We start from the raw sequence: 69906 nt of genomic DNA on the forward strand, positions 1-69906 counted from the left end.
CTAATGATAGACAAATATTATTGGCAGTAGAGTTCTCTCCCTCTTAAACATGCCTCTTCTACACCTATAGATAGCATTCTGTAATGCTATTCGTGCCCGATATCTATAAAAACAAGTGTTGCCTTTTTCTTACTCAGTGATGAACCTAGACCTGACGGAAGTATGACACTGTGAGCACCAGAATCTAGCAACAAAGTTTGTAATAGTCCCACCAAAACTCTATCTTAAGCCATGTAAAAGAACTTGAAAGCTCAATCTTCTAAATATTTCAATTGAAAACCCCACAACACTGACTCGATAATCCACCATTAATCGTCTTAAATTTTACCAACAAGCCACAAATTGATCTCAGCACCTCACTCAAACCATTCCATGTTCAAAAGTTTTCATCCAACAATCCCAAGCACTCCTCAATTAAAAGCACACGCAGATTAATCCAAAATTGAAAATTTTCATGATAAAATCTTTACCTTTGTAGCCCTTGGCGATCTGATGGCATCCAAGTTTTCCTCAATGACCGTCTCCGTCCCACTGAGCCGAACCCTGTTTGGATCCCGACGAAACCCATTACTTTAGGCCTCGTATTGCTATCATCGCCATTGCTATTAGCTAGACTGATACCATTACCACTTTTATCCCAAACAACGCGCACCGATCGTGGGTGACCGCCCGCGCAGTTGTAATCTCCGCTATTCGCCGGGTAGAGGACGGCGGTGAGGCCGAAGAGGAATCCGGCGATGCCGACGGCGAGGCAGGAGATGATTAAGAGGTTTGATCTTGAGGAAATGGTCGATAATGGGGATGTGCGAGCGTGAAAGAATTTGGGAGACGATGGCATATTGCTTCAGAATCTTTTTTTGTTACGTAAATGGGTTTGTTGGGATTTCTTTAAAGAAGAAACCTTTATTCAAAAGTTATGATTTTGTTCATCTGCAGAGGTTCAAGTGTAACTGAAGCAAAATTCACAGAGAGAATAGCAGAGTTTGGAGTGGCCAGCTTCGGTTATGATGGTCGTTTGTTTGGTTGTTATTCAATTTTTTATTTTTAATAAAGTTACTAAATTTCATATTAGTATTATCAATTTATCATCAGTATTTAATTTAGTTTTGTGATTTTTTTTCTTTTTTTGATAATATTTAGTTTTTGATTTGACTACAAATTTCATCATAAAAAAATAAGACTTTTTTTTTAGTAATTAAAAAAAGTAAAATAATTAAGACTTGACTGCGATTTTTCTCTTTTTTCTCTTTTTCACTCAAAACTTATTTAAGTATTAAGCTTTCTTCCTTTCAAAGGAAAAAAAAATGTCTTAAACCTTTCCTTTCTATGTATCATAACTACGGTAGAACCTGTTTTATAATATAATATTCGATAAATTAATAATTTCATTAAATTAATTTTTTTTATTTTAAAATATAATTATTTTAAATTTTTTTATTAATTAATAAATTTTATAAATTTTGATAATATTAATTTAAAAAGATTCATAAATGAGATGAGTTGTACTTTTTAATGAATTGTACTTTTTAATTTATTATCTCTGTATTTGAATAGATGATATTTTGACATATTTATATATATTAATATCATTCATTTCAATACATAAATTATTCTTATTTTATAATTTTATTTTTATTTTTTTTCTATTAAAATATTAATTGTATGTGTATAAAAAGTTAGTAAATAGGTAATAATGGAAAACTTGTATTAATATTCTCAAAACATTAACTATTAAAAGATAAAAAATATCTTCAAAAACATCATCTATTTATATACGGAGTGAGTACTTTATGAGCAATTCGTATAAAAATTTAAAATAGATTACATTTTGTTTGGCTTAGTAGATTAATTCTTAATGAAAAAAAGACATGAGTAATAAATTAGTGATTCTTTTTATTACATTATATATTTGTGTGTACTGCACAATTCGAATCTTCACCTCACGAGTGAAAGAGAGAATGTTCACTAATTGGATTCAGTCCTGATGTGCTTAAATAATATTATTTCTATATTTGAATAGTTGACATATTTGAATTTTTTACTCATACCAATATCATTAATTTTCATACAAAAGTTATCATTATTTTACAGTTCTAACATTTTTCTTTCCCAATTAAATTATTAATTATATATATAATATAAAATTAGTGGAGGGATAAAAATATAAAAATACATTTATAATCTCAAAACGTTAACTATTTAAAAACAAAAAATAATACAAAAAATGTCATCTATTTATACACGAAAAATATTAGTAAATCAATCAAGAAATTATCGATCAATTATTCATATAAGAAAAAGAAATTATCAATCACACAATGATTTCTGAATTAGTTTTTTTCGCAAATAGTGAAATTGTTGTAATTTGTAATTTTTGGAGTAACTAGAAGAAACTATAGGGTGACGTGGTAACATCACAGCAACACATCTGAATCTCTAATTGGCACGTGTACCACATACTCTCCAGGACAGGTGCACAGCGAACTAAACTGCACCTCCCCCTTAAAATAGAAGAAAACTGAGTCAGGAAATGGCGTCATCATCATCACTAATATCATCACTTGCTCACTTGAGCTGCTCAACACCACCATCTTCGCATTTGTCCATCGCTCACTACAAATCCCTAACATTCAAATTCGCCTCACTCAATCTCAGACCCTGTTCACGTACTAGAGCAGCAACAACAATGGCTCCCGCTTCGAAGAAGGTCTAGTGACGGCACTGTTTTATTTCGGATACTGACTTTGTTGATCGATTTTTGAATTTTTTGATTTTGGTTGTGTTAATAGGTCTTGGTTCCGATTGCGAATGGAACAGAGCCGATTGAGGCTGTGATTATCATCGATATGTTGCGTAGAGCCGGAACTGACGTCGTTGTTGCGTCCGTGGAGAATCAGCTTCGAGTCGAAGCTACTGAAGGCATTACGATCATTGCTGATTCTCTCATCTCTGATTGCAGCGATGCTGTTTATGATCTCATAGCTCTACCGGTACACACTTTCTATAAGCTTGCTCTTGGTTTTTGTTCTCTCTGTCTAATGATTTTGACTACAAACTCATTAACTTGAATGGTTTTTAAGGGAGGCGTGCCAGGTGCTGAGAATCTCAAGAACTGTGGAGTTTTGGAAAACATGATGAAGCAACAAGCTGCTGACGGGAGGCTCTATGCTGCACACTGTGCTTCACCAGCTGTGGCTTTGGGGCCTTGGGGTTTGCTCAAGGGATTGAAGGTTACTTTTCACACATTGATATGTATTATTGGTCCTTATGTAAATGTCTACAGCAGGCTCATTCAGTTTAATGATTCAAAGTCCTTTATTGCTTTTCTAAATTTGTTCTTTGAATTGCTCCCGCATAATTCAAAGAAATTTACTACAATTGTCATGGTTTCATAATTTTGGACTGGGGAAACTGAGTATTTGAAAGATTGATCAACTACTTCACGGTTAAAACACTCGGGCCCAGTTTGTTTGTTATAAAACTATTAACCTCTATGAAAATATTGAAATCTGATAGGCAACTTGCTATCCGTCGTTCATGGAGCAACTTGCTACTGCTGCAACTCCTGTTGAGTCAAGAGTTCTAGTGGATGGTAACGTGGTTACAAGTCGTGGACCTGGCACTACAATGGAATTTACTGCTACACTGATTGAGAAACTTTGTGGTGAAGAGAAAGCCAATGAAGTTACTGGGGCAATGGTATGCTTGCTCCCTAAACTTTGTGATTGCTTATGGCATTTAGTGTTCGTGAGTTTCAAGGTTCTGATGTTTTCTAGGTTGTCTGACATCTTCAATTCTTCATCTGATATCTGTACTCAATCTTCTTAGGTATTGCGTTCCAACCATGGAGAGGAATACTTCATCAGAGAGCTGAATCCAATGAGTTGGACTTTTGAAAACACCCCACAAGTAAGAATTATTTAGTGTTATCATCATCGTTGGCTTATATTTTCTGCCATTTGTGTTCATAAAATGAAAATATAATAACTCTTGGGATGACAAATGTTTAGAGAGAATGCAGGATATCTTCTGATGTTGAGTTGTTTGCTTATTAGTTATTACTAATAGTTTCATTTGCCAATTTTTAATGAGATATTATCTGTGGATTACCTTTGTAAAGTTATTTGTCTTGGAGAAAAGTTCCCAATATGTTGGAGTTTATTGATGTATGATATTGTCTTTGAACAGCTATAGTGATTTCAAACATGATCATATTTTCTTGCCAGATATATGTGAATGTAGATATCTGATTAAATCAAGCTTGTATTTTGGAAGTGTTTGATTATTTTACCATATCTCTGTCAGATACTCATACCCATTGCTAATGGTTCCGAAGAAATGGAAGCTGTCATCATGATTGATACTCTGCGCCGAGCAAAGGCAAATGTTAAAGTAGTTTCCGTAGAGGATAAACTCGAAATTCTGGCTTCTCGCAATGTTAAACTGGAGGCTGATATTCTTCTAGATGAAGCTGCTAAGATTTCTTATGACCTCATTGTCTTGCCAGTAAGTTCTTCTTTAGCATACCCTGGTGTCATTGCCATATGGTTAGTTTAGGCTGCTGGTTTAATTTCCGACATCTGTAGGGTGGATTAGGTGGTGCGCAAGCATTTGCAAAGAGCGAGAAACTGATAAGTATGTTAATGAAGCAGAGAGAAGAAAATAGACCTTATGGAGCAATTTGCGCATCCCCAGCTTTAGTGTTGGAGCCGAACGGCCTACTCAAGGTCTGTTATGTATTTTGATTATAATATTTGTATGAGATAATATACTGGTCCGTGTGCTCTAGTAAAAAACCAAAATTGGTCCTTTTCTTTTAAGAAGCCCGAAATTTGATCCCGCTTTAAAGAAAAAATCCAACTATGGATCAATTCGATCTTTATGCAAGAGAAAGGCCAATTTTAGTATATTGCTAAAATGTAGGGACTTTGGATAAGAGTATGTTAACTAGTCCTTCCACTTGCATTCCAGGGAAAGAAAGCCACGGCTTTTCCTGCAATGTGCAACAAGTTATCGGACCAAAGCGAGATTGAAAACAGGGTTGTGATCGATGGCAACCTCATTACAAGCAGAGGTCCAGGAACTACTATGGAGTTTGGCCTTGCAATTGTCGAAAAGTTCTTTGGCCGTGAGAAGGCACTCGAGCTTGCGAAGGTGATGTTATTCGTTCAACAGTAGAGAAATACACGGCTGTAGTTTGAGATACTATCTTTATGTTCAGATTTAGATAGAATAGAATAATGTGTATGCTCTTTCTCCTGCTATGGTTCATGAAAGCTTGTCGTGTGTTTTGTAAACATATGAACCAAGTACGTGATGCTTCATGCTTGTCATTACGGTTTGTGATTGTCTGGCTGTGTCAGCAAAGATTTGTGAATATTCAATCAATAAAAAAAGATTTCCTAACCACGCGTGAGTACTTTTTTCTTCATATGTATATAGATTCAGTTTCTTTCATGTCAAGTCATGCTTATTGATGAATCCGTGCATAATTACAATAAATAAATAATGTATGAAGTCGTTACAGTAGTAGTATATGATCATCCTATTTGGACAAGTGATTAATTGTGAAAGACTGTTTTATATTCTTGTTTTATGGCACCTATACCACAAGATGAAGAAACAAAGAAGCCTGTAGGCAATAATGAAAAGCATGATGACAGCCAAGTTGCTCCATTTCTGTGAATCTCTCAAACCTTGCTGTTTTAAGAATGCATCGGCATACAAACTGCACGCACCTCCTTTATCGAACTGTACGCACCTCCCCTTTCCTTGTTCGCCTCCATATTCGTTGATCATGAAACACTCGTAAGGGTACTTGAACAGACTCAGATAATGCATGAAGATCCAGTAACTAGGGATGTTTTTCTCCGAAATGAAGTAGCCGGAAAACAAAAAGAACGATCCCATCAATCCTGCAATTACAGAATTTCCCATTATGAAATTTGGTACCAAAGCACTAAAGCATGCCACGAATGAGTTTGACATTAAGACCACCATCCAGACGATGAGCGAAAAGTACAGGAAGCCGTCGACGCTTCTTCTCAAGCCGACGAGCCAATAGACCGGTGTGGAGTAGAGAAGACTGACCAATAAAAGGAAAGGAAGGAAAACCAATGTGTTGGACACAACATAAGATGATACTCTATAAGCCCCTCTGGAAGTTTCTCTTGTCAGGATTCTTCTCTCTTGAAGGAAAATGGGAAGGCCTTCAGTCGTGGAAGACAGCAGGAACGTGAGGCTGAAAGCGAAGAATCCGATTCGTGTCTGCAGAGAAACCCGACCTTGATCTTTCCCGACATTCAGAAAAACAGTCCCAAGCACGAATCCGGCAACCAAGGCTTGGATCACCCTAGTGGCGAATAATTGATTCGTTCTGAATATGTTGCTGCAAAATCTTTTTCCCAGGATTAGGACCTCCCTCCATGCTGAATTCGCATACCGTAGAGGCTTCTCTTGTTGGATGTAATTATCGGATTGGTATAATATCATTTGCCTTTGATCTTCTAATTCGTTTTGTACGGTCAAACTGTCTGCTACATCAATGGCGAATTCTAGAACATTGACGTGGCGAGGAATTCGATGACCAGCCAAATGAATCCTTTCCTGGAGAAGATCTAGTGATCCGTTATGAACAACGGATCCATAAGAAAGCAGGACAAGGCGATCGATCTTTTCGAGAATCCGAAAACCAGGTTGATGGATTGTGAAGACAATAGTCTTAGCTTGATTGACAGCCATGGACTTTAGCAGAGTCACTATGTGAAGAGCCGAAGCCGAATCCAGGCCGGAAGTCGGTTCGTCTATCAAGACGACGCCAGGGTCATGGACTAAATCCACTCCAATCGAAACTCTGCGTTTCTCTCCTCCGGAAATCCCATAATCCGATCCGATCCTTGAATTCGCCACGTGTTCCAATCCGAGCTCCTTGATCAAATTCCTGACTCTGGACGCAGCCTTTTGCCGACCTTCCTCTTTCGGTAGCCTCAGGCGTGCACTGTACGTTAGTGTTTCTTCAACTGTAAGTAAAGGGAATAAGGCATCATCTTGAGTCACATAACCTGATATTCTCCCGAACCTTTTTGCATCCATAGGTTTGTTATTCACAAGCACTTGACCAGAGATATTATTCTTATTATCATGCAGCGACCCTGCTAGAATCTCTAGTAACGTGGTTTTTCCGGCCCCACTCGGACCAGCGATCGCCGTTAACTCGCCTAGCCGAGCTTCGCAGTTTACATTTTCCAAAATGAACTTGGAACTTGTCTGTGTATCCCAACACAGCCACTCGCAAAACCTGCTACGTAACTTGTATGACAGGTTCTTAGCCTCCAATCTATAAATGCCTCTCCGGCAACCAGAAACCGATTCCGGCGCCTTCACTGGCAAAAGTTCCATTTTGTTAGAGAAATGAAAGCAAGCAAACAAGAAACCCAAATATTCATTCCTCTATCTATTTGTGGAGTTTAATTTGAAAATTATTATAAGAGGTGGTAAGCTAACACCCACCAAACTGTAGTACAAGTAATACTAAAACAAAGTTTAGCAAGAATTTTGGGTTTGGGTTTTCATAACTATTATAGTAAATATGTTGAAACTTCTTTCCATTTTTTTTAAAATTTTTTTTTGCAGGTGAGCAGATTATTGACTGTGGAGTGTTGGTGTTTGTTAGCTTAATAGCTTCACCATCTTCCTATTCTTAGTTTGACAGCTCAACTAGGTTGGTTTGAGAAATATGTTGCCATTCATTCACTGAAAAGAAAAAGGGTCAAACTTTATATATAAGCTGATTGATTGTAATGGAAACTAACTGAAAAAGTTTTGTTATTTTAAAGTAAATAAAGTAATAATTATGATGATATCTGCAAGAAAAATACTACCTCCATCCTAAATTAATTGTCGCTTTTTTGCATAGGAAAAACAACTAACTAGTGACGGAGGGACGCAAAACTTGTTCGTTTGCTTGCTGCCTTTAAAATGCAGATATGAAAGTAGTTGAATTGTTAGTTGAATTCATGGGATAATGGACTTTTTTGCCCTTTACATTTTCAGATTGCATCAAAATGGTCTCAAAATGAACATCTCCTTTCAATCTGTTGTTCACAAAAAGAAGAAGGGATTGATGAATGAATGATGACTAATCCTTGCCAGTTTGCATAACGACAAGAATGGATCTTTCAACAAAGTTTTATTTTTTAGGTTAAAATATAGGACCTAGAATCATTCATATGACCAGTGAATGAATGTTACAACATAAATCAGCTTATTAAATATTAGAAATTGAAGAAGAATTTTCCAGTTTATACGTATATAGGGGTAGCTATTAAGCACAGTGGAGCTTTCGTCTGTATTGCAGCCCCAAATGCTTCTTCCTTAGCCAAATCTTCAGTTTTGATTCCTTGAGGCAGTTTCCTGTCGAAACGGAGCAATAGATTTGCCAGAGCATACTCGACTAACTGGAGGCCGAAATTGATTCCAGGACAGCCTCTCCTCCCAGCCCCAAAGGCATCAACTCAAAATGCTGTCCCTTGAAATCGACGGAGCTGTTGAGGAATCTGTCAGGAATAAACTCTTGGGGGTTTTCCCAATAACTCGAGTCTGTCCCTATCAACCTCGCATCAAAATGCACTCTTGTCTTGGCCGGAATATGGTAACCTGCTACGACGCAATCTTCCAAAGTTTGCCGAGGAACCAGTAGTGGCACCGGTGGACGTAGCCTGAGTGTTTCCTTTATAATAGCTTTCATGTACACAAGTTTTGACAGATCAGTTTCTTCCACTTTTACTTTTCCAATTAGCTACTCGTCTAACCTCATCTTGAGCTTTTCTCATCACTGATGGATTCCTCATTAGCTCAGACATTACCCACTCAAGCGTACGAGCAGAGGTACCTGTTCCTGCAATGAACATATCCTGACCAGCACTCTACCTTTTAGATAGATGGAAAAAACTTAGGTGCAGTTCCTTACGTTTTTTGTCTTTGAAATAAGAAAAGACACATAATTTATGTAAGGAACTGCATGTAAGACATTCTTGTGATAGACTGATAAACTAGGAAAAAAAGCTAGAAGTAAAGATAGATCAGGAATACCGTAAGGATGCCTTTGACTTGTTCATTGGTAATGGCAAACGACTGGTTAGATACGCGAAGAAGCACATATATGAAGTCATCGGATTCTGGTTTTGCCCTTTCCCGATGTAGATGTTTGCTTATGATATCCTCATACAGCGAGTCGAGGTGTTTGAATATCTCATCCAGTTTTCTATCAACACCGTTAAACCTGTTAATCCATCCAAGTCCGGGATAGAAATCCGCAATATTGAACTTTCCCATTGCAACCCTTGTGTCACGCAACAGAGCATCAAACCTGCTTAAACCCTCTTCATTCTCAAACCTCATCCCAAAAGTCGTGCGACAAATCAGGCTATTACTCAACAAAACGGTCAATCTAGTCAAATTAACAGGCTTATTAAGCGAATTCCTAGCTATGAAATCAAGCATGAACCCAACTTCCTGATCCCTTACACACTGAAACGATTGAACCCTCTTTGAAGTTAATAATTCTAAAGTTGCAATCTTCCTAACCCCTCTCCATTTCTCTCCATACTGACAAAACGAGATGTTGTTGAAGTTATAGCTTAGTTTCTTTATAGCATATAGTTGAGGTCTACCTGAGAAAACAAGATCATGCTTTTTGAAAATCTCTTTGGCAATTTCGGCGGAGGATACAACTAGAGTCGGCACGGAGCCTAGTTGGAGGAAGGTCCATACTGTCTCGAAAGGCGTAGGAGGGAGTTCTGAAGTGTGTCTCCGAGGAGTTGGTGGAGGTTTCCGATCAAAGGTAGCTTCCTAGGACCAGGAGGAAGTCTCAGAGCTTCACCATTGAGTTTCTTCTTTCTATGCTGTTTTTTTATCAGAGACAAAAACAACACAAACACCACACCTGCAAGTAACAAGAGGATGATGAGAAATGGAAAATCCATATTAATCACTCAGTCTAACAGCTTGTTGGATAAAGAAACAAGCTGATGAGATTCCCCACATGATATGAACTCAATCACAAAATCTTGAAAAGGAAATTGGAAATAGGACATGGATATACCGACAGATTTTTTTTATTTATATGTTGGATACTGACAATGACAGGATCAATTATTGAATGCTATGGTTTGTATTGGGATAATTTTCTATCTCCTTTTCTTTTTTTCTTTTCTTTTTAATGACAATCGAATGAATTCATTCAATAAACAAATATTGAATTAGTACAATAAATTCAAATTAAGATAAAGACACAAAATTGATAAATCGAAGATTTGCTAAAGATGCAAGCAATGCAGTTAAGGCAATCTTTTTTAAAAAATCAATTATCTATAGATGGGAATTTTGTTTCTAAAATGAGCCGAGCCCGTGTCAAGGCCCAGAAAAAGAAAGTATCGAAAGCACAAACATCGACATTAAGACACCAATATATCAATTCCTCGAAACTATAAGGGCGTTTAGTTAACTTATTTATGTACGAATACAAACCCTCTCCAAAACCCTTCTTTTCATCACTCACAAGGGTTGTGTTGTTTGAGATAGAGTAATCTCTGAAAAAATGGCAACCTCACTCCTCGCTCGTTCGCTGCTATCCAAACCCTTCGCCGCCAGAACCCCAACCCTGACCACCTTCCTCTCTCGGACGTTCAAAACGTCTCCGACCGCCTCTGCCAGCCGCTTCTTCCTCCGCCCGCTCGTAGCCTCCCTCGGCAACATATCTGGTGTCGCCGCCTCCCAGAGGACGTTTTCGACCCGACAAACAACGTCGTCCCTCAACGATCCCAACCCTAATTGGTCAAACAGGCCACCGAAAGAGACCATCTTGCTTGATGGCTGCGATTTCGAGCACTGGCTTGTTGTTTTGGAGGCGCCCCAACCTGAAGCCACCAGAGACGAGATCATCGATCAATACATCAAAACGCTTGCGAAAGTTGTTGGCAGGTGATGATTAATTGATGAGTATATTGTCCTCTGTTTGATTGTTGAATTGAAAAAACAAAATTGTAATTTTGTTTTTGTTTTTGTCAATTTTCATTCGTTTTGTGAAACTGATGTGTGTATTGGCAGATGATCGGACATTAAAGATAGTATTTTAAATACTGACTGCATATTATCATTTTGGTAGTTTTACTGTTCTATCACAATTTCATTCGTTTTGTGAAGATGTTGTGTGTATTAACAGAGGATTGGAAATTAAAGATACTAGTAGTTTGAACTCTGACTGCATATTCATAATCAGAATTTTTAAGCCGTGCTGTTTCAGATGCCAATCTTATGTTTTTTTTTTCCAGTGCATGGTTTAAATTCTTATCTTCGTGTCTGAGTGGTTCGATTTTGTCGTTTTTAATTTGTGTATCTGTTTCACAGTGAAGAAGAAGCAAGGATGAAGATTTATTCAGTCTCGACTAGATGCTACTTTGCATTTGGAGCTCTTGTTTCTGAAGAGCTTTCTTACAAGCTGAAAGGTACATCAAGTGATATGTAATTTTAAATAAATATTTAATTTAGTCTATATATGTAGCTTGTTGTGACTTCACATTGACTTGGTTTTTCAACAGAGCTCCCAGGAGTTCGCTGGGTTCTTCCCGACTCGTACTTGGATGTAAGGAACAAAGACTATGGAGGTAAGTTGTATTTGATTTCCATCAGGTCTGGTCAGCTAGTTAGTTATTCTTGAAATTGAAATATTTTCTGAAGGAAATGTTTGCTTTCTTTAATAGGAGAGCCTTTCATTAATGGGCAAGCAGTTCCTTACGATGAAAAATACCATGCTGAGTGGATTAGGAACAATCAAAGGGCTAATGAAAGGAATAGACGCAATGACAGGCCACGTAGCTTTGATAGATCAAGAAATTTCGAGAGGAGAAGGGAAAACAACTCTCCACCAACCAATATGGCCGGAGGACCACCTCAGAATCAGAATGTCCGACAACCTAACATGGCCGGGCCTCCTCCCCCTCAAGGCAACAACATGAGCGGACTGCCACCCCCTCCTCCTCAGAACAACATGAGAGGGCCTCCTCCGCAAGGTAACTCGTGGGGACCACCACCCCCACCCCAGAACAACATGCAGCCTCCCCAAAACATGCAGCCCCTGGGTGGAATGCCGCCTCGGAATGTGCCTCAACAGCACAATGTGGGACCAATGCCTCCACAACACGGCGGCGGACAGATGCCAACTCAGAACTGGTCCAGTAATAACAACATGCCTGGGAATAATATGCCTAACTACCAGAACAGTGGCCCTAATCCGACGTATCAAGGTGGAGCTCTGCAATACCATCAGAACAGTGGCCCTAATCAGTACCAGGGTGGGCCCCCCAATATGCAGTACCAGAATTTCGTCCCTGGCCGAGATTGAAACCCCACTCCTCCCTATCTGGCGAATGGTGTTGGCTGCTGGCTCAATGAATAAGTGAGCGTGCTGTAGATAGTCTATTATGATCATCTTTTGTTAGGGCTTATGGTCATGGATTGGTGTGAGCCGCTAGTAGTTAAAATGTCAACACTGCTATCTCGTTTGGACTCGAGACTTTTTACATCCAATCGTTTTGTTCATTTTAATTTTTGTTATAATTTTTTTGAATTCTAGTTTATAATTATTCTGGATTTATTCATGACTAAATTGAATCCATTACCGAAGAACGTAGAATGTCATAATTTACTAGCTTGAGCTGTGAAAGACTAGCTAGCTCTTCAACCTTACTCATTTGGCCCCTCGTTAGCCTGTTTATTAAGTGTAAAAGGGCTAAAATTAAGCCTAGAAATTTGTTTGTTTTTGCCTAAACTTTTTTGATCTTAGATGTCAATCGAAAATGGTAAAAGAAATTGGTACGTAGAAAGTCAAATTATTATTGTGTAATTTTATTTATTCAGGCGATGTTTCAAGTAAAGTAGGCTCGGAGAAGCTTTGAACGAAAGAAACATAAAGTAGCAATGTGACAACAATAGCCTAGAGCTTTGCAATAGCATACACAGGCAAATTGGACCTAGCAGGAAGTCTTAGATCTTCCCAATCTTCTTCGTTCATCTTCGAAAAGTATTGATCAACCATATCGTCACTCACGAGCTCCAACTTAGAAGGCTCCCACTGGACCAAAAATGAATGGACAGTCTGAGTTTTGAATAAAATGGAGAATATTTCTTTGTAAATAGACACATAGGAAACAAATTCCTAACCTTTGGATTCTTGTCCTTATCTATCAATAGAGCTCTGCAACCCTGCAGCAGTAAAGAGTGAGGTTTGAGATAGTGACGTGGAAAACATGATAATGGATGACGAGCCAAAAATACAATAGAATAGAATACCTCTATAAAATCCTTGCTAACTTCACCCCTCATGACGTGGCACACCATTCTGTACTCGCGAATGAGGCAAGGACCAACACCTTGGAGCCTTCCCTCTCTAATCTGGAATTGCAATTTATACATTCAAAACAAATCAATACCAATGAAACGAAACTTTAGATGTCTATCAAATGAAAAGAGTGAGTTTCCGTTACCGATCTGAGAGAGATTTTAAGACTTGTTGGCGAAGCCTTCTTTAGAGATAGAATGGTGGCAGACAGCCACTCATCCTTTTTATTACCCGCCTCCCTCTCCTTCAACAAAAAACATAAGCTGATGATCAGGCATGGTGTAACTAATAATATCATTCACAGGCTGAGGAAATTAGTATATCAACTTACAAGGGAAAGTAAAATATCTTCAACTGTTCTCAAGGAGAAGCATCGATTAATCAAATCCATCCTGTATCCAATGAACTACCGAAATTACTACTATTACTAATAATAATATACAACTTCTAGATTCAATCCAGTTCTGTTTGAAACTAAGTTGAAGTGGCAAGTTATTCAAACTTTCAGTCAGCGAAAAAGGTTATATAAAAGGGAAAATGAATGAAAAACAAACTAACCGGTGTAATGCACTCTTTTCTTTTAAAACAGGTTCCTGAGAGTATTTATCAATGACAGCTGAGATAGAAGCCGAGTCGCCAGAATCTACTCCGCGAAGTTCAGCTTCTAACTCAGGAAACCTCTGGAAGTAAATGAAAACGTGTAACATTATAAGTGTAAACTTCAAGTGGCTGACAATCAATCACATAGTTAAGACAGAAAGAGAAGCCATACAGAATATGGGACGAAGTGAGTTGCAAGTCCACATGCAAGCATGTCAGCACCATCCAGCCTCGCACCTGCAAGGCCAACGTATTCTCCTGCAAGAAAATTTAAGAGAAGAAATTCAATATGGAACCTGAAAATCCAACAACTCCAAGATAAGAAGCCTAGCTGCTTTTATTATTTGATGTCACATCCACTCATGACATGCCCTAGGAATACATTTACGAAATTTTAACGGACACTTCAAATTTACGTTCTCACCAAAAAATCCAGAGAGTCTTGATAAATAATAAGAAGCTCCGACATCTGGGAAGAGTCCCAGGGCTGTTTCGGGCATAGCAAAAACCTGCGAAATGTCCAATATATAATTATTCTGACCAAGAATATATGTATCAGCAAGAAACATAAAGGAAACTCTGTTAGCCGGGTGTCTCTTCTCAGTGAACGAGAAACAGTAAACAGTGTCAAACATAAGGAGAGGAAAAATTACCGTGTTTTCGGTTACAACACGAAACCGGCCATGTATTGAAGCCCCAGCCCCTCCTCCCATCACAATTCCATGAAGAAGAGAAACCTTAAATTGCATTTACAGGAAATTGTATCTTGTAAGGACATCAAGAACACAAGTACATGACTCAAAACACTTCTTAAATTGAGAAGGGGATCTACCTGTGGTTTGCTATATGTCGCCAACAAATAATTTAAGTTGAACTCCTTCCTAAAGAATTCTGCGCCTGATTTCCAAAAACCTGATGAGGAAAAATCCAAAACAAAATATATTCAGCTGTTTAAGAACTTAAATATTTAGTTTATGAACAAGAGTATTCAACCCAGAAAATATTCTCGTATCTCAATACAAGAGGTTACTGAAAAATTCAAATACAACAGCAAATAAATCTTTTGAGACACTGGAGTTGAGCATAGTTAAAGGATAAATAGCTACCTTTTCTAATATCATGTACCACAGCTGCAACATCACCACCAGCACAAAATGCCCTACCTGCTCCCTACAAAAGGATAATCACAGGTGTCAGAAATAAAGTAACGCCATTTCTAAACTCAGTAACTTCATTAAAAAGTTAAGTAGCAGAGGATTGTTATGAAAAGCATCAGCTTTATATTAAACAACTTTCACCGAAACTTGTTGTCAAATAATAAAAGTGATGTCAAGTGTATTTTGTCTTTATCTTCCATATCATAAAGGATAGAATTGAACTAAGAAAAATAAAACGAGCAACTAAAATTGTTGTTAAGTTGATCGTACCTTCAGAATTGCCACCTTTACATTAGGATCATTCTCATAGGCAAGGAAAGAGTTCCAACAAGCGAGATATCTATAATTAATGAAGAAAAAAGAACATCAGGGAAAACGAGTTAAATAAAACCTACCCTCGTGCTCTACCATGATGGAGCGGCATAGAAAAACCGACTGATGTAATTGATAGATTGTACAGAACGACATTACCATTTGAAATGAAAGGGCATTCAATTGCTTAGGTCTATTCAATGTCAAAACTCTTGCAAAGGATTTATCTTCGGTGAGGACCTGGCAAATTAAGAACAACATCATTACAAACTAAATCCACAAACACACACACACACATACACAAGACGCACTGATGACGTAAGCTGAATGCTTTCCAAGCTCAAGCTCACCGCTCGGTTATAATGATTCATAGCTCACTAAGTTATGATCAAGCTCCAACTAAGTCGATGCTAACTAATAATGGGATAAAACAATTGAAACTGGAAACTCGCTAACACAGCTCCAAAAAAAAGGTCGACCCTCAAACATAATCATTTAGTTTCAAAAACCAATCAAACAACAAAATAAACACTTCACAACACGCAACAACGACACTAATCCGCCCTTTGATGATCTATCATCACAGCTAGAATGTTTCTAATCAAGAAAATCAAACCCACTTCTTAACGAACCAAAAAAAATAAAAATACAGAAATCTATCGTCATACCTCCTCGTCGTGATCTTTAACTTTGGACGACATGATTGCAGAGATAAGAGTGAGAAAGAAGCAGCTGTGGGGAGGAGAAAAACTTGTTGGAACGAAAATAAAAGGGTAAAATTAAATATGCAAAAGAAACCCCTCTGATTAAGCTTATTCTAACATTTGCCCCTTGTTATTTGAAAATATGTTTTCTTCTCCTTATAAATGTTGACTATTTTGACTTGGAACTATGCATTGTGGAGAATGTAGGGGTAATAAGGTCAGTGCATGCAAATTCGCGTGTCCTTAGAATTATTTAACGTGGATTTAGCCTCGAGAGTGAGGTCAATAAAGTAACTACAGAAAAGAAAAGAGTCCGCTTAAACCTCTCGTCGTACTTTTCGAGGTTTCTACTTCACAACAAAAATGATGAACGTCAGGTCTGTTGTAAGATCGAGCGCCGCCGTTCTCCGCCGTGGATATGCATCGGAGGCGTGTCCAGAAAGGAAGGTGACCGTTCTCGGAGCCGCCGGTGGTATCGGTCAGCCTTTATCTATGTTGATGAAGTTGAATCCACTTGTCTCTAGACTCGCCCTTTACGACATTGCCAATACTCCCGGCGTCGCCGCCGATGTCAGCCACATCAACACCCGACCTCAGGTATTTCGCGCTTCAACAAATGTGATCGTTTGTAATTAAAACTACTTAATTCATGATGTGTTTCTGTCTGGGTTTTAGGTTACTGGGTATGCTGGTGAGGAGCAGTTGGGTGAAGCTTTGGAAGGATCAGATGTAGTCATCATTCCAGCTGGTGTGCCCCGAAAGCCCGGTATGACACGTGATGATCTCTTCAACATCAATGCTGGAATCGTAAAGTCTCTCTGCTTGGCCATCTCCAAGTATTGCCCTAACGTGAGTCTTCCTCTATCGCTGAAAAACCTATATACTGTATTTGATTTACTCCACCATACTCTAGATTGCAACATTTCATTAGAGGACCCAAAAAAAAAAATGATTTTTAATTATTATACAATATAATTGTGATATTGAATTTTGATTGGTTTTCTCTTTTTTTCTTTTGGGAACAGGCCGTCATTAATATGATTAGCAACCCTGTGAACTCTACTGTTCCAATTGCTTCTGAGGTTTTCAGGAAGGCAGGGACATATAATGCGAAGAAGCTGTTTGGCGTGACTACTTTGGATGTTGTTAGGGCCAAGACTTTCTATGCCACCAAGGCAAATCTTCCAATTGCAGGTTTGATTCCTTGTCAACCATTTCAGATGCTAGTCTATACCCCAGGGAAACCAGTACATCCTTAGGAGAGATTTGGTCAATTTATGTTATTTCGACTTGAAATTTAGAATTTTCTCTCCAGATGTTAATGTACCTGTTGTTGGTGGTCATGCTGGCATAACCATCCTTCCACTATTTTCTCAAGTATTTTCTCTCTTTTTTCCTTTCACTATTTTTCTCCCCTGTCTTCTCCTTCCTTGTTGTACAAGTTATTTGAACAATTATCTCACTTGATGTGTAAGTTATTTGAACAATTATCTCACTTGTGTTTATGTAATGTAGGCCACACCAACTGCCAACTTATCACAAGAACATATAGAGGCTCTTACAAAGAGGACTCAAGATGGAGGGACAGAAGTTGTCGAAGCTAAGGCTGGAAAAGGTTCTGCTACCTTGTCGATGGCGTAAGTTTGGATTCTCTCTCTATCCTTTCGTACAATATTTAGTACTTTTGGGGAAGAAATATCTAACATACAGTAATGTTAAGCATACATTTCTATGAAACTACTTCCCTTTCGATTGACATTTTTTTTCTTGTTCATTTCTCCTCTCCAGTTATGCAGGTGCAATCTTCGCTGATGCTTGTTTGAAGGGACTAAATGGCATGCCAGACGTCATGGAATGTTCATTTGTACAATCAACTGTCACAGAGCTTCCTTTCTTTGCTTCAAAGGTGTCTATAAAGCTTATTTCCTCATACACAGTACTATGGGTTTTTAAGCTTTTTACTGTTTGTAAGCCTCCAGTTGGTTAATTATTATGATATTATATGCACCTGCATCCTCTGACTTTCAACTATCGACTACTAATGTTAGAATTGTAGATACTCGCGTAGTGCATGTTTACTATGAAAACTTGGTTTGGTCTGAATGTTGATATTTTTGTTCATATGTTGATCACCTTTTTAGAAAGAGTAATTGGTGTGAGAAATAAGTATTATTATTCAAGTACTAATTCGTAACAAATTCCATCTGTTTTTTTCAGGTGAGACTTGGAAAGGAAGGAGTGGCAGAAATTTTTGATTTGGGACCTCTCGCCGATTATGAGAAAGAAGGATTGGAAAAGTTGAGGCCGGAGCTTTTGAGTTCTATCGAGAATGGTATTAAATTTGCCAGGCAGTAGAAATTTTTAACATGATAGATAGATTAAAAATTGGGAAAACCCTGAAACCCAATCAGTATTAATTTATCTTCTGGTTTTTACATCTAAATGTTCGTCTATCTTCATTTGTCTGCTATCATCAGTAGGTGTAAATTTTTCATCAAAAACGCACCATAGAATTGAAAACGCATCATTGTCCCCAACATTTCAATATTCTCCTCAATAAACCCTTTTGTTTTTCCGTCATCTCAATTAGACCCCGTCGTTAGTTTTGTGCTGACCTGGCAAGCTATACGTGTTTCTGACATGTTCAGAGTTCTGAATAGAACCGGTTCGATTCAAAACGAGAGCCGATCTTCTTCTTCGTCCCACAATATTTATCATCTCATCATCTTGTCCGCTGCCCGCCTGCCCCTCCCTCCACAAAAAAACAGTGATTAGCTTACAGAGCACCAATTATTATGGCCACCATATTTTAGCGTAACAAACCTCTCCTCCGTCGTCTTTTCCGGCTCCCATTCGTCCTTGCTCAGCCCTAACTACGAACATGTGGCGCGCCTGTCAAGACGAGCCAAGTTGAAATGCTGGTTGTGTTTATATCTAGTAGTTGTCTTGTTGAGTTATGCTTTTGAAAGAAAATTTCTTAGCCTGAATTACGTTAAATCGAGATGGAGAAGAGAAGGGCCTGATTACCGGTTCAAGTCGAACCAGTTTTGCATGGTTGAGAATTTTGACAATATCAGATGACACGTGTATACATTTGATCTTGCCTAGTCAACACAATACTAACGGCAGGATCTTCTTTGGTGATGAAAGAAAGTGTTGAGGTTAACTGAGATGACGGAGAAACGATATCCGGGCGAAATATTGAAACGTAAATGATGGTTTACCCGAATTGAATTCGTAGAAATTAGAGAAGGCCTGAGAAACATAAAAGCATCTACCCAAAATTACATAGACAAAAGTTTACAGCCAGCTAAACAACAATACGTAATTTACTGACAACACTGTAGTATTCTACAATTTACTCCAAAAAAAAAAAAGCATCCAACATTTCAACTCCTGTCCTGTGTATGATAAAGAACGTTCCATTAAACAACAATCAATCTGCACCCCCTTTTCTTGTCTACGTCAAGCAGTCAGCATCTCAAAATTGAATCTAAACATCTATGCGATCAACAAAAACACTGATCTGCAAAATCAGAAGAAGGTAGTCTCAAACAAGATTCATAAAAAGAAGTTTAATTGAATATTGGACTTCTTCTCAAGGACGTGATACAAACTATAAAAACATGCACTACTTTCTCATACTTCATTTCTTCTCCTTCTTAGTTGGTATACAGTTACATTCAGACAATACAAGTAACATTTTCCAAAAAGAATGAAGCAGTAAAAAGAGTTGAACAATCAAATACGTACCTCCTACCACCCCTTAATCTTAACGTCAGTGACCCGCATTTGATCCAGATCCCGAAGAACTATCAGTATCCGAGTCTGCATATAGAAATACGAAAAATGATAGTGAATGAAAGACTTCCTATTGATATTTGATCCTAATCACTTCAATATAATACGAGAAATGCAGAAATAGTAACATCAACCCTTACCACTTGAAGAAGATCCAGAGTCGCTGCTAGAACTGCCTGAACTACTTGATCTATTGCCATTATCACCTTGCTGCTCTCCCCGAATTGGAGAAGCGGAGGCATTTGCCTTTTCACCTGCTCACAAGTTCCATTGATATGTTACATGATATAGACTGAAACATAAATAAATAGTATAAAATCATAGTCATGATAGAAGTCATTACCGGCGTCGGTTAGGGTTGGTCTTGCTCCTTCAGGTGGCACCGAATGCTGCGAAAGGGGCAAATTATCATATTGGATTAGATCAGTTTCACGATGAAAATGATTAGGAATCAGAACGAACATGTCTTACCTCCTCATGGATATTGTCATCAGCTTCTTCCGTTTCTGGAAGAGCATATTCCGCTTTCCTCTTATTCTTGCTCAAGTTCTTCCAATAATTGGTCACAAACCTATCAAGTTCCCATAGTGTCCCAGGGTCAAGACTATCAAGATCCACCTCAATATCATCATCTTCTTCACAAAGTCTCGGATTTCTCTTCTTAATAATTTCAACCACGTTATCCAACTTTTCTGAAGGCATACTCTGAAGACTCGTACTGAGTCTCTGCTTCTCATCATAACTCATATCCCTCTCATCCACATCCCTTGCATTTGGCTTCTCTGGCACTGGTGTCCTCCTGTTAATATCTCCAGCACCTCCACTTGTCAACTTGGAATCGACTGGCGTCGTCCTTGACTCTGCTATTTCCAATGTCCTCTTTTCTGAAGTCGGACGCGGGGTTGGAACTGAGACAGGATTAGAAGGAACTCTCGAAGTGGGTGTCGGTAAATTCTCATTAAGATTGAACTTACTCTCTATCTCCTTCCACTTGTCTGCAAACATCTTTGACATTTGATCTGCCATGTAGTAAACATCTTGCCCTTTTGGATTATACAACATGGCGTTGTTAAAAGTCAGTCTCACATCTTCTGCAAAGTCTTTAGCAGACTTATACCACTTCTCACTCAACCTACTCTTCACCGTTCCCAAATCCATTGGATGCTTAACAATGGTAAAATAATCATGTAATCCAAGCTTCTTGGCATCCACTGGTTCGTTAAAAACCCAACTGAACTTGTGCTTCATCAACTTATCCAACAGAGCCCTACAACTCTTATACAACGGGCTAGAAGTTGAAAATCCCAAAGTGTCGCCTTTTGACTTGACCATCCTATTATTATCCACAGCTGAAGGAAGCTTCCCGTGCTTCGCAGACTTCCCTTTCCCATCCGAATTCTTACGATGCTGATCTCCTCCCTTTGCCGATTTCTTTTCTTTCAAAGACAGGGAATTGGGCAGCCCGACAGAACCCACTTCAGAATTCACTCTCGTCAGACCACCGACCGCTCTATTTCTCTCATTCCCCGATAATTGCGGACCGCGAGCCAAAGAAGCTTCCTCCTTATCGAGCTGTTTCACTAAAGACCTTACCTTTTCAAGCTCACCCAATAACTGTCTCTTCAAAGTTCTAGCCTCCTCACCCGTGATACAACCTAAGTTGATTTTTACTTTGTTGCACCCAACAAATTCCATGTATTCTAGAGAGGGTTTGTATGATTAGGCGTACCTGATGAATGGACTCCCCAAGTTGGCCGATTACGCGTTGCGAATGATTCTTTACGGCGGTGGCGACGGCGGTGGTAGGTGGCAATTGCTAGGGTTTTGATAAGTGAAATCAGAGAGAAAAAGTCGTTGTCCTGGTTGTGGCCGTCTGTCTAAAGGTCACTGTTGGAATTTCTTAATTTTCTCGTGGGGTTTTTGGGTATATACACCCACAAACTCACTACAACTACACTACTTCAAGAAAAGAAGAATCAACTCGACCTCATCAACATGAACCCTAATTCTGTTCTTTTGTCTAAAATTACAGATTAGAGAAAAGGGGATTATCCGTACGATTCTCAGTCGAATTGTTTATTGCTCTGTTCACTTCTGGTGAGCTGAGAGAATCTGTGACACGCGCGACAGAGCGAGAGTGTGGCGACAACAAGGTCAGAAAAGGGTAATGCTAAATCCACGAAGCAAAACGCTAACGCCACGAAAATTTGATGGAACTGACATAATTACCCTTCAATTACAAACTACACTTTTGGTCCCTCAACACAAAATTTTGGTCGTATCAATCCCTCCTCTTTACTTCATGATCTTAATGGACCTTCACGTTTTAACCGTTGATAGGAAATGGGATAATTCTGTAACGACGTTAACTTTTTCGACGTGGCGTCCAGTCAGTTCGAATGACCAGCAGGGACAAACAGCTTGGCCCCATTTTGTCAGCAAATGAAACCCAACTTTTTTCAAACAATTGGGATTGCCAATTTTCACTTGGAACCAAATTAGACCCATCGTGTAAGCAACTAAGCAAGGCATTTTAAAAAAAAAAAAAAAAATCATAAAATAAAAAAAGGCACCGAATTGTAAACAACATTATTTTATAGGGATCGAGTCGTGACACCTTACAAGTTATTCACCTCGTATCTCAATATATGCTTTTATTAGATTTTTTATTTTATCATCTATATATATATTATTTATATATATAATTTAGATCAAGATATATTATATTTTCATGTTATTTTATTCAATCAATATCTTACAAAATAAAAATAAAAATTGAGAGACGGGTGAGTATAATTCTATTGTATAAGATTTTGAAAAATAACTTCAAAAAAAACAATTGAAAATTGCCAAAACAGAGTTGACAAAAATGAAGGAACTACCATGTGAAGATTTTTCAGAATTTTTTATAAGCTCGAGGAGATCCACCATGAATGGCGAATTATCAATTCATTAAAATAAAAAACCGATAAATTTTTTTAAGAAAAACACTGTTTAAATATTAGAGACTCTTAAAGCAATGTGTTCTTTTGCTTCAACAATGGCCAAGATGCACCACTCATCCAAAACCCCTTCCTCTGCTTCTTCTTCTTCTTCCAAACTAATTTTGTGTTCAAAAATCCTAACTTTAACTCTCTTCTTAACCTCTTTTTATCTCCTTATTAATGTCCGTATCAACTTGCCGGAGCCAATCTTTTCGGTACATCAAACACAGTTCATTGGAGATCTGAGGGATGCTAAATTTCCATGGAACAAGCTTTGTTTTGGAGCAACATCCGAAAAGCTTAAGCTCGCCGTCTTCTCCAAGTCATGGCCAGTTGGGGCCGAGCCAGGTGGCATGGAGCGTCACGCTCACACGCTCTACCATGCTTTAGCCTCCATGGGACATGAAACCCATGTCTTCACCGTGCCATCCGACCGAAGGCCCCACCGAGAAACTGATCAGGGAAATCTCCATCTACATTTCGCTGCAAATGATCATGGATCGGTCAATATCTCGCTGGCATTCGAGATTTTCAACAGGATTAGCGTGGATGGTGGTTTTGATTATGTTCATACAGAGAGTGTTTCGTTGCCACATTGGCGTGCCAAGTCGGTGCCTAACTTGGCCGTGACTTGGCACGGGATCTGGTATGAGATTATGCATTCCAAATTATTGGAGGAGCTTTTCGCTAATCCTAAGGGAAAATTTCTAGGTTCGACGACGGAGCTTCAAGAGGCAATGCCTCGGCTAATTGACGAAATAAGATTCTTTCCAAGCTACACACAACATATTTGTATCAGCAACAGTGCTGGCGAGGTACTCACTAATATCTATCAGCTCCCTTCAAGAAATGTCCACGTCATACTAAATGGAGTCGACGAGAACAAATTTTCTCCTGATCTCGAATCGGGAGCTCGATTTCGCAGAAAATATGGTGTGCCGGAGAATGCTAGCATCGTGATGGGAGTTGCAGGGCGTTTGGTGCGTGACAAGGGCCATCCACTTCTTTACGAAGCGTTTTCGAGGATAGCGAAACGCCATCATGGCGTTTTCTTACTTGTTGCTGGATCGGGTCCTTGGGGTAAAAGGTACCGGGAAATAGGGCCAAATGTTAATGTGTTGGGAGCGTTAGGGCCATTGGAGCTGTCTGGATTCTATAATGCTATTGACGTGTTCGTGAATCCTACTTTAAGGCCACAAGGCCTTGATCTTACACTTATTGAAGCAATGCATTGTGGGAAACCAGTTTTGGCCCCTAATTTTCCGAGTATAGTTGGGACAGTGGTTTTGGATCAAGGATTTGGGTATACGTTTTCGCCAAATGTCAATTCTTTAGTGGAGGCGTTGGATTTGGCAATCGGAGACGGTGTACAAGAATTGCAGAAGAAAGGCTTGGCTTGCAAGGAATATGTAGCTTCTATGTTTACTGCTACAAAAATGGCTTCTGCTTATGAAAGGTTCTTCCTTTGTATGAAAAACTCTAGATTTTGTCGCTACCCTCTCCCTTCCGATTGCTAGGAAAAATAGATCTTATTCTTATCATCTGACTCATAATTATATGTGATATTTATACATGAACATAAAACATCTATCATCTCGAGCAAGGAAAAAGTTTATTACAAGAAACATGATCAATCAAAGCCTTGTACAAGAAGAAACAGAACATGTTTGCAGTCTCGTCGATAAGTTTTAGCATATGGGTATATCCCACAATAACAAGAAAGAGGCTTTCATAGAGGTAAGAGAGAATTTTGTATGGTCACCCTTACTTGTATTATTTATTTATGATAAGAATAAAAGAGTAGCTGGGAGTTGGCATTCCTAGCTAATTAATTATGGTTAGGATCAGGCCCTCCAGGGACTTCCCTCTGAGTATCTGAATCCAAATTCCCAGCAGAATAATTATATCCCAATTTAGAGAACATTCTCTCCAAAGCAGCGCGTCGTCTATCCATGCTTTTCACCATTGACGAATCAGAAACCCTTCTAGCCTCTGAGTAATTCAACACCAGCATCGACAAAACTACTAGGAAGAATATCAGCATAGACCTTGCCTTGATTGGAGCAGCCATTGTAAGATCTAATTCAATGAGTAACTAGCAAATGCCATCATACATATTTATACACGGTCAGATGATGAAACCAATGTCCATTATTATCCATTATTATTATTCAATATACGACACAGAAATGGACATGATCTGTTGATTTGTTGCCTCCTACAAGCAGATCATGTCCAGTTCTCCGCAACCTGTCCCTTTTTGGAGTTTTTTTCTGCCTATTTCGGTCGACATGTGTTAAAGTTTCCTCGCAATAGGCGTTGTTTAATATATACAGCCCTGGAGTTAAAAAATCTAGTCATTCCCTTTTGTTCTGTTGTATCCAAATCCTCATCTTTAAACCATACTTAGAAAGGGGACCCATACGAACCAAGAAAGACAGAAATCTCTTTTAGCAAATACTACACATAAGCATAGTAGCATGGTGGAATTATTCATTGTCCAGATTTGGATTTGAATATATCTGTTCATTGGCTTATTTATGGAAAGTTTATGTTTTTCTGACTATATAATGGACAACTTTATCAGCACACGTCCTCAAGTTACTATACTAAACATGTCGTTTTTATTTATTGACTAACAGCTAACAACAGCACTCAATGAAAAGGCTAACCACTTTCCCAATCATTTTTTATTCGATAAATGCTTGTCCCACGTCATTACTTAATTTAATTAGCGTTATTTGACCTTTTAGGCTCTGACATTCTTAAAATTAGTTATGCTGGATCAATTCAAAGAACGGAACTTAGATAATCTCGTAACTCAAACCCGATATCATTCAAACATTTCTATTGTGTTTGACGTGTCCAGCTCAAGTAAACTGCCAAGGGAAACTTACCTGCTGTTACTTAGGTGAGAGAATATACTATCTCTTGAAATGACTAAAAAGTCCTCTCCTCCATCGGCCATCACTTGCTATACGGTAAGCAGATGCCAGCAACTATCGCCACCTCTGTAAATCCGGCAACTAAATCTGACACGTCGTCCCCGATCCCCTTCTCAGGTGGGTGAATCGTGAACATGTCAACAACATAGAACTTTACTAAGCACAATTGTTACTAAGCACAATTGTGTGTGCTTAACTTTATCATTATTAATTTATTTATTAACACATTAATGGAATCTCCCTTACTGCAAACAAAAATGATGAAAAGTGTTATTTCCAGTAGAACTTAACAGATAAGGGCAAACCTTGGTGCGCTAAGGCTCCCCGCTTTGGGGGTATGGGGGAGTATGTCTTAATATGCAGCCTTCCCCTTGCATTTGCAAAGAGGCTGTTCCTGTGACTCGAACCTGTGACCTCCAAGCCACAAAGGAGCAACCTTAACTGGTTGCGTCAAGGCTCGCCCTCCATTTCCAGTAGAACTTTACAGATATCAAAGTATATTGAGGATAAAGAAATGCTAGATGAATTTACATACTCCATGCAACAAGAATGAGATCATTACATCCTAATCACAAGTCGGGTAGGATGGGTAACCTGTCAACGCTGTAAAGCGAGCCGTTTGTGTTTCCAATGAAGTCTTCCAATTTCTTGTCGACGCCGTCACCCTCGTCATCTGCGTCAGAGTGAAATGGAAGGATACGGAGGCGAATATCTGTCTCTTTACCACCAACTTTCTCTGATTTTAATTGATATTTTTGAATAAGTTCCCTCTGAAGTGTTACAATGTGAGATGGTCTAGGGAGTAGCTCCACAGGCTCCCCTTTCGGGATAACGACCTGCTCAATTGCTATTCTTGCTTCCTGCATCACAGAGAGCCAGAGATTACGATTATATATAAATGAAATGCTTATTGATGATTTTAATTAGAGAAATAAGGAATTCCATAGTAATAGTACCTCTAAGGCATCAATCTGTTCTGACATGCTTGCTTTGATACCTTGTGATTCAAAATCTTTCAATCCTCCAACATAATCATTCATCAAGGCCTGTATGGCCTTTGTTATTTGCACTGACGAGTTTGTCTAAATGGAAAAACAAAATAAGTAAGATGACCTTGTTCTTGTGTGATTCACTGGAATCACCCTTGTACAGTAAAAGAACAAAACAAACCTTGGTCACGTAGATGGGTATGTTATGAGATTTAGCAGCTGCTTGAATCCCTGTATTCTTATTCTTCTTCAGCTTGGAGTGGATTGCCAGCACAACATCTGCCTCACCGAAATTATCTGCCAATTCAACTTTATCTTCCATTTCCAACTTTCTTATCACCTGTATCACGCTTGACTCCAACATCTACAATAACTGCCATATGCAGTCAGTGCCAAATCTAATAAATATTCATATATACTGAAATTTCTGACAGGTAAACGGGAGGTAACCGTAATATAAAGGATATTGTATACACTTTACAAAGCAAGGTTAAGATGATAAACTGAGATTAGTATGACAAAAACAAACACCTAACTTGGCAACAGTAAGACTCTAGTTTTAACTCTTACAAATAAAAAGGCAGGACACAATTTATGCTCCAAAATGCTGTTGTAAATAATCCAAAACAAAGTAATATTTGTTTAGGGAAAACATAAAAGACGCTAGAACTGATACTCACCCCATAGACATATAGTCGCAGAGGCGTGCCATTTTTAGAAAAGCCCTCTTCCAAGGTTTCAGGAACCTCTGAAGTGAACTCATTGTCAATATTTCTCCCACCGCCACTCACATCTCTTACATCTTCAACTACCTCATCTTTCTTTTCAATGAAAGCATCATTGGATGGTTCCATTATCACACTTTCATTCAATCCCTCAGAGTTTATCTTGCGAACTTCAATATTTGGGAAGCGTCCTGTACAAACATAGTAACAAGTCAAACATATGAACATACACTTACTTACTTCAATAGGATCAGAAAAGAAAGAAGGCATGGTTTTATTAAGGGTCCTTTAAAAGCATGGCAGGATTAATTTGGAAGAGAAACATGCCCGCGAGAATGGAATCAACGGTTGCTTCTAGGCTTCGATGGATTCGCAACTCTGTCTTTGAAACTATTTCGACCCCACAACCAAAAGTTGAGGGTCCTTTCCTCTCGAGCACCGTCTTCTGGACGCCCCTTCTGTTGGCTTCTTCATCCCCTAGCGTAACACTCTGTAAAGAGTGGCAATAGAAATTTAAAATACTACCAGCTCAGTGATTGATTTTAAACTTCTCATGTAAATGTAATTAAAAAGCCAAACTCCAGAGGTGCAAAAATACCATAAGGGATTGTTTTCTTCAGATACCACATCAATACTGCATACATAAAAAACCAACTTAAAATGTCTTGGCAAGTGGAAAATCTCACCTGTACACCTCCAACAAGCATCTCTAATGAAGGATTCATTATCAAATTCTCAATTGTAACTCCATGGGCAGTGGCAACTAGCTGAATTCCACGTTGTGCAATCGTGCTGGCAGCCATAGCTTCAAGTTTTGTTCCGATTTCATCAATCACAATCACTTGTGGCATGTGATTTTCAACAGCTTCTATCAATACCTAAACGAGAGATTGCATACGGTAGTCAATTTGAGAATATATATAATTAGTAGAATTTCATGGCATCACTTTGAACTACTTCCGGTTGTAAATATTATTATTAGTGCCTTCCAAACATGGCGATTTTCTAAATTAGGTATTACTAACCTTATGTTGCATGTCATTATTGGGAACTTGCATTCGACGAGCATTTCCTATCCCTGCATGAGGTATATCACCATCCCCGCCAATCTCATTTGATGTGTCGACAATCATAACACGTTTCTTGTAATCATTTGCAAGCATCCGAGCAACCTCCCTGCAAGATATTCGTACTTTAATAGCCAAAAGACTGAGGTAAATGAAATAAGATAGGAAACTAGAACAGCAGTTTATCATGCTAAGACATGACAAACCTTATAATTGTTGTTTTTCCTACTCCAGGAGGACCAATGAGCAACAGGGAAACTCCATCCTGGACCAAATCTCGCAGCAAATTAGCACTTCCAGATATTGCCCTGCCAACTCGACAAGTTAAGCCGATAATCGCACCCTTCCGATTTCGAATCGCACTAATACGGTGTAATGTCCGGCTGATACCTGCTCGGTTGTCAATAGCAAAGTCGCCGACCTGAAACATGCAATCCCTCTGAATAAGAAACATATTTCATTCCAATGAAACAGCATTTCTAACCATCAACTGATGCCTAAATACACTGAATGCTGAAATAACACTTTATTTTTATTTTCATCCTCTAATTCCAGCCAGTAAGCATTGACAACAAACAAGGCGCACAAACACAATGTAATGTCCCTTAATTATCTTTTTACCTGAGAAGTGGCGTGTTCAATATCCTGAACTGTAATAGGGTCATCGGACAACACAAAATCTCCAGACGGGAAACGAGCCAAAGGTTTTCGACCCAAATCCATGACCACCTCAATCAACTCGAGTTGCTCGGGATGCTCGCCGATCCTCCGCCGCATCTCCTCCGGCAACAGGGCCAAAAGCTGCTCCAATTCGAATTCAAACCCATCATCTGGCAACGAAGATGAAGAAGAAGAGGAAGAAGCACGTGGGTGAATTTTCGCATACCCACGATTTGTAATGGCGAGTGTTTGATGGGCTTTGATTGTAGAGAAGAAGCGGAGTTGAAGAAACAGGCGATGGTGGGTTTTAAGCTGGGTTTTCGAGAATGAAGGTGGTAGGTGGCATGGTAGAGAAACACAGTGCATCTGATCTGAGTGATATTTATGGCGGGAAAGAAGGATTCCGGCGATCGATTCGTTATGGTCGGTTTTATTTTATCGTTGGAGGGAAGCTAAGCAGCAGCCAGTCCACAAAAGAGAACAAAATATAAGGATAATTACACCTAGCCCCTTAATCTATTGGACAAATAACATCTGGACACTTATACTATCAATTAGTACATGATTCCACTTAAACAACTACTTTCCGTCTAACATCTAGGTCGTATCGACCTATCCGTTACGGAATGCTGGCGTGGCGATAACAAAGTTGTTAAGTAGCTAACGATGCTCACGTGACATGATAAAAATACTACTCCCGTCCCGCCATTCCAAAATTGTTGTACATTTTAGCTTTTCTATTCATCAAAAAAAAAAAAATATGGACAATCATTTCTTACATCAAACCCAGTAATGATAATAATCGGCATATATCTTGATAATGCAGTGTTTTTTTTAATATATATATGTATATGGTGATAATGCAGTTTTTGAAATATATTGGACTGACAATATGTGTATAGGAGTATATTATAGTCATAGTTTTTGAATCAAAAAAGAAAAAAGGGAAGTCATTTTCATTTCAATTTCGATGCATGAGCACTTCTTCTCTCAAAGATTCATAAACTTCTATTTTAAAATATCTTTTTTGGTGTGGGAGTGGAATAATATATATACCTCATTGTCAAGAATATATAGAGGTTCTCATGTTTCCTAGTCATCGGAAGTGGTAAGAATAAGGAATCAGTAATATTTGGGAACAAAAATATACTATCATGCTTTGAGATGATTTGGTAATATCTCGCTATCCACAATCATACAGTTTTCGAGTCCAAAATGGTGAGAGGTGACGGGTTCGAGCCGCGCAATTCGTACAATTATAATGTAATAAAAAAATGGACGATGGAAAGTAAATTAAGAATCTAGCTATACCTTTGCTTTGGTTCTTATCTTTTTATAAGAGAAACTATTAATTTTGATGATTCACAAGAGTTGTGAATTAGTTGATACATTATTAGAGAAGTCAATCATCATTATTCTCAATTAGTGTTCATGATTCACATTTCGCATTTGTACATTCTGGGAGAAATGTTAAAACTATAGTTTCAGCCCATTTATGTGTTACATTGTGACACTGATTTTGCTATCACAAATGTAGAAAACAGAAAATAAAAACAAGAAAAGAAGAATACTACTTTGATGGAGGTATCGAAAATTTCGTTTCTTAATAAGTAGAGACAGAGCTAAAGAGGACACGACAGTCATTTAATGTTTGTTGGAAAGCAGTAAGAAGACAAGATCGTGTAGTTGCTTTCTCTTTTAAGAATTCTATACTTGTAGTATAGCCATGATGTATAGATCTATAAACTCCAACATGATAAGAAAACCCCAAGAGTTTCGTGCTTCCCCTTGTTCGGCAACTATAATTGTATTCGTCGTATATCGTGTGCATAATATGATTGTACTTTACGTATGTATGACATGGTTATACATATGGTGCATACAAAAATGATTTACATCAAACACGCCTCCGATCAATCAGTCCTCTCGGAATTTACTTTTCTTTAAAAAAAATTGAGTAAATTTTAAAATAAAATAAAAGTTTATGATTAATCTGTTTGTTTAATTGTTTACATCTTAGTCCGATGATATGCTTATTGGTCCCTGTGTTTTATCAAGTTAAAGAAATTGATTCTTATCTTTTATAATTTGTACAATCTTACTTACGCACGTACGAATAGTTTGGGCGGGATCTTTTTCGACTGCAATACTTAATGATCAAGTGCGTGTTGGATCACGAGCGCAGCCTGCATCGGGAGTAAAACTACTGTTTTAACAGCTTTTTTCACAGCTTCTGTGTCTCCTCTCTTTTCACTATCACCAATTCATTCCACGAGACATTAACTTTTTAGGAAGAAAATAAGTTCAAGGAAAGAAAAGAAAAGAAGAAAGAATAATTCAATTCAATTCTTTTCATTTTTATGTTGGATCATTTATTTAATTTAATTTAAACGAGGCATGAATTTTGGACTCACTAATCCATCAACTTAGTGGACTCATTAGATTAAAATTAAAAATAAATGATAAAATTATCCTTCATTTTACACTAATGAATTCATATTTTAATGAGTTCAAAAATCGTAATTTAGATATATTAACCAAAAAGTATAAATACTTAATTATAACTCTTACTTTAGTTAATCTTATAATGGGGACAATTTTATTTTTTTTAATAAATATTTTTTTTAATGTTAAATAAAGTTTTATTATGGCACGCTATAGAAGAAAAAAACAGGAAAGTGTCAATTAGTTCTAGTGCTTTCACAATTATTAAACTTTATTATAGTACATACAAATTATAATTGTTAAAGGCATAGGCATGCATTTGTGAATCAAAAGCAAATGAACGAATGAGAATGAAAAGATTGTTACTCTCCCGTCCCAAAATAGATGCAAATTTTTACATGCAATTTACATGTAAAAATTTGCATCTATTTTGGGACGGATGTAGTATTATACTTTTCGATTAGAATTTAGAATTTATATTTTTATTAGAATAGTTTTTCCCTATATATTACTATACATGTGACCTCCTTGTTTATTGAGGATTTGAGTTTCCATGTAAAGTAACCAACAATCACAAACCAGAAAAAGGTTGGAGGGAGAAAGATTAATATTGAAGAATAGCGTGGTTATTGTTTCGTTTCTTATAAGCTAAGCAATAAAATTATTATTTTCAAAGGGAGACTTTTTATATTATTACTACTATTTTTTAAAAGATTTAATTTCTATATAGATTAAAAAAAAAAGATTTAATTTCTATAAAGAGAATGCTGCAAATGTGTCATTTTCGAAAGGGTGGTGGTGGTGGCGGCATATAAAGAGACGGGGCTGGATTTTACCTTGGAGTAACATTTAGATGAAATATATTCTTCTTCCTTTTTTATGTTAATGAAACATATTCTTAAATACTCATATTCTTAATTATTCATTTTCAAGAGTATAAAATAAAAAGTTCTAAAATATTAAGTGGTGTGAATCAATCAGTGAGACACAATCGAAACCCCATTAGTTAGATTACAATTGAGTCAAACTTTTTTTCAACTCATCATTGGATAAAAAATAAATTAAAAATCACTGTGAAGTACTTGCTAGTTGTAGTACAACTCAACGACAAAGGAAAAGGAAAAAAAGCAGTGATAATGACAATATAGGTCCCTAAACTATTACAATGTTACAATCTAGCTCCATTAGCTACACCTCGTAATATCCCCATCCTTGAAGTCCAATTTCTTCTATGAAATGGGTCCTTGACGTTAGACAACCATAACTAACCGGTCAGAAAAGTTAACGGACATCTAACGTGAAGTACTCATATCAATAGACGGAATGTGACATCAAGGACGAGAATATTACAAGTTAAAGTTTAGGAAGCTGAATGTTAATTTAGCAATAGTTTAGGGACATAAAATTTAGAATGTGATTGTACCTACAAAATAAGTACTAACAAGTAGACTTGCTTTAAATTAGGGATTTCTTGGTCAAATGAGGGTAAATATTTATATAATATTATCATCATCATTCATCAATTTGGGTTGTGAACAGTAGCTACATACAAAAAGCTGAAATTTTTTAGGGTTCATCAGAAGCTGGGTTTTTGTTTAGGAGGGGGGTGGAAGTTGGGAAATTGATCAAAGGCAGAGACTTTGATTATGTTCTCAATGACACAAAAGCAGGATCCACCATTTCCAAGGTATAATTATCTTCACCATTCTTCTTCTTCTTCTTCTTGTAATCCTTATCATCATCACCAAGATATTATTATTTCAAGTACTCATGTAGATTTAGAAGAGTTAGGATTAGAATATGCTACAAGAAAAAGAATGGAACAGAAGAAGCAACCACCAAGCACGACGGCGCCGCCGGCGAGATTTTCAAGAAAGAGCAAGATGATGGACGGCGGCGGAGAGATAGTACAAGTGGAAGGAGGTCACATTGTGAGATCTACAGGGAGGAAAGACAGGCACAGCAAGGTTTGCACCGCGAAAGGGCCAAGAGACCGCCGTGTACGGCTGTCGGCGCATACTGCTATTCAATTTTACGATGTCCAAGATCGTCTAGGGTACGACCGACCTAGCAAGGCTGTGGATTGGTTGATAAAGAAGGCGAAAGTCGCCATTGATGAACTTGCCGAGCTCCCTCCTTGGACTCCAACTAATCATTTTGCTACAACAAAGAAGAAGAAAAATTCCCAACAAAAAGAAAAAGATCAGTTTGAGAAGATGATGGATAAGAATGACAACAATATAATTCACCAACTGCCTCCTGAGAATTCCATTAATATTAATAATAATGAAAGCTTGATGATGATGAATTGTGATCAGACAATGGAGGAGGACGTCACATATATCAAGTCATTGTTCCCAATGGTAGCCGATCAGCCAACAACTATACGATTTCCAGCTGATCAGCATTATAATTTGCTATCATCAGCTGCTGGAATAACTAGTAGTACTAATAGCCAAGATCTAAGGCTTTCTCTCCAGTCTTTTGAAAATGGGAATAAGGGTTTTTTGTCATCAGATCATATGATTTCAGGAGAATGGTCTAATAATAATAGTAATTATAGTAATAGCTCTATAGATGAGCATGATCAGTTGTTATTATTTAGTAATAATATTAACACTCAGAGTCAGAGGGGAACCCTTCAGTCCAGTTATTATACGCCTAATAATAATTATTCCGTTCGTGCTTGGAATAATTGGATAGATCATAATAATATCCATTATTACTTGTCATCACCAGCTGCTGGCCATGGCGGCATTAATGGATTCTCTAATATTCCACCAGTACCACGGATTCAAGAGGAGGAAGATCATCAAGACAACCACAACAAGCCGTCTTCTGCTTCTTCATCTCACCATTTATGATACAATCTTGCTTAATTACCGTTTAGGGAAGAAGACTATTAGTATCTTAATATTATATATTTAAGCGCTTCTTAATTAGATTTTTCTGTGTGTTCAAGTTTAAGTTAGCTCATTTCAAGAGCTCCGAACTTTGTTATTGGATTCTGTGTGTGTATCTTATGTGTGTTGTGTTATTAACTTATTATTATGTGATGCTAATTATTAACTTCTCTACTTTAATTTGGTTTCCCTTAATTTGTTCTTATGTTGTACGCTCTCTCCTACAACTTATTAATTAGACCGGACGGAATTACTAGCAAATTAATTTTATCACCATGATAACTGATTTATTTATTTTTTAATCATTTGAGCTGTGAATTGATGTGATGATAGAATAATTTCACTTTAAAACATGGCAATATCGAGACTCTTCACTACAAAACTAAAATATTATTTGGATTTGAAATTGAAATTGGGATAATATTTGTAATCGAATAAAATATTAGGATGCTTACATGTACTAAAAATTCAATATTTTATCTTTCTAATTTTATTATAAGAGCTTTTTTTCCTATTCCAACTTTCATTTCATCTAAGTTTTTCATTAATAATGTAGGACCGCATCACTTGTTTATCACTCATTTGTTTTCTCAATTTTAATTTATAAATAATTAATTAAAATTGAAATAAAAAAAGTTGAGATTATGCAATGGTGAAAGTAAAGTAAAATGTGTCTATACCCAAATTCTTTTCACTTTCTATCTTAGGATATATTTGTTTGGAGTTAATAAGTCTGAATATACTTTTTAATCTTAATGATTTTGATATTAAAAAATTAAAAGTGTTTATTTTTTTTAAGATTGGACCACTTATTGGAACTTAATACATCTGAACCATTAAGTGATTAAATTTCCACTATTCAGAGGTACAGCACGGAAAAATAGAGTGATGGTGCTCTACGCATCCTTGCATTCCGAAAAATCCAAAATCGATTACCGAGTGCTGCAATTGCACTTTTTATTTTTTTTCTTACCCGTTTCTACTTTATTGTACTTCTTTTAAGAACCTATGATATAGAATTTGCCATCTAATTAACTTTTTTTTTTATATATTTTTTATTTCACTATTATATACTCCCTCTGTCTATTAATAGTAGACGTTTTAGTCATCATCATTAATACCAATATCTCTCTTTTCGAGACAAAATTTATCTTCATTTTACTGTTTTATCCTTTCTATTTATATTTAAATAATATTCTTTCATTTTTTTTTCATAATGGAAAGAAAGAGAAAAGGGCAAATATGTAAAAATTACATTAAAATTCTCAAAACGTCATCTATTTAAAGACAAAAAAATTCTCTCAAAACGTCATCTATTTGTATACGGAGGGAGTATATACTAAAATCTCACAAAATAATTAACAAAATATTACTATTATACAATTTCTTTTCACATACATTCTTTTTTTTCGTATTTTCAATTTTTTTTCCTTTAGCTCGTTTAAAAATTCAAATGTGAAATTATTATCCTAATATTTATCTATAATGTTACTTTCTCACTAAAAAATAAGTTAATATCTTAGTTTTTATTATAAGTTTTTATTTGTACTAATCATTTAAATTAATATTTTATTTTACATAATTATTAATTTTCTAATAATTTTTGAAAAAAATTTTTGTTACAGATATTAGAATAACAAACAGTCTTAATATATCACTATTCAGATGTCAGATATATATTCAAATTCAAATATTTTAATCTTAAAAAAAAAAAGATAAATACAGTCTTAATGTTTTTTATGTGACACGACTTGGCATTCAAAATTAGTGTTTGCAGGATGCTCTTAGCATAGATAGAGCGATGTATTTATTTCCTGGACAAGTTAACTTTTGCAGCAGTAAGATCAGGTTGTGGTGTTCCCTAAAAAAAAGAAAGATCAGGTTGTGGTGGATTCATCTTATATGGGCCTGGAGAGGCATCAGCTTTATTTGGGCTTTTTTACACATGGGCTTCATAAATTCCTCAAGCTAATGTTTTGATGATTAATGGACTCATCAATCCATAAATTCATCAAATTTATTAGACAAAAAAGTAAATGAAATGACAAAATTATCTTTGTATATTTCATCGATTTTTAATTAACTGTCATATTTTAGTTTTATATAAAAAATTAATAAAAAATATGAGTTAGTTTGAGAAGGAGATGGTATTGTCTAGCTGAGTTCAATAATTCCGTGAAATGATGAGTTCGTTTATCATTATTGTTATTTTTTAAATAAAAAAAGAAGAAGAAGGAAGTGTTTGGTATGTTGTCGTCGTGTCACGTCATAATTAATACTCTGTCCTGTCATATTTTTTGTAATAAAAAATATGACATTTAATTAGTACGGAGGTGGTAGTAGTAATTTAATGATCTCGTCACGATTTTCCTTTTACATACCTCGCTCCAATAAGTGACCGTCGAAATTCATTCATTTATTTTAATTTTTTTTCCTTTTATTTAGATATTGTATCTCACCATCATAATTTCGATTATTTCCTGCAAAAATACTTCAGAATTTGTTTTGATTGCACGTAATAATCGCGATTACTATAATCTATTTGATTCTCCAATCTTGATTTTTCTTATCTAGTTTATTGAAATTAATAATAATGTTGATAGATAAATGAAGTAATAATTTGCACAATCAAATCTTTGTAGTAGATATTTAATGTGATAAAGAAAATCTTGGGGATATAATGTGACAAATAACATTGTGTCATGGCTGATCAGATTCTGATCCACTATTTTTCTCTAGAGGGATTCACTTCCCTCATATGTTAGGGAATAATTTAATTGAAGAAAAAATAGGGTAAATTACAAAATCCCCTCTAATTAATTTTTTTAATGTTTAAACCTCCTGAATCTCGGTGTATTCTACAAATTCATCCTTTATATTTACATGTGATCCATTTATATTCATGTGATTATTTATTTATAATTAAAAATCAATAGATAACAAAAAATTGTCAAAAACAAAAAAGGAGTAATTTCTTGACTTAGGTGTAGTGAAGTATTCTATCAAAAAAAGGTGTAGTGAAGTAGATATATAATACTCATATAGGGAGTTTTTCATAAATTGACAAGTGGGATATAATTCCACATCATTACTTAACATAAATTGAAAAATAATTAACGTCGTTACTTTCTCCATCTTCTTCCTCTGTTAAACACCAGGACAATACTTCACAACATCAGCGGATACCGTTAAAGCTTAACGGCAAACGTTCATTGTGTCTTAAAGTGTTAAGTGATGATATATTTTATTTTACACATGTCATTTTTATAAAAGAACTACACCTACCATACTTGTGTATTTGCACTTAACCTAAAGTTTTTCCTGTTTTTTCTTTTTCTTTAAAAATAAAAAATGTTAGTCGAATTAAAAAGGTGTACATTTTTTTTATTTTATTTTTTATGTAAAAAAAGGTGTACAATACAATAATTAAATTCTCCACATGTAACTAAGAAATAGAACAAGAAAGAGAAATCTTCGCTTTATTTTTCGTTAAATCTGACGAGTGTAAATTATTTAATTAATTAATTTACATAATAATAGTCGAATTTTCTCCTCCATCCCTCTGTTTTCTTACCCTTGGCAAATGATTAGGATCATATTGTGAACATTTTCTCTATTAGAATTAAAACTAATTACATAAATCTCGTGAATATGTTTTCTACTAGTAAATCTTTATTTATTTGGTAACCCATAATACCGTAATCGATCAAAATATGAGATTTAGGTTGTTAATTATTTCTACTATCACTTTATTTATTTATTTATATATATATATGTCAATAGCTAAAAATTGTATACATTTGTGTTGTAAACCTTCCAAGTTCAATGAACCCTGATTTGGTCATCTTAATTTTGATCTAAAATTGGAGTAAAGATGAAATTTTGAAAGGGTCCCAAAATCCAAAAGTACACAATGATTGAAGCCACGAGTGGAATTTCATGCATGTGCTAAAAAGACCCTACAACAGCCATTGTTGCTGAGAAATGCCAAAAAAATCCAACAAAGCTTTAAAGCTGACAATTGCAGTTGTTATACATATACTACTATCTGTTACTTAGTTTTTTTTTTATTATTATTAGTACTAAAATAATATTAACAGAGAGAGAGAATCTCTGAGTTGGGCTTGATTTAGATAGCGAGAGAGAGATAGAGGGATCATGAGAGAATGTCTAGGAATGAAATGAGGACAGAGTGGAGCGATGGTTTTGGAAAAACAGAGCGATTGAAGGAAAATTTTAAAAGATTTTGTTTTTTATTTTATTTTATTTAAGTGTGACAATATTGAATTAATGAATATTCAAAAATATAATAATGTTATTATTAGTAAATATACAAATTAGTGTTGATCTGTGATCTTGTCTCTCAGACAAGCCTTTCTCTCTTTTCACTCAGGTATTTAGTTTTTGTTGCTGAATTTCTGCTTCTTGTTCATATCTTAAAAAAAGCTAACAGATTTTGGTTTCATATAATCTATCTGTTTTTGTTCTTAGAACTTAATTCTTGCCTTAGATTTAGCTACCTCTCAAAATTCATTTCTATAGGAAGTACTCTAGATTTTGAATTTCTCAATCTCTCTTACCTATCTCCTTGTTGTTTGTTCATGTGTGTATCAAGAATGTTCTTTAGTTGTCTATTTTCAATTCTGGGTTTGCATTGAAATGATATTTTAAATGATATAAAGTTTTCATCTTTTTTAGAAAAGGAACAATTTTTATGTCTAGATATAGAAAGTGAAACCCAACAATGGTTCAAGAATACCAGACTACCCAAAAGTGTAATAGTGGTGGAGGTTCTGGTGGGGGAGGTGGAGATGATGGTGGTGGTGATGGCGGAGGAGGTGGAGGTGGAGGTGGAGGGATCAATTTTAAAGTTTTGAATAAGAAACCTAAGCAAAAGAAAATACCACAAAGAGGTTTAGGTGTTGCACAATTAGAGAAGATTAGAATGGAAGAGCGACAGAAGAGAGATTCATCATCTTTTGGTTTAGCACCAATTACAGAGTTTCAATCACTTCCAATTAGTAACCCTAATTTATCCCACCCAAATAATACCCCACCAAGGAATGATATTCCTAATTCAGTCTTTAGATCAGCAAACCCTGATCATATGTCGAATTATACTAGTAATTCAGCAAGTTGCTGGTCATCATCGTCCACGGCAGGGCATGAAATTAATAATAATGGGGCAAAGTTTTGGCGCGAGAAAGAGATTAATCATCCTGGTATAGATCCAGGAGGATTAGGTTTTTGTTCCAATTTGGATCTGCCTTATGAATTTAGTCCTACCTGGCATCTTCCCGGATTGATGCAACAATATTCGGCGACACCTTCTCCGATGGTATAAAATAAACACTCCTTCCGTCCTAAATACTCATCACTGTTTTATATGCATTATGAATAGAAAATGTGAGGTATATTTTGGGACAGCGGTAGTATATGTTTTTTTTATTTGATTTTGATGTACAGATTAATTGAATGTTGTATGATCATTGAGTCTTCGTGAATTTTACAGGTGAATCTTTCATCGACAAGTTGTTCATCGTCGTCTGTACTATTAAACAAGTATCAGATGGAGCCCCCTTCAAACCAAAGCTATCATGGCAATTACAATAATCCGATTCGGCCGGAAGAAGACAAGGTAGGTACTTCGTTTCACATAATACTAACTTACTTTTACTGATGAAGCAAAGCAAGTATTGTTGATTTAAAATTTGAGTTTTTTTTTTTTGGATTTGTTACAAATTAGCATAGAAGGTAGTAGGCGTGAAGAGGCCATACCCTTTCTCTCTAGATCACAATGGACCTTTTCTCCACTACAAATTGCCCCCCATTGCTCATCACTACAATGGACGTAGGCCTAATGCTTCTGCTAATTTTGAGCACTCTAATTCCAGGTCAGATCACGATTCACGGTTATATAATATGTTATATAATATTACCCTGTCTCTCAAAATAGTCGTCAATTTTTTCATATGCAACTATTTTGACACGAAGATAGTATATCTGAACACAAGTACCATTCGTCATGACTAAGTATGTGTAGTTTGATTCTGAGTTTTGTTGTTTAATTTTTCAGAGATGGATATGAAGCTTCAAGCTCAACATCATTAATGGTAGGGAAAACTAGAACAGAAAATGGGATTTCAGATGGAGATTTTCTCTCATTAGCCCCACCAACTACGGCTTCCTCCGGTTTCTCTGCTCATCAAACCTTTTTCAATAATGGATTCCCACATTTTGATAATTCATTAGTATTGCCTTATCATCAAGTAATTCGCCAAACCCGTCCATGTGATCATCTCTAGCTTTCTTTATTTAGTTATTGACTATATGTTTTAATTATTTTTTGTTTCTAAAGGGAAGAAACACGGAGGAGGATTCAAAACAAAAGCAACAACAGCCGTCTTCCTATCGTAGCTCATTGCCACAACAATCGATGCCAGTGCACATTTTCGGCCAACAACCCCCCACGACGGCAACTGTGGTGATGAACAACAACCATATTGGTGATGCCGGAGAAACTGTTGATCTCAATTTGAAGTTATGAACTATTGTAGTGCATATATATGGTTGGTATCTTATATAGTACAACATATCTCGTTCTAGTTTAGTTTTGCAGTATTTGATCAGACAGCCTTCTAGTTTTGCATTTTGTGAAATATATTAGAGAGAGTATGGGCTCACGAGCCCATTGCATCACAAGCCCATTCTATATGTTATCTGTAAATTAAAACAATAAGTTGTTATTCAGTTACGTATTTGAATATGCAGTAGATTAGCTTTAGTCAAATGTAATTGTAACTCTATAGAACACTAACTCTAAGGATTATAAAATGTATCGATCATACAGTAATGAAATAAAAAAAACTTCTTAGTCTAAACATTTCTATTAGAATATTCCCATTTTAACATAAGAATTGTAGATAATTTAATTTAAATCTCATATTTCTAGAGAAGAGTGTCTATTGTATGTTGGGATTTCCTTTTCAATCTTATACCATATCTGTGTTTCTTAATATTCAGGCGAATAACATTTTCTGTTGACAGAAAATTGTCGAGAAACTCTTAGCTGAGTTCTATTCTCACTCTAATTTTGATTAGTGTAGTAGTTAATGGTGTGTTTGTTTATCCTTCAAACCCTACGAGATCACATAATGGATTTTTACCTAATTGATAAATATTGAAGTCATGCATCTGTCAAGTCATGTGTAGATTTAGTGTCATTAAATATTTTTTTCAGAATATTTTATCTATATTCTGAGTATTGACTTGAACATTTTAAGAGGAAAATAAAAAGAGATCGAATTGATTTACGCTCTCATCTGTTTTTTGTAACGACTCGTAATTTGCATTAATGAAATCTCGTTTAATATCAAAAAAGATAAAAAGGGATCGAGTTAATCCAACAGATTTTGCGAGGGAGAAGATATAGGAGGAAATCTTTAGGGGTTGAGAAATAGATTTCTATTGTTAGAAGTATAGGATCCGAAAAAGAGATTTTTAAGGGATATGATTTGTCAGCTTCTTCGGCCTCCATATCTTTGACCTGAACAATTCATTATATATCTTTTCCTTGCATTGCAAGCTGAGTCAAAATAATACTATATACTACTTCCGTCTCTAATTAAGTGTCACGTTTTTTATGTAATTTGTATAAAAAACGTGACAATTAATTAGGGATGAAAGGAATATATTATATTTGAATAGATGTCGTTTTATCTCATTAAATTCATTTAAAATAAATTTAAAGTCAAAACATCATCTATTTAAAGACGGAAAAGTAGCGAGCAGGTGTAGGACCTACCTTGGAGAACAAAAACTTTCAGACATCAGGTAGAGCATATTGGAAGGATGGACTTCATAGTTACAATTTAATCTAATATAACTCTTGAATACAATCAAGTACAGTATTATACACCTAGCTAACTTGAGATACAAGGTACTACTACTGATCGAGAGAATAAAGAAAGTGTACGTGTAATTTTGTCCAAGTAAATTGATACATAGAAACATTAAACTATTTATGACCAATTAAAGACATAATCAAGAACATAGACCAGAGCCAGGGAAAATGGATAGAGAGCATATGCCAGAAAGCATGTCCAAAGAGGGAACGTGGTCCGGTAACTGGCAAAGCCGCCCATCAGAAGGCAGACGATAAGAATAACCAAAACCTCGGATGAGAAATCCCAAGTCAACCCCCTTATGTAGACAAGTCCTAAGAATACTGATAGACAAAGGAGATTGTTCATTGTTGCTGCTCCATATAGCTGCACCAGGAAAAATTCAGAACATTTTTTATATCAATTAGGAATTATTAAAGTAAAAACAAATATTGAAGTTACTCCCAAGTCAGTACTGTAGAAATGAAATTTTAAGGACATACCTCAGAGAATGTTAAGGAGGAAGTTGTGATCTTCTTACGGCTAGAAAAGATAATTGCTGAAACAGCTTCGCTAGAGTTGGTAGCAAAGGGCAATGCGATAAAAGATATGAAGAAAGAAGGAATGCGAGTTGCCTTAGAGAAGCCATTGACAGCATCTACCAAGGGATCAGAAATTGCCGCCGCAATAATAGTTCCGAGCAACAGAAACAGTACCGCTTTCAAACTATTCCGCCGAGGATTTGCAATGCCTCCGCCTTCATCGTCACCATCTTCACCCAGCAGTTCATGCTCTCTCTTTGTTTGCTGTAAGTATGTGCACATATTGTTACTACATGTGAACCTCTTTAAATTAATATTGTCGGGACTAATAGATTTTTATTTTAAAAGATAATACTTAAAACGATATTATTATATATAAAACTTGAGTTTGTACCAAACAAATTTATTAGTTTTGTATGGTTACTAATGTAACCAAAGCTATCATGGCAATTACAATAATCCGATTCGGCCGGAAGAAGACAAGGTAGGTACTTCGTTTCACATAATACTAACTTACTTTTACTGATGAAGCAAAGCAAGTATTGTTGATTTAAAATTTGAGTTTTTTTTTTTTGGATTTGTTACAAATTAGCATAGAAGGTAGTAGGCGTGAAGAGGCCATACCCTTTCTCTCTAGATCACAATGGACCTTTTCTCCACTACAAATTGCCCCCCATTGCTCATCACTACAATGGACGTAGGCCTAATGCTTCTGCTAATTTTGAGCACTCTAATTCCAGGTCAGATCACGATTCACGGTTATATAATATGTTATATAATATTACCCTGTCTCAAAATAGTCGTCAATTTTTTCATATGCAACTATTTTGACACGAAGATAGTATATCTGAACACAAGTACCATTCGTCATGACTAAGTATGTGTAGTTTGATTCTGAGTTTTGTTGTTTAATTTTTCAGAGATGGATATGAAGCTTCAAGCTCAACATCATTAATGGTAGGGAAAACTAGAACAGAAAATGGGATTTCAGATGGAGATTTTCTCTCATTAGCCCCACCAACTACGGCTTCCTCCGGTTTCTCTGCTCATCAAACCTTTTTCAATAATGGATTCCCACATTTTGATAATTCATTAGTATTGCCTTATCATCAAGTAATTCGCCAAACCCGTCCATGTGATCATCTCTAGCTTTCTTTATTTAGTTATTGACTATATGTTTTAATTATTTTTTGTTTCTAAAGGGAAGAAACACGGAGGAGGATTCAAAACAAAAGCAACAACAGCCGTCTTCCTATCGTAGCTCATTGCCACAACAATCGATGCCAGTGCACATTTTCGGCCAACAACCCCCCACGACGGCAACTGTGGTGATGAACAACAACCATATTGGTGATGCCGGAGAAACTGTTGATCTCAATTTGAAGTTATGAACTATTGTAGTGCATATATATGGTTGGTATCTTATATAGTACAACATATCTCGTTCTAGTTTAGTTTTGCAGTATTTGATCAGACAGCCTTCTAGTTTTGCATTTTGTGAAATATATTAGAGAGAGTATGGGCTCACGAGCCCATTGCATCACAAGCCCATTCTATATGTTATCTGTAAATTAAAACAATAAGTTGTTATTCAGTTACGTATTTGAATATGCAGTAGATTAGCTTTAGTCAAATGTAATTGTAACTCTATAGAACACTAACTCTAAGGATTATAAAATGTATCGATCATACAGTAATGAAATAAAAAAAACTTCTTAGTCTAAACATTTCTATTAGAATATTCCCATTTTAACATAAGAATTGTAGATAATTTAATTTAAATCTCATATTTCTAGAGAAGAGTGTCTATTGTATGTTGGGATTTCCTTTTCAATCTTATACCATATCTGTGTTTCTTAATATTCAGGCGAATAACATTTTCTGTTGACAGAAAATTGTCGAGAAACTCTTAGCTGAGTTCTATTCTCACTCTAATTTTGATTAGTGTAGTAGTTAATGGTGTGTTTGTTTATCCTTCAAACCCTACGAGATCACATAATGGATTTTTACCTAATTGATAAATATTGAAGTCATGCATCTGTCAAGTCATGTGTAGATTTAGTGTCATTAAATATTTTTTTCAGAATATTTTATCTATATTCTGAGTATTGACTTGAACATTTTAAGAGGAAAATAAAAAGAGATCGAATTGATTTACGCTCTCATCTGTTTTTTGTAACGACTCGTAATTTGCATTAATGAAATCTCGTTTAATATCAAAAAAGATAAAAAGGGATCGAGTTAATCCAACAGATTTTGCGAGGGAGAAGATATAGGAGGAAATCTTTAGGGGTTGAGAAATAGATTTCTATTGTTAGAAGTATAGGATCCGAAAAAGAGATTTTTAAGGGATATGATTTGTCAGCTTCTTCGGCCTCCATATCTTTGACCTGAACAATTCATTATATATCTTTTCCTTGCATTGCAAGCTGAGTCAAAATAATACTATATACTACTTCCGTCTCTAATTAAGTGTCACGTTTTTTATGTAATTTGTATAAAAAACGTGACAATTAATTAGGGATGAAAGGAATATATTATATTTGAATAGATGTCGTTTTATCTCATTAAATTCATTTAAAATAAATTTAAAGTCAAAACATCATCTATTTAAAGACGGAAAAGTAGCGAGCAGGTGTAGGACCTACCTTGGAGAACAAAAACTTTCAGACATCAGGTAGAGCATATTGGAAGGATGGACTTCATAGTTACAATTTAATCTAATATAACTCTTGAATACAATCAAGTACAGTATTATACACCTAGCTAACTTGAGATACAAGGTACTACTACTGATCGAGAGAATAAAGAAAGTGTACGTGTAATTTTGTCCAAGTAAATTGATACATAGAAACATTAAACTATTTATGACCAATTAAAGACATAATCAAGAACATAGACCAGAGCCAGGGAAAATGGATAGAGAGCATATGCCAGAAAGCATGTCCAAAGAGGGAACGTGGTCCGGTAACTGGCAAAGCCGCCCATCAGAAGGCAGACGATAAGAATAACCAAAACCTCGGATGAGAAATCCCAAGTCAACCCCCTTATGTAGACAAGTCCTAAGAATACTGATAGACAAAGGAGATTGTTCATTGTTGCTGCTCCATATAGCTGCACCAGGAAAAATTCAGAACATTTTTTATATCAATTAGGAATTATTAAAGTAAAAACAAATATTGAAGTTACTCCCAAGTCAGTACTGTAGAAATGAAATTTTAAGGACATACCTCAGAGAATGTTAAGGAGGAAGTTGTGATCTTCTTACGGCTAGAAAAGATAATTGCTGAAACAGCTTCGCTAGAGTTGGTAGCAAAGGGCAATGCGATAAAAGATATGAAGAAAGAAGGAATGCGAGTTGCCTTAGAGAAGCCATTGACAGCATCTACCAAGGGATCAGAAATTGCCGCCGCAATAATAGTTCCGAGCAACAGAAACAGTACCGCTTTCAAACTATTCCGCCGAGGATTTGCAATGCCTCCGCCTTCATCGTCACCATCTTCACCCAGCAGTTCATGCTCTCTCTTTGTTTGCTGTAAGTATGTGCACATATTGTTACTACATGTGAACCTCTTTAAATTAATATTGTCGGGACTAATAGATTTTTATTTTAAAAGATAATACTTAAAACGATATTATTATATATAAAACTTGAGTTTGTACCAAACAAATTTATTAGTTTTGTATGGTTACTAATGTATTGAGTATCATTTTATGGAGGTTATAGAGTATATAGTCTATAAATGCAAAATCAAAACACTCTTCTATTCTAGGTCAGCATCAATAAGCCTACTGAATTACTTACCCTGTGAAAGTAGTCGATGTACTTTTGTGTTTGAACAGGATCATTAGAACCACCCCCGACTTGTCTTGCTTCGACAAGCCATTTGGTTACACCGTTGACGAATTCATCCTCTTCAATACGACCATCACGACTTATATCAAAATCTCGCATAACCTTTTCCACTGCATCATCCTTATCCAAATCCATCTCCTCAAACTGGATTCCGATGATTAGTGCTTTCAATTCACCGGCAGATAAATACCCATCTCCGTTTGTATCCATACTACTAAACAATCTGTACTGACATTATTTGAAATCAGAAATTTTACAAAAACGAGAATGCTGTTTCCTTTTAGGGTAGGGGGAAGAATAAAAGAAAGACAAACCTTTTTATGACTTCTCTATCAGGCTGGCCGTCATCGCCCATGAGCTTTCCTTTATCACGCTTTCTTAAATCTCTTAAGATTCCTGACATTACATGTTTGTGCTTAGCATAAGACATCCGTCTCCTCTGGACCGAAGGCTGCAAGACCTGTAAAGCATTATCAAAGAAAGGAACGAACGTCAAGCTGAAAGCCAGAGGCGTAAATTAAGAAGAAAAAACACAAATAATTAAGGAAGGTTCATACAAACTGAGCATAATACATAGAGAAGATACTGCAGAATTCATCATAATGAATCAATGATAAATTAATACTGACAAGATTTTTCGGCATGACATATATAAGAAGTGTGTTACTTAATTGTCTCACTTCCAAAGGTTTGTACTTTATGCATGCATTTTTTTCCCCCAATTAACTAAATGGGTGAACAGATTGCATGATTTAAGTGAGTTGGGAGAGAGAACCTGATAAATACAGTAACAAAGCAACAAGACGACGGATATGATAAGTGCAATGAGGACTCCTAGGTGTCTTCCCGAGTTGGACTTAAAAATTTGTGGTAGTTGAACGACAAGAAATGGGAAAATGGATATTGCCATTATCCTAGCAGCATAGCAAGTCCAGATATCAGTACTAACACCAGAGCCTGAAAAATTGAACATAAGGAAGTTTTTGAAGCAGAGGAGAAAAAATAGTCCATGATGAAATGATTATATTTTATACTAACTCCGTCCCAAAATAGATGCAAATTTTTACATGCAATACGGAGGGAGTATTAACAAGAGCGGAGAGTGACCTACGAAGCAAGTTAAATCCTTTAGTATTTTGTCCATCTATGGCTCTTGATTCACCAAGGTCACACTTGCCAACAATGACACAAGATCCCCAAATCAGTGTGAGAAGCAAGACAGTAGAGCCAGCTAGCAACCCCATTCCAACTGAGACCTCGCTTTGAGCATTTTCTGGGTTTCCAGAAAGTCCAGAAACTAATTGCAAAATAAAAGTAATAATTAACAAGTGTTAGTAATACATTAATGTATGAATGTATGAACAATCAAACATCAGAGGGGCAAACCAAATGAAATGAAATGATCTTCATTTCTGTTTCCTTTTGCTTAGAGTCTGCTTAGAAATCCACATGTAATTGGATTTGCATGTAATTAGTGTTAATTACATAGTTTAGCTGTTGGGAAGGACGTGTATAATTCGGAGGTTCAAATTATACAATTTCAATTCCAACATCCCATAGAAATATATATAACTACACAATTTCAAATCCAATATCCTATAAGAATTGATATAATTACAAAATATTTTTTTTCAATTTTAATATTTATATATTATATGATACTATTTATAATTATAACATAATTACACAATAATAATCTTGAAATTATTCGGAAATTTTTATCCTGAAAATCATGGGATCGACTTTTCATGATCGTTTTGGTTGGGGGAGGACTACCATTATGTAATCCAAATCTGTTGAACCAAATGACATACGAACATATAATTACTCTAATAATTATATATATGATCACATATTTACACTATGAATTCCAAATTTATATAGTTAATTAATTACCTAGAATGAGCAAGGCATCAGGGAGAGAGCCAAGGATGGGAAGGAAAAGGCCACCAACAATGCCGGGACCCAATATTTGAAGCAGAAGCTCACTTCCAGTAGACAAGTGAGTGGCGGCCAAATACATCAAATACCCGTACCCGATTATCAGGAACAGGTTACCCGCCCAAGAGCTGGTGCACGGCATGAACCCGTACGTCTGCTCACATTTAATAACCTCCTCCTCCACGTCATCACTATTAATCCTCTCATGAGGCAGCAGAACTGCTGATAATATTGAAGAAGAAGAAGAAGAAGCGGTTTCCCCGTCAGAGATTGGATTCGAATCCAATGGACTGCCAGGGAGGATGAAACGACTGCTTCCACCATGAGTTCCGCCGCTGAGGAGGAGGAGAAGGAGAAGACATGTTTGGTGGTGGTGGTGGCTGCGTGTAGGCATGGTCGGTGTTGTTTGACTTTTGGTTTCTAAAGGCTGAGTGAGTGAATGATGGCGATATATGAGTTGAGTTGAGTTGAGCTGAGTGAATGAGCGAGTCCAAGGAGATTTCTGGTTCGAGGGAGGTAGGGGATAACTATGGAGCGAAAACTTGCAGGGATATCTTTCATCTTTATATATGCGTAAAAAATTGTCTCTAGATTACGTAATTAATTACTAATGTCCATTTCTTTTCTTTTTTTTTTTCTCTATGACTGTCTCACATCCGACAGTCGTATGAGCCGACAATCGTAAAAGTCTTTTGTTCTAATTGCACACGAAATGTCAGAGGTTAATCACAGACTTCCGTCAATCGGGAAAAAAAAAAAGTCAAAGTGGAGAAGCGGAATAGATAATTCTTTTTAAAAAAAGGAGCGGAATAAATGAACATGAAATTCGAATAAATCGCGATTTGCGACCAATTTTTTAATTAATTTTTGGATTCGTGGAATAATAATATTAAATGAATGAATACTTTATGAATACGACATTTAAGCTAATATAGACTTTCTCAATACCCAAAAAAAAAAAAGTCACAATAACTTCAACCGGCCAAAATTAAGTTCACGCTAGTTATACATGTTCAAAATTATCTACACATTAATGAACTTTTGTATTTATGAAAACGGTTGGAGATACGTATTATAACTAGTGGCAGGTCGACGTTTATTTAATTTATGTATTTTATTTTATTTGAACATATGATTGTTTATTATTACGATAAAAAACAATGAAAATTGGGACATTAATATAATAATCTAACTTATAATTAAATAATAAAATGAATTATGATTATAGAATGAATGGATAGAAACGTGTATTTTTATTATTATACTTTATATTTTATTTTTAATTTATTTTTTATTTTTCGATTATATCATATTATTAATTAGTATGTAAAGAAATAATATGTAATACAATGTTCAAAAATAAATCACAAGTTAATTATGTACTAAATATAAACTAATATTACCAGTTATTCTTATTATACAAAAAAACTATAAAATGACATATAATATCATAAAATAACAATCATTTTCCTACCAAGTCCAACATATAACAACTTTGCATAACCGATTATTTTATCCTTCTTTTTTAACTCAATAATAAAAATTCTCATTTCAATTCTTATTCAACAATAGATTTCTTAGGCTGTTAAGCCACAGACAATAGCAAATAGAGAAATATAACTATAGACATAACGAATAGTAAAGTTTCATACAGGAGAGTGCGAACTTGAAATGAAAACGTGAGCTCATATGATATCTTTATCCAAACTCAAATCTAGCCTCAATCGCCTTGTTTATAGACTAATATGAGCTATGGCGTTGTCCCACCCTTCTGATAAACGCGCCGTGATTTAAGATCCATGAGTCTTGAATTTCGAGGGACGTGATCTTTGAAAAGGTATAAACTGATGGCGATGAACCCGAATCGTTGTAGATTGCCATCAACCAGCCAAATTTATTTTATTTTTAAGAAAAAAAAAGAGAAAATTGAGGTTGCTAAGATAATTTGGATTAACAACAATTTAAATTTGCGTTTAAAATCTAACAGAGTGATTAATTGAAATGAAGAACCCTAATCCCTAAATCAATTAATTTTCATTAGAGATTTCATTTCAGATAGAAAGTAGAAGGAATAAAACAGTAATCTCGAAATCTTCATAAGTTGCATGCAGATAATTTTCAAAACTAGTCATTATAGAAATAATCATTCAAAATGACAAAGTCACCATCATAGAAATAGATCGATTATGAATTATGATTGAGATTTTGGGAATTAGAGTAATATCATTGTTATGTCCCATATGAATTTTATTTCGTTGGTAATTTAAGGAAAAATGGCATAATAAGTGTCCACTCACTCTCTAGAGAGTTATTCGCGGAACAAAATACTCAAATCTATTTTTTTAAATGTTGTCCACTTATTGTGATAAAATGATAAAATTATCTTTAAAATATAGATACGCGAAGAATATTTTGAAAAAATACTGATGTGTATTTATGTATAACAAATACGTAGCACATTATAGAAAAATATATTATCTCTCTATATAAAGATGATTTCTTCATTAGGATTTTAAATTTCATTCTCTAATCAATCAAAATTAGTTAGGAGTATAGTATCTTATAGAACTTCGAAATCAAAATGAAGATAATGAAATCGTAAAATATCGTGTGAAGATGTAATTCGATGAAACATTATTTAATTCGAGTTAAGAATAGTGAGTCAGTCACGAGTAGAACTAGGGTAGAGTTGACCAATAATGATAGGACAACATCTCCAGTCGGCAAGATGTGAGGATGACACGTGTCCACATAACACGCAAAGTGCCGGATTTCTTTCTCTTGCTAGTGCTAGCTTTCTTCTTCTTAAGGCTTCTGTTAATTAAAAAGTGTTGTACCTAATTAAGTACTTAATAATTATATTAGGCAAAAAAGAAACACGTCTGACCCGAACCCGATGATGCTAATTACACATGGATTTCATTAATTGACGGTTAAGCCATGGTTTTGTAGAAATTGAACAGTTAAATATATATATATATATATTCTGGCCATATGAGGTTTGATGTTGGAACGTCTTTATCGATAAGTTTCGTGGAACTAGTCACAGACAGACTCGGTGATGAATTGTTTGTCGGGTCGGGTCGGGTCGGTGGTCAAAACTAGACAAGAATAACATTTCTATTGCTGATCAGTCGTCATCCTTAAACACGTGTACAATGAGTTCCAATTAAAAGGAAGGATTTATACTGTAGAAAGAAATACGAATTTGGCGGTGAGCCCAAAATCACAAACAAGATCAACATTGGGTCTAAACTAAAATTATTTGGTCCAAAATTGACAGTTCAGTTCAGTTATGGGGCCCGGTTTATCGTCATGATAAGCTTGAAACTAATCAAATTTAAGGAGGCCCATAACTTTAGACCCATAAACGGAAGATTGGGCCGGCTCGTTCATGCATTTTACGATGAAGCAGTACTGAACCGTTTGACTAGTTCAAGCCACCCGTCAATTCTAGTCCAAATAAATCGAAAAGTTTATGATTAGAAGAAGAAAGGAAAGCTAATCTATTTTAAGAATGAGTCAGTGTAATCTCGCTATAGGTCGAATTCGATCGTTTAAACGTCATATATGATTGAATTTGATTTCGACCCGAGTCGAACCCAAACTAGGCCGGACGCCAGGTCAACTTGCATGGACTGAATTAATGTTGAAACCATTCACTACATGTATTTCATGGTAAAACTATTTTTTTGGGTATTGTGAGACTAATATCTCATTTTAGTACATGAAATGATAAGAAATTAATTATAAAGTTTTTTCATTGCAGAGAATGGGGATTTAACCCCTATCGACCGATTAAGGGATCATAGTAAAACAATTGACCTATAATGGAAGAAGAAATCGGAAACAGATGAATTTCAATTCAATTTTGTTTTTACAATTGCCCAGAAATATTACGAAATAAGAACAAAAAAAAAATTACAGAAGAGAGTCACTTTCAAGAAATACAAAAGTCAAACAATCAAGCGAGCCATCGACCAGATTAAGTAATTCCTATCTAAGTTTAACTGATCCCAGTCCCGGACACACCCAAACCCAGACTTATCTTTTTCCTGTTTTTCTAATGAACCCAAAAATTACAAAGCCCACCACCTTTTGTCTCCCAATAATCAATATCCCAAATAAAGAAAGCAAAAAAAAAAAGTTTAAATTAAATCAAATTAATCAGGATAAATCAATATCATGAGCCACGTGGCGTTCATCTAACAAATCTTAGAACCATGTCAAAAGCTTATGTGGTCCCCACACTGATGGAGAAGAAAAAACACATCACGTGAAAGTCTCTCAATGTCCCAACCCAAAGTCAGCAGTTTTAGAATATTCACTTGTCTCTCTCAGTTTAGATGCTCCTCCTCTTTCTCCGTACAATCCATTGGCTGCGGCTGCTCCGCCGCCGTAGCCTGTGTTCCTCCTCCGTTCGCGGCGGTCGGAGTGGTGGCATTATTATTATTACTACTATTAATGATCTTCTTCATGCTCTGCTGCTGCTGATAAATCTGCCTCAACCTCTCTATTTCCTTCTTCAAAGCCTCTTGATGAGCTGCCAAATTTAGTATATATAGTTCATAATTTAAGAAATGATAAATTATATAATACTCCCGTATGCAAATTTCGGGCCGAAATTGTAATATTAACTTAATCGATTAATAATTTAATATCTATATTAAAAAGGTGTATAATCTCCACCGGAGATAGTATAACATTTTTATTAGTACGATTTTATGATGTGAATAATTTTATTTATTTATTTTAATACATGAATAACTTTATTTATTATACCTAACCGAATTTAAGGAAGAAATTAGTGATTACTACGGAGTATAAGAAGTTAGTTACCATCTTTAAATATTTTGTCCTGAGCCAAAGCAGCAATGCGTTGCTTTAAAGCACTATTATCCACGTTCAGGATTAACCTCTGATGATCCAAGAATGATACCCTCGGCGACAATGCAGATACTTCACTCTTCAATTCATTAAAAAGGAAATTAAGAATTAAAATGTAGATTAATTAAGATTTTAATTAATTAAACTCTACATAATGAGAGATTAATTAATAATTAATTAATGTACGCATAGTTCTAGAAACTAACCTGTAATGATGTTACACTTCGTTCTAGCTCTGAGATGTACTGAAGCTTCCTCACTCTGGACCTCTGAGCAGATTGTCGATTCGCTAAAATTCTAGTAATTAATCAATTAAAAGATATTTATTAATATAGTATATTTGATAATCATTAATTTAATAATTTTTTAATAAAATTTGTTTTAAATATTTTTTTATGAAATTTTTAAATTTTTTTTTCAATTTTATCTTTAAATATTTATAATTTTTAAATAATAAATAATAAGTAGAAATAATTTTTTTTTTATTAATTTTTTTTTAATGATTCGTAATTTTCAACACTTAAAGTGGATTGAAAGGAGAACTTTACATTATTCATAATTATATTTTATTTAGAGTTAATTGTAATTACCTCTTGACCCTCTTTGGATCAATCACGAGATCGCCATTAGAATTGTAATTCAACGATTGCTGTTGATTTGCTTGAGACTCGAGGAATAATTGGCATGAACTCTCTACTTCTCCTGGCTCTGTTTTGGTCTGTGGCTGATCCAAATCGGACGGTGTAGGTTTCTGCTGATCATCATTGTTGCTATTCTGATCGGACGGGGTAGAAGGGTTCGACATAGGCGGCGGCGGTGGTGGCGGCGGGGGTGTCAGTCCCATATCGTCTGAGAACATCGACATGAGCTGCTCATCGTCAATGCGGTCGAAACCGTTGGCTTCCTCCTCCTCCTCCGCCGCCATGTGGTGGTTATTGGTGGACGACGTCGTCGATGAGTTCTGACACTCCTCCCCAAATGGTATCTCCAGGAATGCGATGGAATCGCTGGCGGACCGCCTGTGGGACCCACGCTTGACGGAAGAGAAGTCTAGGAATTCGTCCATCCACGACGGCTGTTGGTTGTTGGCGGCGGGGGCGGGGAAGTTGGGCAGTTTCTGGTGGTGGTGGTGGTGAGAAAATGGGTGCCAATTTTGAGTCATGACAGTAGGAGCTCTAGGAGGCAATTGCGCCATTTTCCCTCTAAACTATTCTATTGTATTGGCCGCAAAAATGTTATAATGTGGTTGAGAAATTTTGATTTGAATTATAATTGTGGAAATGAAGGGTATTTTAGTCAAATGAAGATCCGAATTAAACCGGGTTAGTATTATTACTAACTGTAGTAAAGGGCATCGATCCCATTGTTGTGGGTCACATGGCGGAATAAAAATGAATTATTTACAAAAATAAACGGAAAACATAAACTGTAAATAAAATTATTGATGTCTGCGGACAATGTAAACAAAAATAAGAAGATCGAATTCTGTGTTTACGATTATGAGGGAAGAACAAAGTCGAAAACATAGTGTTCGACTATGCAATTAAACATACTATTTAAATTGTTTCACCTATTTACAAAAAGTACTTTTAAGTTTTGATAAAACAACAAAATAGTCCCTTCATTATGAATATTGTTTTACGTAACCAATTAATCGATTCAAAACAAAAAATACTAATATCCAAAGGCATGATAGAAGTTTATGAAGACCACATACAACATCTTCAAGGATTAATAAGAGCACATCATAGGATGAAAACAATACATTACGCAGGTTATCTTATAAATCAATATGAACACACTAGACAAACATTAAAAAAGGAAAAAGAATATCTAAAAACCTTAGAAACGCTAAAAGTACAATTAGAAACTACATAATGGCATTAACATCTGATATAGTAAAAATAAAAGAAGATTTAAAAGATATTAGAAATGAATTAAATGAAAAATTAAATAATCTAGAAAATATGATTATAGAAAATAAAAAGACTATTGAAGAATCGTTTTCTACAATGAATGAATATATAAATCAACATAAATCAAAAGATATATATCAAGAAATTAATGATTCAAAAAATTGTCTTAAAAATATTAAAGATTTATTAGAGAATCAGAATGAAAAAAATTTTCAGGAAGAGGGAGATATTATAGAAAGATTAAACGAAGAGTTATACAAATTTGAAAAACTAAATTCAGAAAAAGGAAAATCTATAATTCAATACCCGAATATCCAACAAGAAATCATTATTACAAAACCTAAAAGAATAATTACTCTAGAATTACCTCGAAGAATTATATGATGGAACAAGAAAATATATCCGACCAAATATCAGAAGTTAGGCAACTTCTATCCCAACTAAAAATTATTGAAGAAGAAAAAGAAACTTATGAGCATAAAAATTACAATATAGATGATGATAAAGAAGAAGTAGTATATGGGTATGAATCAGAAGATGATTTACCATTTAGAATGAAACTAGAGGAAATTCCAGAATCAACTTCAGGACATAAAAGAAGAAGAGAATTTTATCATAATGATTATATGAATGAAAAAGGATATACTAAACAAAATGACAAATGGAAAAAATTTCCTGACGAATATACACCATCAATTAAAACTAATATAGACATTCTAAACCTAGACTGTGTTCAAAATAAAGAAGAGGCTTTAACTCTTTGGATGAATAATACAGGATTATTAATTCAACTAGAAAAAATATTTCAAGATTTTAATCCTAATCTAGTCTGGACCTTTGTTACTTACAAAGTAACAGGATCTGTTAAAAACTATTTACAGACTCTATCACAAGCACAAATAGAAATCTTACTAAGAGAAAAAACAACAAATTCAGAAGTTTTCTTCACATTAGTAGATACCATAAATAGAGAATTCCTAGAAAAAGATGATGTAGATAAGAAAAAAGCAACTGAAGCTGCTGAAGCAAAAAAGCTTTATGGCATCTTAATAACATACAAATTTGCAATATGTGTGATTTAGAACCCTATACATGTGAATTTCAAAAATACTATTATAAATTACCTGCAGAATCTAGAGAGACTCATAAAGAAACTTACTTAAATAAATTACCATGGCCACTTAATAAAGCTATAAAAGACATATTTATATCAGAAATAGCGAATAATAGAATAGCTAATACCTTAGGAGGAGCCATTGAGGTAACCCAAAACTATATAGTCGAGCAATGCTTGCAGCGGTCTATAAAGAAACAACTTAAACACCCTACTGGACAACTATGTTGTAAAAATAATCCAAGAATACCAGGTAATTATGGCTGTAATAAAGAAAGAAGAAGAAAAATTATAAAGAAATATAGATGGAGAAAATTTCCGAAAAATAATTATAAAAAATATAACTATAAGAAAAATAATTTTAAAAGAAAAAAGTTTTTTAAGAAAAAATCACCTTATAAAAAAGAAAAATATTGTCCCGAAAATAAAAGAACATGTAGATGTTGGCTTTGCAATGAAGAAGGTCATTATGCAAACAAATGTCCTAATAAAAGAAAGACTGAAAATAAAGAAAAACTAAAAATCTTAAATATAGCAATAGAAAATCATTTAGAACCAATAGAAGATTCAGATTCCGAAATAGAAGAAATATATGAATTACTATCTGACAGTAGTCAACCTAATAGTTCGGAAGAAGAATATTCATCTTCAGATGAATAAACCCAATCCGAATTGTACATTTATAGAAATAAAATACAAAGAAAAGTCTTACGATGCATATATTGATACAGGAGCAACCTTATGTTTTGCTTCGGCAAAAATCCCATTTCAATGGAATAAACTTCAAAAACCAAAAAACCACTAGTTATATCAATAGCAGATGGTAGTAAACATCTTATTTGGAAAGCATCATTCTTTAATAAAATAAAAATAAGAAATTATACATTTATAGTACCATCAATATACCAACAAGAATCAAGATTATCTATAATAATAGGAAACAATTTCCTAAAACTATATCAACCATTTTGTCAGTACCTACATCATATAGAACTAACTGCACCATCTTATAAAAATCAGAAAAGTACAGTTATAAAAATACCGATACTAGTAAAATTAAATAAGCTACAAATTACTCAAAAACTTAAGGTTATTAATGAAAGACTAGGTATACCAGATGATTTACAAAAAGATATAGAAAATTTATTAGAAGATGTATGTAGTGATAATCCATTAGATCAAAATAAAAATAATAACCAAGAGTTAATAGAAATAAGATTGAAAGACCCTAATCAAGAAATCAATGTAGAAAATAAAATCCCATATTCTAAGATTGATGTTGAAGAATTCACAAAAGAATGTGCTGAACTACTAGAAAGAGGAATACTAGAAGAATCTACTAGTAGGCATGCTGCATCCGCATTTTATGTAGAAAACCATAATGAAATAAAACGAGAAAAAAGAAGAATGGTAATCAACTATACAAAAATGAATGAAGCAACAATAGGAGATGCTTACCTAGAAAAGATTATATACTTCAAAAGATTAAAGGAAGTCATTGGTTTAGTACTTTAGATGCTAAATCAGGATTTTGGCAATTAAGGTTACATGAAAACACTAAACCATTAACAGCTTTTACGTGTCCTCCCATAAACACTATCAATGGACAGTTTTACCATTCGGATTAAAACAAGCACCAGGAATTTATCAAAGATTCATGGATAAAATCCTTAAAGGATTGGAAGACTTCTGCTTAGTATATATTGATGATATATTAATCTATACAAGCAATACACTAGAAGACCATTACCAAAAACTAAAAATAGTCCTAGAAAAAGTAAAAGAAAAAGGTCTAGTTTTAAGTAAAAAGAAAGCAATAATTGCTAAAAATGAAATAGACTATTTAGGATTAACCATATCAGGAAATGGAGAGTTAAAACTACAAGATAATGTAATAAAGAAATTAAATAACTTCCCTTCAAAAATCGAAAATAGAAAACAATTACAAAGATTCTTAGGATCTTTAAATTACATTTCTGATCAAGGCTTTTTTAAGTCTCTAGCAAAAGAACGGAAACAATTACAAAAGAAATTAAGCACAAAAGTCCCATGGACTTGGGATGTTCGTGATACTAATACTATTGATAAGCTGAAAAATGCTTGCAAAGATCTTCCAAAATTATACAATCCGCAAAGTGATGATAATCTGATTGTGGAAACAGACGCCTCTCAAGAAACTTGGGCTGGCTGTATGAAAGCAAAACTAAATATACAGACTGAAAAGTCAAAAATAAACAAGTCGAAAGACTATGCAAATATATATCAGGAACTTTCTCAGAAGCTGAGCAAAGATATCCTATTCATGAGAAAGAGACACTTGCTTGTCTCAAAATAATGAGAAAATGGAGAATTGAACTTCTTCCCAAAGAGTTTGAACTCCGTACTGATAGTAAATACCTTACAGGATTCATAAAATATAAAATTCGAAGCAACTTCAATCAAGGAAGATTAATTCGGTGGTAGCTAGAGCTACGTCAATTCCCGGCAGTCATAAAATACATAAAATCAGAAAACAACGTCATAGCAGACACTTTGACAAGAGAATGGAAGAAATCGTCAAAGGAATGATGGATCAGATAACTATCATTAGAAAAGAAATTGAAGAACGACAAAAGAAAATAGCTCAACTTGAAGTAGCCATAATTCAACTTGGAGGAAAAATCCAACCATCAGAGTCAACTAGCAAAAGCGTGGTGGACCCAGTATCAACAAAAATAGCAACAACAATTGGATCTTCATCCAAGACGAACTCATCAATTATTCCCCCAACACTACAATATGATACTACAAAATCGTCCCAGACAAAATACTATGCAATACTGAATGGCCCTATGAAAGGAGTTTATGATCATTGGCACAAGGTTTCTGCCTTTTTCACTGGTCAGTCCAATATCCAACATAAATCATTCCCAACTAGAGAAGAAGCCCAAAAAGCTTATGAGGAGTATCAAGCCCAGGAAAAAATTCCCCACTATAAATCCAAACTTCTTTTCCCATCATCATCCTCAAATATTCCCCAAAGAAGGCTCACCACCATAGGAAAAATTCCATCATTAATCTCTAGCATCCCTACTAGAGAAGAAAAAGCCAGAGCCAAACAATTATCCCCACTAACATTTAATGAGTGTTATTCAATGCTCATCAACTATACAGAAAAAGAAATGAGTAACCAATACTTCTACCCAATAGCCAGGATAAATTCTAGCCCAAAAGCTATTTTCATCCCAGGAGCAAATCCAATGACCGTATACAGATTTTTTGTCCATGGACTAATAGACACTATCTATCTAGATAATACCACGGAGCTCTCAGAATGCACCCCTAAACTACTCCAAACTGTTAGGAATTACATAGACAATATGGCTAAAAACAGGAGAATATACGTAAAAATATATAGTTCTTTCCCTGTATTTGATGAAGGAAGAGCTATCGTTCCAAGTTACGCAGCAATAGAATTAGGAATCTCTAATGGAAACTATCCGCCTAGAGAAGATAAATTCTGTCAGGAATTAACTAATATCGAAGAATTAAATGGAAGATATCTAGCAGGAATGCTAAGAGAAACTTCAAAAATAGGAGGAAACAGTCATCGCTTCATCAACTACAAATCGGAAAATATAATCATATACTCAAAATTCAGCAAGAAGATAACTGATGAAGGAATAATAGCCATACAAAATTTCGAGGAACCATTTAATGACTTCTCGGGACCACTAGAAAAATTACCGCAAAAGACAAGAGAAGTAATATGCATGCTTTTCAAAAGCAATGAAGACAAAGAATCAACAGGAACAGCAAGCACAATAATAGAAGAAGATGAAGACAAGAAATTTCCACCACTTAGCAAAAAGGAGAATCCAATGCCATCCACCAGCTAAAGCAAGATGTAGACACCATTGTCTTCTTGCAATAAGTGAATGTATAACGTAAGCCCTGATGTAAATTTTTAAGGGCACCAATAATGTAACATATAATGTAATATCTAGGGGTATTAAGTGGAATATAGTCCACTTTCTGTGTGTATAAATATGTACCCTCTGGTTCACTTAGAACGCAGAGTTTTCGGAAGTGAAATAAAATTCTCCTTTGTTGATAACAAAGTAAACGTTTTGATTTCCCGTTTGTAGGAAGTCTGTTCTACTATCAAATACTCAAACATCATATAAAAATACTACAACCAATCACAAAAAACATCAAGCAATCTATCATCAAGGAATCAAGAAATATCTCCAGCAAAAGCGCTAGCAAAAAGCATTCACAAGAGCTTCAGGTATGGATTCACCAACTAATACACTCAATTTATATTTGGACTCACCTATAGATTCAATTGATGCATCCTTATTAGATAATCTTAGTACCAGAGAGCTATTTGCTTTACAAAACGAAACAAATCAAAAAATAACTCAATTACAAGAAATAATTGCTGACTATAAACAACAAATAGATAAAAGATCTATTAAAGAGATAGAAATATCATTCAGAAGACTACTACCTTCTGAATTAGCCAAAGAAATAACAGCTAGACATGAAGCAAATCTATCTTCGTTGATAGATAATTCTTATCAAAAGATAGAAGAAAATATGGATATGTTAACACATATCGAAATTCAACTAGAGTATTTGTATGAGACTAATACGTACTATGACACTGAAGTATTGGAAGCAGATTTGTCAGACCAATCTATTTAGATTGTATTAAATATCTGTATCTTATTAATAAAAATCTATTTATCTAGCCAATTATTCAATTTTCATCAATTTAATCCGCGTAACAAAAAATTTTGATATCAGAGCTAGAAATAAGAAAATGAGTTATATTCACAACATAGCACAAGGAATATATGTAATGAAATTAGAAAAAGATAGTCCAGATCTAAATAGTTTAATAGATTATTGTGAGGAATATATAGGAAGGTGCTTCAACGACCTTAGAATTATTATGGAATTAGAATCTGAAAATAATGAAAATATTAGAGCTTTAAATAAATTACGATCAGAATTATCACGAAAATTGATCTCTACTGCATTATGTTAGAACAACTTAGACTATATAATAGCTAAAAAATGGAAAAAGAGATAACTTCATCTTCATCAACAATTAATACCATAGACTATTTAGATCTACAAGAAGAAAAAGGAACCTTCAAAAGAGATATTTTAGTTAATAAAAATATAATTAAAAGAATTAAAAAAGAAAAATTAAATCTTAAAGAAGGACAAGATATAAAAAAGTCTTTAAGAAACTTATTAAGTAGAAAAAATATACTCTATTTTGGAAAAATAACCGCCGAATATCCAATAGAAATTTCAACCACAACAGGATAAACAAGTATACCTATTATAAATGGTAGAGAAATAAAAGAAAAAATTGATAAACTAAATATAAAAGAAGAAGATAGAAATAAAATAGGTTATATTCACATATCGACTGTTCAAATCTTAATTAAATCAACATTCATGGAAGGAATAGATTCGCCGATAAGATTAGCTATCTGTGATGACAGAATTCAAGATCCACGAGATAGAATAATAGGAATAGTAAATGGTAATCTAGCATATACAAAACTAAAATTTAATGTATCACTACAACTAGGAATACCTTTATGCACAGAAAATCTAGATAGATCATTAATAATAGCATATAAATTTTATAGGGATAATTTAATGGCTAAAGAAGACTATCCATTCACAATAACTTATGAAATAGGATATGCACTATCTAATAGTCATCATAGTATACAATTTAAAGATAAAGATAAAATATATCTAGAAGATCTATTTGGCATAACAGCTAAAGTAGGAACAATAAAAACAACACCTATTAGTTCAATACCTAGAATAGATAATACATTAGTAAAAGAACGAATATTTTGCAGACCAAGTATGAAATTAATTAGAGATAATACTAAATATATATTAGACGAGGAATCATCAACCTCTAAAAATAATGATATACAGAAGGAACTATATAAATTATATAATCACTTATTAACAATAGAATCTAAGTTAGAAAAACACTATAAGGACTAAACTATAAATTCATAAAATTTAGTAGGACTAAGTTATATTATCAAATAAAAACAAAACAGAAATAGTAAAAATGGGACCCACGTGTTGGATGATTAGTAAGAAAATTAACATTCCCGTGAATGCTGAATACGGGAAGCATTTTCCGTGTTCACCTTCTAGGGTTAATACATGCATTGGTAGATTCACCTTCTAGGGTTAATACATGCATTAGTAGTCTACCCTGATTCTCAGACCACTCGGTAATTAATTAATTTGCCTTCCCGATCACTCTCTATTAGGGATGAATTTACAAGAGGCGACCTCGGCTTGAGAGAAATTTTTATATATATTTTGCATGTCGCGTGAGCACTAAATTTATTTTGTAAACTTAAATAAAAATTTATTTTGTAGATCATGTATATCATCAGAAATTAGTAATAAACATTCTAGAGCTAGATCACTAGGGAATAAAGACTTTCACACTACCTGAACTTACCTTCAGATTACAAAACCATACCTGAACTTACTTTTTCTACGATTCACTACCTGAACTTACAATAGTTTACAAAACACTACCTCCACTTCGAAAAGTTAACAATTTTCATACTCTCCGTTAAATGAAGATGACATGTCAACATTTTCCCTTATCAACTCCACATAGTTCCCCCTGTAAAGTGACATGGATAATTAAATTACACTAACATGTTGACTATAAGTTAGTCAAAAGTTTGTGGTTGTACCTGATGTTTTCGTATTTCATTAGGCAACTGAAGAGATGGGAGCTTCGACGTCATAGCTTATGGTTTCTCCTGCCCTTGATCGTATTTTGTGAATTAGAGAGGAGAAAATTCTAAAACTTCAGCCTCATTATGCAGGTAGCATTGTTATTCGAGGGTTGGGACCCCACAGTGTTCGGGTAGAATCTCGCTCAACTTCAGTTTTCTCATTGAACCACGTTTCAGGAATCTCCTGTCAGTATTGGTTGAGTTTACTATTGAGTGATTCTAGAATATAGGCCTCAAACCCATTTCTTCAGTCTAACGTACACTTAATCTCTAACTACAATTAGTAGATTTACATTTTTTATCTTTTGACCCTTAGCGTCAATAAGATAGTCGTTAGAGAAGTGCAACTTTTTATGGAGGAGTATGTACTTAGACTTTTTGTGTTATCCTTTTACACAAATTCCTTTACAAGGAATATCCTCTATAAACTCAAGAAAACACCTAAGTATTTTTCTCTTATGCGCGCAAACAATCTAGAGGATTTGTTTGTCTATATTGCATTAGACTTATCCACTCATGAATTTATAGTCTATCTTTCCCGTAATCATGGTACTCGTTTAGTACCTCGAGACTTATGATAATATGCAGTAGTTTGCATATATTCAAGAAAATATATTCTTGTGTCTCGCAAGAATGACATGTCATTTAGATGTTCTAATGATTATATCATCCAGAAATATATCCGCCTAGCATATATGCTTTACTCCATATTTCACCGAATCACTTGGTGATTTGATAATATCCCTTAGTGTGGTTCCAATCAAGCATTTTTAGCTATCAATCAAATGACATTCCTACATATTAAGCATAGCTTTCTATAGACTCCATCAATTTTTATGTCATTGATCTAAGTAGATTGGGAATCTCCTAGATTATCCATCATAGACCCCATAAGTTGTTTCTATGCCATAGCATATTATCCACCATAATTGTAGTAACTATAGCAGCCGCTTCCGCAAAAGTTATATCCGTGACATTCCTAGATCCAACATTGATCTATTCCATGTCCACGTGAACAATGGATTATGATTTATAACACTTCAATGTTGTTAACTTCCAATTTTATGAACCTAATGTCTTCTTCTATTTCAAAGAAGCATAGTTCGGGTTTTTCTCACAAGGAGAACCATCCAATTGAAAGCTCTTCAATTTTATGGTTTAAAAACTACATCTTACAACCATATTTATAGGAAGAAGTTATCTTATCCCAATTTTTCCATATTTTAGAATTCTTTCTAGCATTAGGAATTTTCATACCACATAGAAAGCATCTCTAAATTGCATTTACTTAAATAGAAGTTATACCGAATCTTTGGTCTATTGGACTTATCAAATAATATCCACAACAAAATCGGTAAGAACAACCTTTCCTTACCGGTTTCTCGTCGACTTTCAACTTGCTTGAAATAACATTTGCCATTACCCCAAATTTACTCCTAAATTAAAGTCACAATTGAGCTCTACCATATTTCCTTAACAAAATATTAAAACCTTTTTTCGTAAGAATAAATCTTACTTTAAACACGTGTGCACTTTCGTAAGAAATTCTCAAAAAATTATCTCCATGATTCTATCGGAATCAAATGTGCACAATTATATAAATCTTTAATTATGTTATAAGTTTTACAACTCTTAACCTTTTAAACGAACTTTATGTTTTCCCATATAAATAATTAATATTTATAATTATTTCCTTTACAAGACAAGTAATATGTTGTAACGCCCGTAACCTATTTGATTTTGAATTATATAAAATAATACGTTTAGCAGTGTAAAAAAAAAATTTTTCGCGTATTTTATCGAGAGAGTTAACCGTTAAAATATTATTTTTACGAAAATAAATTTCTGAAATATTTTACGTACATTAAGTATGGAGTATTAGAATTGAAATGATTGGCATCTATACTTTGCTTTGTTGCCAATTTTTCATTCAACCAAACACAGCAAGTTTTCAGTCCGATTACAACCAAATATACAATCTCAGAAATACAGTCCATTTACAACAAAATACAATCCAAATTCTTCCGTAACAAGCCTACGGAAGATTATAACTGGCGAATTACACGAAATCGTTATTTAAACCTACTGCCCAAAATGCAAATTTCCAGAAAATTCTCAAATTCATATATGTTAATCTAGAGGCAGTAGGGAGCAATTTTTACAAAAAGAGTATACCGGTTTGATGGCCGGCAACCACCGAGTCGTGACCGAGTTGTAATCCGGCCAATACTGAGTTGACCAAATTTGGCCGAGCCGACGTTCCAGAATACTCCAGCAGCACCGACGAACCGTTCCGAACACCAGCCGACGTGATTTGAGTCGGCCGGGAAAACTGTGAGGTATAAATCAAAAGCCTTAATACACTCAAATCGATTCAATTTTAACATAGAAACGACCCCTAGTAATCCTAGTCTAACATACCTCGAGTTTAAGACTTAATTTGAGGTTTTAAAGAAATATTAAGCGGAACTTAAAATCGAAATTAGAGACGTATAAAGCGAAATCGAAAGAAACTAACCGGATATCCGAGACCATGGAGATTAGATGAGTCGATTGATATATGAATCAAGCCTTGAAACCACCGGAAACGGCGTAGCCACGACGGCAGTCGTCGAGCGGCGAGAGAGACGCTCTGTCGCGAGCGTAAGGAAGAAGAAGAGGAGAAGTATAGTTTTATAATTTTTTTTTATGTTAAATTACTACATTAACCTCCTTTGTTTTAATTATTTACAAAATAACCAAACTATATTTCCGGTCAACTAAAAAGTCCAGGGGCATAAGTGTCTTTGCAGTAGCCGAACCTAATTAAATGTCAGTTATAACCTTCTTCTTTTAAAGTATTTACAACAAAATCAACGCGTCAGATTTAAAGTAAAAGGTTATGTTGGTCATTTCACCAATCCGAACCTAATTTTTAATATTAAAGTAATGTATTTATGTTTCGAACCAAATAAAATCATTTTTACTCATCCAAAAATTATGAAATTTTTACAGTAAGTTAAAAATATTATTTGGAACACAATATCAAAAATTCAGAATTTTTGGAAAACAGATTTATTTTATTTACAATTCTGAGTTAATAAGAATAATATAAATATAGTTAAGTATTTCCAAAATTATTTCAAGTGACATATTAATTTATAAAATTATATAAAAATGAAAGAATATTATTATTTACTATTTGGGATATTCTGTAAAATTTTAAAGTATTTTTCTATTATGCAAGTATTTAAATAAATTAAAGAATTGATTTTAAGATAAATATTAATGAATGTTTTCTTAAGAGAATAAATCAAATCCTTATAAAATTAGATTTTGGAAAATTTATTAAATACTAAAATATGATATGTTAACTTGTCAAAATATTTTAATAAAATATTTATTCTTTAGAATAAATAATTCATGTTAAATATCTAACTACTTTAATAAATCGCGTATAAGAAATCTAACCGAGTGATACGTACTAAAATCATTATTAGTATTTTATATCGATGACAATAGCTTAGAATATATGGTAACAATTTATCGACGTCATTGAATCGGTGATTCAAACAGATCGAGACGAGACGTATTATCTAACAGCGAATTAAAATCGAACCTTTTAAGTATACGAATTACTTTATCATGTAGAATTCGATAGTTATTAATGTTAATATCGATTTCAGACACAATCGCAAGAGCTACTCTACGGAGGACGAATACGAATTCACTACTTCAACTACTGTGAGTTTTATTATAATATCATTATAGTATGTTATACGTATATTATTGATGATTGCTTTGATACCACTATGCCGTACTTATTACTTATGCATGATTTATGATTTTTACGATTTCTTGTATGACATAGTTATTTTAAAAACTAAATAGCCGTAGATGGTCTGGAGACTTTTAAAGAAATAAATTGATTTACTCATGATTATAAATATAGTTATAAAAAAACTATATAAGTTCAAATATCATACATCAAATTTGCATATGTTGAAATATATTAAAAAGTGAAGTTATTTATGTATAAAATACAAATATATATATATATATGTTGAGATATAATCTCAAATGAAATTATCTAAGTATAAGAAACCTAAATACATATATTTAAACTGGTCTCGAAGGAATGACCATAATTATTATTATAAGAACCCAAAATATACTGTTTTAACTGATCTCGAAAGAATGATCAGTATGTAAGTACTAGGCATCGAAGGAATGGTCCGTGTTTAGTCTGCGCAGATAGTACGTCATAATTAGGTACTTATTTACGTACCGTGATAGGTTGATTATTACGGTAGCCTGCAACTACTGTTAGAAATCACCTATCGATTTTCACTGATAAGGGTTCATAAATATTTATATTGTTTCTTGGAAATATCATATCTTAAAATATAAACATGATTTATTTAAGTCATTTGAATTGTGATGAAAAATCATTTATAAAATGATTTATATTATATTGATAAGTATTACTAAAATACATATTTGATTTGTTTAACTCATTTGAAATTTGAGGAAATCATTTATAAAATGATTTATATTATAAGTAATATTAAAATTAATATTTGGTTGGTTTAAATCAATTACTTTATGAAAAATCATTTATTGATAAATGTTGAAAAGGAAAATGTAATGATTTTATAATATTTCACACTAAGTATTAGCTTACAGATTTTTATAAAACTTATTATTTTCTTCAGGTTAAGCAGGTTCAGGTTACGAGGCATAGCTAGGGTCCGACTTCCGCAAACGATAGAAGGTACCAACGGGCCCCACATTAGATTCGTGATGGGTCAAAATGCTGGCGCCACATATGTTTCTTTCAAAACACACCTCAAGACTGCAATTAAGCATTCTTTAGTCGTTTTCTAATAAATAGAAATATGCGAGACATATCTATTCGCATTTAGACATACATATTCTGACGGAATAGTAGTGCGAAACGAAGCTGAAATTTTCTTCCAGCACCTACCGCCACAGTAGTGAGTACCTACCGCCACAGCGGTAAGTATTCAAACGGAGGCAGAAACTTTGCACTATACTGTCGCGGCGGTGCTGAGTGTTTTCACTCTAACACCGTCTCTGGTTCGATGGGGAAGACGAACGACAAATCACCTGCTGAACTTTAAAAGTGCTGAAGGAAGGAATCAAGCTTTGAACGATGGACCCCTGACATTCAACAAAAAGTCGTTGCTTCTCAAATTGTGGCAAGAGTGGATGAACTTCTCATCAGAGCAGGTAACTCATATGCCAATTTGGGTACAATTTCCCGATTTACCTATCGAATTTTGGGACCCAGAAACACTAGGAAATACAGGAAGTTATTGTGGCAAGCCATTGAAAATTGATCAGGTCTCCTTAAAAAAAGACTAGAATGGGTTATGTACGTATGCATATTGAGATGGGTATTAAAAGGAATTTTCTTAAATGTGTAATGTTGGAAGAGGAGGAAGGTGGCATCTTTGCTCAACTAGTACTTTATGAATGGAGACCTTACTATTGTCATAAATGTAATGTTATTGGCCATAGAACTGCAGGAAGCATACTGCTATAAAGTGGAAATTAAAAGAAACTAAAACAAATGCTATAATTTGTAATGAGAATATTGTTGTTGAGAAACCAAATGGAAGTGCAAATTCTACAGTCGGAGAATCTCGTGTTCTTCTAGAATCTGTACCTACTTGTTCAATCGGTGGAAACGGAGTATGCAACAAAGATAAACCTGTAACTGACAACCCAATTGTGGAGTTTGAGCAACCAAGTGTGAATCAGGGCGAATTGCAAGCAATTGTAATAAATCCATTGAACTCTTTGAGCGAGGATTGTCATGTGATGAATGAAGATGAGGACATTTTGTGTGCTCAAGCTACAGGTGAAGATCAAGGTTCAAAGGCTCAACCTGAATTGCAAGCAACTGAAAGAAGTCAGGCCGATGATTATGTCGAGGACAGCCATGTGTTGACTGATGACGAATTAGAATCGTGTGCCCAAATGACTAATGAAGAATAAGATTGGATGCCAGCAGGTAAGCGAGGAAAAAAGAAAGGTAAATTTAGAGGCAATGCAATTCTTAAAGTGTCCGGAAGCACTAAACTGCCGAGGAGGACTAAAGTCCTCTCGACATATATATGATAGCTTAGAGAACATTCGGGGTCTAAATGACCCTAATAAACAATCAGAGGTAAGATGCCTGATTGCAAGTGAAAAACTGAGAGCATGCGGTATTATTGAAACTAGAGTGGCTACTCGCAATATAGAAAAGGTTTGGAGAGGTATTGGGTTACCCGATTG

General features: G+C 34.9%; 13 protein-coding genes and 1 pseudogene across 13 annotated transcripts; 5 read left to right on the forward strand and 9 right to left on the reverse strand.

Annotated features, from left to right (window-relative positions):
- Positions 1-470: 470 nt before the first annotated feature.
- LOC139883368 (probable beta-1,3-galactosyltransferase 14) lies at positions 471-838 on the reverse strand (the record flags this gene model as incomplete). The annotated part of the gene is made up of 1 exon (XM_071867551.1): positions 471-838. A coding segment is annotated over exon 1 (368 nt), but the record flags the coding sequence as incomplete, so codon positions are not given.
- A 1692-nt stretch (positions 839-2530) lies between these two features.
- Positions 2531-5178, forward strand: LOC139883369 (protein DJ-1 homolog A-like). The gene is made up of 8 exons (XM_071867552.1): positions 2531-2707; positions 2790-2990; positions 3081-3230; positions 3517-3699; positions 3829-3909; positions 4306-4506; positions 4587-4727; positions 4972-5178. Exons 1-8 carry the CDS (start codon positions 2531-2533, stop codon positions 5176-5178), a joined length of 1341 nt encoding a protein of 446 aa, XP_071723653.1.
- A 402-nt stretch (positions 5179-5580) lies between these two features.
- LOC139883370 (ABC transporter G family member 10-like) lies at positions 5581-7398 on the reverse strand. The gene has a single exon (XM_071867554.1). It carries the CDS (start codon positions 7396-7398, stop codon positions 5581-5583), a length of 1818 nt encoding a protein of 605 aa, XP_071723655.1.
- Positions 7399-8300: 902 nt separating this feature from the next.
- On the reverse strand, positions 8301-9983 carry LOC139883371 (strychnine-11-hydroxylase-like). The gene is given in 5 exon segments (XM_071867555.1): positions 8301-8503; positions 8506-8791; positions 8793-8912; positions 9091-9764; positions 9767-9983. Coding segments are annotated over 5 exon segments (1500 nt in total).
- Positions 9984-10597: 614 nt separating this feature from the next.
- Positions 10598-11716, forward strand: LOC139883372 (multiple organellar RNA editing factor 8, chloroplastic/mitochondrial-like). Its single transcript, XM_071867556.1, has 3 exons — positions 10598-10980; positions 11407-11504; positions 11598-11716. The coding sequence occupies exons 1-3, from the start codon at positions 10598-10600 to the stop codon at positions 11714-11716; spliced, it is 600 nt and encodes a 199-aa protein (XP_071723657.1).
- A 79-nt stretch (positions 11717-11795) lies between these two features.
- On the forward strand, positions 11796-18524 carry LOC139883390 (malate dehydrogenase, mitochondrial-like). The gene is made up of 9 exons (XM_071867571.1): positions 11796-11814; positions 13036-13063; positions 16559-16766; positions 16845-17018; positions 17195-17363; positions 17485-17546; positions 17685-17806; positions 17958-18075; positions 18387-18524. Exons 1-9 carry the CDS (start codon positions 11796-11798, stop codon positions 18522-18524), a joined length of 1038 nt encoding a protein of 345 aa, XP_071723672.1.
- On the reverse strand, positions 13102-16166 carry LOC139883388 (3-hydroxyisobutyryl-CoA hydrolase 1-like; annotated as a pseudogene).
- Positions 18525-19947: 1423 nt separating the features above from the next.
- LOC139883374 (transcription factor GTE4-like) lies at positions 19948-21665 on the reverse strand. Its single transcript, XM_071867557.1, has 4 exons — positions 20442-21665; positions 20314-20359; positions 20111-20224; positions 19948-19997 (listed from the first exon to the last, which is right to left on the reverse strand). Exons 1-4 carry the CDS (start codon positions 21663-21665, stop codon positions 19948-19950), a joined length of 1434 nt encoding a protein of 477 aa, XP_071723658.1.
- Positions 21666-23010: 1345 nt separating this feature from the next.
- Positions 23011-24471, forward strand: LOC139883387 (uncharacterized). The gene has a single exon (XM_071867568.1). The coding sequence runs from the start codon at positions 23011-23013 to the stop codon at positions 24469-24471; it is 1461 nt and encodes a 486-aa protein (XP_071723669.1).
- A 1780-nt stretch (positions 24472-26251) lies between these two features.
- LOC139883375 (protein SEEDLING PLASTID DEVELOPMENT 1) lies at positions 26252-29706 on the reverse strand. The gene is made up of 10 exons (XM_071867558.1): positions 29302-29706; positions 28887-29101; positions 28639-28789; positions 28300-28491; positions 27941-28103; positions 27569-27804; positions 27070-27252; positions 26856-26981; positions 26473-26759; positions 26252-26378 (listed from the first exon to the last, which is right to left on the reverse strand). The coding sequence occupies exons 1-10, from the start codon at positions 29704-29706 to the stop codon at positions 26252-26254; spliced, it is 2085 nt and encodes a 694-aa protein (XP_071723659.1).
- Positions 29707-33602: 3896 nt separating this feature from the next.
- On the forward strand, positions 33603-34649 carry LOC139883376 (transcription factor TCP4-like). The gene has a single exon (XM_071867559.1). It carries the CDS (start codon positions 33603-33605, stop codon positions 34647-34649), a length of 1047 nt encoding a protein of 348 aa, XP_071723660.1.
- Positions 34650-42709: 8060 nt separating this feature from the next.
- Positions 42710-43395, reverse strand: LOC139883377 (sodium/calcium exchanger NCL-like). The gene is made up of 2 exons (XM_071867560.1): positions 43075-43395; positions 42710-42958 (listed from the first exon to the last, which is right to left on the reverse strand). Exons 1-2 carry the CDS (start codon positions 43393-43395, stop codon positions 42710-42712), a joined length of 570 nt encoding a protein of 189 aa, XP_071723661.1.
- Positions 43396-45978: 2583 nt separating this feature from the next.
- LOC139883389 (sodium/calcium exchanger NCL-like) lies at positions 45979-49070 on the reverse strand. The gene is made up of 7 exons (XM_071867569.1): positions 48866-49070; positions 48081-48266; positions 47745-47926; positions 47284-47429; positions 46919-47192; positions 46344-46646; positions 45979-46227 (listed from the first exon to the last, which is right to left on the reverse strand). The coding sequence occupies exons 1-7, from the start codon at positions 49050-49052 to the stop codon at positions 45979-45981; spliced, it is 1527 nt and encodes a 508-aa protein (XP_071723670.1). The 5' UTR covers positions 49053-49070.
- A 4177-nt stretch (positions 49071-53247) lies between these two features.
- LOC139883379 (basic leucine zipper 6-like) lies at positions 53248-54992 on the reverse strand. Its single transcript, XM_071867561.1, has 4 exons — positions 54388-54992; positions 54004-54094; positions 53750-53876; positions 53248-53453 (listed from the first exon to the last, which is right to left on the reverse strand). The coding sequence occupies exons 1-4, from the start codon at positions 54990-54992 to the stop codon at positions 53248-53250; spliced, it is 1029 nt and encodes a 342-aa protein (XP_071723662.1).
- Positions 54993-69906: the final 14914 nt, after the last annotated feature.

This window comes from Rutidosis leptorrhynchoides, unplaced genomic scaffold, assembly GCF_046630445.1.
Source record: "Rutidosis leptorrhynchoides isolate AG116_Rl617_1_P2 unplaced genomic scaffold, CSIRO_AGI_Rlap_v1 contig39, whole genome shotgun sequence".
NCBI lineage: Eukaryota > Viridiplantae > Streptophyta > Magnoliopsida > Asterales > Asteraceae > Rutidosis > Rutidosis leptorrhynchoides.

What these genes read in the sequence shown, in the direction of transcription:
- LOC139883369 (XM_071867552.1), top strand. Translation starts at nt 2,531, where the DNA reads ATGGCGTCATCATCATCACTAATATCATCACTTGCTCACTTGAGCTGC. An exon ending in ATGATCTCATAGCTCTACCG is followed by an intron (nt 2,991 to 3,080) that starts GTACACACTTTC and finishes ATGGTTTTTAAG; the next exon opens with GGAGGCGTGCCAGGTGCTGA. An exon ending in CTTTTGAAAACACCCCACAA is followed by an intron (nt 3,910 to 4,305) that starts GTAAGAATTATT and finishes TATCTCTGTCAG; the next exon opens with ATACTCATACCCATTGCTAA.
- LOC139883370 (XM_071867554.1), bottom strand. Translation starts at nt 7,398, where the DNA reads ATGGAACTTTTGCCAGTGAAGGCGCCGGAATCGGTTTCTGGTTGCCGG.
- LOC139883372 (XM_071867556.1), top strand. Translation starts at nt 10,598, where the DNA reads ATGGCAACCTCACTCCTCGCTCGTTCGCTGCTATCCAAACCCTTCGCC. An exon ending in CTTGCGAAAGTTGTTGGCAG is followed by an intron (nt 10,981 to 11,406) that starts GTGATGATTAAT and finishes TCTGTTTCACAG; the next exon opens with TGAAGAAGAAGCAAGGATGA. An exon ending in GCTTTCTTACAAGCTGAAAG is followed by an intron (nt 11,505 to 11,597) that starts GTACATCAAGTG and finishes GTTTTTCAACAG; the next exon opens with AGCTCCCAGGAGTTCGCTGG.
- LOC139883390 (XM_071867571.1), top strand. An exon ending in TCTCCAAGTATTGCCCTAAC is followed by an intron (nt 17,019 to 17,194) that starts GTGAGTCTTCCT and finishes TTTTGGGAACAG; the next exon opens with GCCGTCATTAATATGATTAG. An exon ending in GGCAAATCTTCCAATTGCAG is followed by an intron (nt 17,364 to 17,484) that starts GTTTGATTCCTT and finishes TTTTCTCTCCAG; the next exon opens with ATGTTAATGTACCTGTTGTT.
- LOC139883374 (XM_071867557.1), bottom strand. Translation starts at nt 21,665, where the DNA reads ATGGAATTTGTTGGGTGCAACAAAGTAAAAATCAACTTAGGTTGTATC. An exon ending in ACCAACCCTAACCGACGCCG is followed by an intron (nt 20,225 to 20,313) that starts GTAATGACTTCT and finishes ACTTGTGAGCAG; the next exon opens with GTGAAAAGGCAAATGCCTCC. An exon ending in CTCTGGATCTTCTTCAAGTG is followed by an intron (nt 19,998 to 20,110) that starts GTAAGGGTTGAT and finishes TTCTATATGCAG; the next exon opens with ACTCGGATACTGATAGTTCT.
- LOC139883387 (XM_071867568.1), top strand. Translation starts at nt 23,011, where the DNA reads ATGGCCAAGATGCACCACTCATCCAAAACCCCTTCCTCTGCTTCTTCT.
- LOC139883375 (XM_071867558.1), bottom strand. Translation starts at nt 29,706, where the DNA reads ATGCACTGTGTTTCTCTACCATGCCACCTACCACCTTCATTCTCGAAA. An exon ending in TACCCATCTACGTGACCAAG is followed by an intron (nt 26,982 to 27,069) that starts GTTTGTTTTGTT and finishes TTTTCCATTTAG; the next exon opens with ACAAACTCGTCAGTGCAAAT. An exon ending in AACAGATTGATGCCTTAGAG is followed by an intron (nt 26,760 to 26,855) that starts GTACTATTACTA and finishes TCTGTGATGCAG; the next exon opens with GAAGCAAGAATAGCAATTGA.
- LOC139883376 (XM_071867559.1), top strand. Translation starts at nt 33,603, where the DNA reads ATGGAACAGAAGAAGCAACCACCAAGCACGACGGCGCCGCCGGCGAGA.
- LOC139883377 (XM_071867560.1), bottom strand. Translation starts at nt 43,395, where the DNA reads ATGTGCACATACTTACAGCAAACAAAGAGAGAGCATGAACTGCTGGGT. An exon ending in CCTCCTTAACATTCTCTGAG is followed by an intron (nt 42,959 to 43,074) that starts GTATGTCCTTAA and finishes TTCCTGGTGCAG; the next exon opens with CTATATGGAGCAGCAACAAT.
- LOC139883389 (XM_071867569.1), bottom strand. Translation starts at nt 49,052, where the DNA reads ATGCCGTGCACCAGCTCTTGGGCGGGTAACCTGTTCCTGATAATCGGG. An exon ending in GATAGAGAAGTCATAAAAAG is followed by an intron (nt 47,193 to 47,283) that starts GTTTGTCTTTCT and finishes ATGTCAGTACAG; the next exon opens with ATTGTTTAGTAGTATGGATA. An exon ending in CCTCCTTAACATTCTCTGAG is followed by an intron (nt 46,228 to 46,343) that starts GTATGTCCTTAA and finishes TTCCTGGTGCAG; the next exon opens with CTATATGGAGCAGCAACAAT.
- LOC139883379 (XM_071867561.1), bottom strand. Translation starts at nt 54,992, where the DNA reads ATGGCGCAATTGCCTCCTAGAGCTCCTACTGTCATGACTCAAAATTGG. An exon ending in GATCCAAAGAGGGTCAAGAG is followed by an intron (nt 54,095 to 54,387) that starts GTAATTACAATT and finishes ATTAATTACTAG; the next exon opens with AATTTTAGCGAATCGACAAT. An exon ending in GGACAAAATATTTAAAGATG is followed by an intron (nt 53,454 to 53,749) that starts GTAACTAACTTC and finishes TAAATTTGGCAG; the next exon opens with CTCATCAAGAGGCTTTGAAG.